The sequence below is a fragment of the Arachis ipaensis genome, chromosome B9, assembly GCF_059453495.1.
Source record: "Arachis ipaensis isolate K30076 ecotype BB chromosome B9, ASM5945349v1, whole genome shotgun sequence".
Taxonomy (NCBI): Eukaryota; Viridiplantae; Streptophyta; class Magnoliopsida; order Fabales; family Fabaceae; genus Arachis; species Arachis ipaensis.
This window is the reverse complement of record NC_142444.1, coordinates 18,181,586-18,253,674: the sequence shown is the minus strand read 5'-3', so window position 1 is coordinate 18,253,674 and position 72,089 is coordinate 18,181,586. Positions and strand designations below refer to the sequence as shown.

The 72,089-nt window shown below is 37.0% G+C and overlaps 2 protein-coding genes, 1 non-coding gene and 1 pseudogene across 3 annotated transcripts; 2 read left to right on the top strand and 2 right to left on the bottom strand.

The window, feature by feature from the left end:
* Window positions 1–5,063: 5,063 nt before the first annotated feature.
* Window positions 5,064–11,351, bottom strand: LOC107618017 (phospholipid:diacylglycerol acyltransferase 1). Its single transcript, XM_016319940.3, has 6 exons — window positions 10,461–11,351; window positions 8,246–8,468; window positions 7,737–8,020; window positions 7,078–7,387; window positions 6,439–6,698; window positions 5,064–5,799 (listed from the first exon to the last, which is right to left on the bottom strand). Exons 1-6 carry the CDS (start codon window positions 10,943–10,945, stop codon window positions 5,316–5,318), a joined length of 2,046 nt encoding a protein of 681 aa, XP_016175426.1. The 5' UTR covers window positions 10,946–11,351; the 3' UTR covers window positions 5,064–5,315.
* Window positions 11,352–35,422: 24,071 nt separating this feature from the next.
* Window positions 35,423–36,368, top strand: LOC148543911 (uncharacterized; annotated as a pseudogene).
* Window positions 36,369–36,385: 17 nt separating this feature from the next.
* LOC148543909 (uncharacterized) lies at window positions 36,386–65,235 on the top strand. Its single transcript, XM_088498772.1, has 3 exons — window positions 36,386–36,874; window positions 65,004–65,077; window positions 65,193–65,235. The coding sequence occupies exons 1-3, from the start codon at window positions 36,386–36,388 to the stop codon at window positions 65,233–65,235; spliced, it is 606 nt and encodes a 201-aa protein (XP_088354898.1).
* On the bottom strand, window positions 43,882–43,989 carry LOC148543910 (small nucleolar RNA R71). Its single transcript, XR_015901352.1, has one exon. It is a non-coding gene; the product is annotated as a small nucleolar RNA R71 (small nucleolar RNA).
* Window positions 65,236–72,089: the final 6,854 nt, after the last annotated feature.

The following is a 72,089-nucleotide window of genomic DNA, read 5'->3' as shown; positions in this document are numbered from 1 at the left end:
GTCCCACTAGGTAGGATCGGTTACATGAATCAAATGACGCCATTGAGCTCTATCATGTATCAAGTCTATAGAGAGATCATTTACATGTAGATCTCGTTTGACCACCTCATAGATGGTTTTCTTAGGTCTTCCTCTGCCTTTCTCCCCTTGTCCATCTTCCATCTCATCCACCCTCTTGACTGGGTGTTCTGTCAGTCTTCTTCTCACATGTTCGAATCACCTGAGAGGCGATTCTACCATATTTTCCATAATAGATGCTACTCCAACTCTCTCTCTCTCTCTCTCTCTCTCTCTCTCTCTTATATCTTCATTCCTTATTCTATCCAATCGCGTATGACCACTTATCCATCTCAATATCTTCATCTCTGCTACACTTAACTTATGTTTGTGCTCCCGTTTGGCCGCCTAACACTCTGTACCATAAAACATAGCCGGTCTGATAGTAGTGCAATAGAATTTACCTTTAAGTTTTAAAGGCACTTTTTGTCACATATAAAATTAGATGCACTCTGCCATTTTGACCAACCTGCTTGGATCATATGATTTACATCCTGTTCAATCTCTCCATTATTCTGTATGATGCACCCAAGATACTTAAAACTCTTAACTTTTCGTAGGATGTTATCTCCAATCTTCACCTCTATATTAGGGTTTTTCCTTCGCAGGCCGAACTTACATTCCATATATTCCGTCTTATTACAGCTTATGCGCAGACCATACACTTCTAGAGCTTCTCTCCATAACTCCAACTTCTTATTTAGGTCTTTTCTTGACTCTCCTATAAGGATGATATCATCGGCAAAAAGCATGCACCATGGTACAGGCTTTTGGATATGCTCTGTGGGTACTTTTAAGACTAATGTGAAAAGGTATGGACTTAAGGATGATTCTTGGTGTAATCCTATACCAATAAGAAATTTCTCTATTACACCATCTTGAGTTTTCACACTAGCTGTAGCTCTATCATACATGTCTTTAATTGCCCGAATATATGCGATCCTTACTCTCTTGTTTTTCTAAAATCTTCCATAAGACCTCCCTTGGTACCCTATCGTACGCTTTTTCCAAATCAATAAACACCATATGTAGATCCTTTTTATTACTACGATACCTCTCTATCATCCTTCTTAACAGGTATATCGTTTCAGTGGTGGATTTGCCTGGTATGAAACCAAATTGATTCTCTGTTACTTGTGTCTCTTGTCTCAGTCTCTGTTCTTTCACCCTTTCCCATAACTTCATGGTATGGCTTATGAGCTTGATCCCTCTATAGTTTTTGCAACTTTGTATATCCCCTTTACTCATATAGATAGGTACCAAGGTGATCTTTCTCCACTTATCTGGCATCTTCTTAGACCTTAAAAAGCTTGGTTAACCAACTGACGCATTTCTCTCCAAGGTCCTTCCAAACTTCAATTGAGATATTATCGGGTCCTACTGTCCTACCATTTTTCATCCGCTTTAGAGCCTCTTTTACTTCGAAGTCTCTAATCCTTCGATAGTATTCGAAGTTTTGATCTTCTTCCCTCGTGCATAACCGACCAAGGCTCGGAAGAGTCTTCTGTCTTTCATTAAATAACTCATAGAAGTAGCTCTTTCACCTTTCATTGATCTTCTCCTCTTGAACTAACACCTCCTCGTCTTTATTCTTTATGCACTTAACCTGATCGAAGTCTCTCGTTCTTCTTTCACGGTTCTTTGCGATTCTATATATACTTTTTTCTCCTTCTTTCGTGCCTAAGAATTGGTAGAGACCCTCATATGCTCTTGTTCTTGCTTCGCTTACAGCCACTTTTGTTTCTTTCTTAGCCGCTTTATATTTTTCCAATTATCTGCATTGCGGCACAAAGACCACTCTTTAAAGCACACGCTTTTTGCTTTTATCTTTTCTTATACACTCGCATTCCACCACCAGGACTCCTTGTCTCTTGGTCCTATCCCTCTAAATTCACCAAAATTTTCTTTTGCTGTTCTTCTAATAATTTCTATCATCTCTCTTCACATCTTCTCTGCGCTTCCGTTCCCATCCCACTTTGCCTCTTCTTCTACCCGTCTTAGGAAGCTTCTTTGTTCCTCACCTTTCATCTGTCACCACCTCGTCCTTGGATTTTTCATATGATGTCTTTTCCTCAACTTTTGCTCAACGCAAAAATTCATGACAAGCATCCTATGTTGTGTTGTTAAACTCTCTCCTGGAATAATTTTACAATTAATGCAAAATTTTCGGTCAACTCTCCTTAACAAGAAGAAGTCGATTTGAGAACTTGTTATGTCACTCTTATAGGTTATAAGATGTTCGTCTCTCTTTTTAAAACATGTATTTGCGATGAGGAGATCAAAGGTTGAGAAAAAGTTCAAAATAGTTTTACCCTCGGTATTGACTACCCCAAAACTATGACCTCCATGAATACTTCTATACCCAGTCACTTCTCTTTGAACATGACCATTTAAATCTTCTCCTAAAACAATCTTATCTCCCGAAGGTATGTCTTAGACCAAACTCTCGAGATCCTTCCAAAATCTTATCTTGTGTTGCTCTTCCGAACCCATTTGTGGTGCATAGGCGCTAATCACATGAAAAGTACTTCCTTCCACCACAAGTTTGATATAGATGATCCGATCTCCCCACCCTCTTGACATCCACTACGTCTTTCTTCCACTGCTTATCCACGATAATACCTACCACATTCCTATTCTTCACCTTTTCCGTAGTATCTAACTCCCTAGCATTCGCACCAACTCATTTTGTTTCTTGTAGGCACATGATGTTAATCTTTTTCCTTGTCATGGTATCGACCCCCTCCATAGATTTTTCTGTTAGAGTGCCTATGTTCCATGTCCCAAATCTTAACTTTCTGTCGCCCCGACTTTTATCTTTTTCTTTGTGAACTAACTTATTTACCCTCGTCCGTTCACGAAAACGCAAGAACCCTCGATGTCGCGGCTCTTACTCATTTGACATTGTACATGAGTCATACAGCGCATTGCTTCCGGACAACGATCTAGCTTTAGCGCAATAACATCTTTGATCCATGTCATGAAGATTCGACTAAGTTGTTATGTTGGCTGTCGAAGACCTAACACAACCCTCCTTTATTCGGATTTGGGACTGACTCTGTACGGCAAGTATAATATAGTTAGAATTTTTAAAATTAGATATATTAAAATTATATTAATACACAAAAAAAGAACTAAAAAAGCAATCCAGCAAGAACGTTAGTAATAAAGGGTAAATTATTTTTTATAAATTAAATGCATTATTGTGTGATTATCTAATGTCTACTATTATACAAATTTAATATTCAAGGAGTTACTTGAGCAAATGATTTGATGGGTGAGAATCCGTATGGCAGTGACTCTTTTGATTGGTGAGGCCGTGAGGGTGGTGCTTGTCAAGAGAGACTGACAAAAGCAATCATTCAACTCAAGTTCCATACTTCATAAAAGAAGATTCATCCCCTAAAAACAAAAACAAAAAGGTGATGTTTCAAATTAAATCTTAATTTTCCAAATCCAAAAACAAACAAAAAAGAGACATAAATTTCGTATCCAAACGTTAAGTATGTGGAATTTGTGGAATCTATAATAAGAGTTAGAATACCAATACAATAGGAATATAGATTAATAGCAATGTATGTCCATCTTTGAAGCTTATGATTACTGTACGAATAAAGTAGTTGAGGGATAATATTAGTGTGAGAATTTAGTATTTAAAAATACATATTCTGTCGAATTTTTTAAAAGTGGCACGTGATAAATCTATTAGCGATCAAGAAAATTAAATAGAAATATAGATCTTTTTCTATAATGATCAAGTCTTAATTATAAAAAATTTAAACATTAATAGAGGCTTTTACAATAATAAAAGCCAACCGTCAATATAAATTCACCACATAAAATTCTAATAATATGGACAAATTGATCAAGATATGTATCATGAAATCGTTCAATCCAAGCAATCTAATCACACACTCAGGGTTAGGGATGACAACATGCAATTTAATCGCAGGTATGTAAATTGTGGATGTTAAATTAAAGATTTCTCACTAAATGCAAAATATCTTTAACTATTAAAAAGAAGATCTTAATAATTTAATATATTTTTTTTAACATAAAAATCAGTTCTATTTTAAATTATCATCAAGTTATATAATAATATTACATCTTTTTTATAATCCGGATAGGATTGGATACCCGCGGATTAAAAACAGATAAGATTATGATTGAGATATTCTTAACCCACAAACAAAATATGATTGAGTTTATATAAAAATCTCAATTTGCAGGTAAGATCAGAATTGGATCCAAACTCTATCCTACTCTACTTACCCATTGTGAGCCTTACTCAAGATTCGCTGACTTCAATTGTGGTAACAAACTTTGAAATTGTCAAAATCCGAGTTTCACCATTTGAACTTCCCTCGACACCTATTAACAAAAAGGAACTAGAGTTTATTATTAGTCAATTTTATCAAATGATCAAGTTGTAGGAGTTAGAGACTAGGGCTCAATTTGGGTAAAAAATAAATGGTTATATTAAAAGTAACTTATAAATAAGTTATTTTGTATTTGAGTTTTTAGTTCTAAAAATGCGTATTTAAAAAAAATGTGATTAAAAAACATTTTATTATGAAAGAAGTAATTTTTTTAACTTTTCTATAAGCTCTTAATAGCTTTTTAAAAAATTACAATTTAGTTTTGAAAATTACACCAAACATTAATACTATTATTTTTCATAAGTCAAAAACTCACAAAAATTACTTTTGAAACTTTTCAAATGGGTCTAATTTCAATTATGGATTTTTTTTGTCTAACACAACTTTTCGGGTAGTTTTTGGTGATTTCCCTTTTATATTTTTGATAAAAAAAATTAGAGTAAATATTAAGATTAAACAGAATGAGGGGATATCATTTTTAGTTAAAAAATAGAGTGGAATGCTATTTTGCAAAATCTTGAGGATCAGTTGTGTCATTTACACTTTTTTTTTTGGTAAAGAACCATGAAAAGTGATTATGGACCAATGGGGCTCTTAACTCTCAAGTTCCACCCCGCTATAACTTGGTTAACACGTAACACCACCACCTCTGTCCCCACTTTTATTTTATTAGCCACGATATCCATTGAAGATGACAAATAAAATGCTCAATTTTATTACAATACATACAAATCAATGCATACCCTTCTAATCAACCAATTTGAATATCCTTCCATGGATAGAGCCAGTTTTTCATCAGCTAAGCCACAACTTCTGAATGCCATCCCATCAAAAACTGAACATGATCACATCTACCGGTTCCAGAGTTTCCATTGAAATTCACAGGCGTAACTTAATTTTCTCAGACCATTTAAAGATGTCGGAATACACTTGATCGCCTTGCAGATCTTCTCCTTTGGCCCCTGCCGCCACCCTTATAACATCCTCAATCAATGCAAAATTTCCCATTATATCAACATGGGCACCACTTTGTGTCCCCCTGCCTTCTAGAAAGTTTGCTGGAGGAGAATGCTCATATTCTCTAATGTAAGTCTTAATCCCAAAAGGGTTGAATCTGGTTTTCCCGCGCCAACCTTTCGCGCACATGAAGCCCGTGCTTAGAACCGGCACGGTCTCATCACCATCGACAGTATAGACTCCACCCTTCAGACAGCTAGCTTCATCAGGACCTTCTGCTGTGGTATCTATTTCAAACGGAATGTAGCACTCAGCATAGGGAGATAACTTGTAAATATAGGCTCTTTCTGTTGGTAAGCCTACTCCATACATGGAGAAGATTTCCATGTCTGGAGCATTTGGTAGTCTGCATAAAGATTTGAAATATTAGAATAGCAAAAGGTAGAGCATCCGATTGGGAGGGTGGATAAGATGGAAGATAGATGTTGAAAATTGTTTTAGTCTAGACCCCATATGTTAAGTAAGATGCAGTCAAGAGTCAACCAATAATAATTATTCAAGTAATACCACGAAGAAGCTAATTTATTTTGGAATGGTACCACCAAACACCAAATTCAGAAATGTGTATAACAAATTAGTTCCTAAATGATATTTAATTAGTCCACAGTACTCTAATGATGAACGATGTTATTACTATTGAATTTGGTTAGTGTTAACAAAAGACATTTTAGGGACTAATTTGCTTGCAAATTGATCTCTTAAGGACTAATTTGTCAATGTATATAGTTTGGGATTTAGCTAAAGAATGTCATAAGAACATTGGTTGAGACTGTTAAAATAGAAGGCTATTTTACACTTTCTATGCATGATAAATGTGCTCAATGCATTGAAAACTTTAAAAAATTATGTTTTCTATTAAAATTTCATATTTGTGGTATCCTTAACAAGTGTATTAAATTATCAACATTTTGATCTTTTGGGGACCAAATTGATGATTCTTCCAAACAATCATAACTCAATAATGTGGAGCGACAAAACTACTTACTTTGTCTCCAAGGGGTTTGACCAATATTTGTAGTGTTGATATTTAGGATCATCCAAGTTGTCAGCAATTCCATAAGAGAAATGTGCACTTCCACGGGCCATCATTTTTGGAGCAACAAATTGAAGCAGGTCTATAATTGAGCTAGCTGTGTAAACTTTATGTTCAGCGACAGCTCTTACTCCCTCAACTCCCATGTCATGATATTCGGTCCACACATCGCGACAAGAGGTATTTGCAACGCTATGACCCTTAATGGCACCCTGTTAACAAGAAACTTTGTATTAACTATACAGATACTGTCTGGAAAAGTGTAAATCACCATTTTAGCCCTTGAAAGAAAGATTAATTTGTTAACAAATTAGTTTCATTTGTAGTCTTAAATACGAATATTGATTTGCTAACAAAAGGGGTTCTCACTTTGGATGGATTTTTCATGTGGAGCTAATCATTCAAGTACAAGAAGATAATATCAATCTTTGACGGATCATTTTCTTAGCAAACTAATCTTTTTCATATCAAAATATTAGACTGAATAAGATAATAATAACAAGTTAGCAACAAGAAATCTGAACAAACAAACAAGGCTATAGAAATTCCAAGATTCCTTATTAATTATCAAAACTTTAGAAATAGGCTCACTCGAAAGTCAGTCATCTCAATCTCAGTGGAAGGTGCCTCTGCCACATCTCTGCCAAATGATATCATTCTTCCATAGTTAACATTTGTTTTATTTGTTTCTTGGCCTGTTAACTGAGTATTGTTAGAGTTTTGCTTTCTCTCGCTAGGGGTATAGCCTTCCTCTGGTGACCAATCAAGACCACCCCATATAGTTTCCCCGCCTCTTGGTATCATTGACATAGTTGAGTCCCAAGTGCGAGTCATCCTCATTACATGTTGCAAGGTTTGAAGGCGAAAAAGATCATTATCTAAAAACCCCGGTGCAAGCGCCCTTGAACATGAGAAGAGAACAAAATTTCATCATGATATTTAACAGTTTGGCCGGCCAGAAAGATTAAAGCACTATAGCATGAACATGAGAAAAGACATAAGTTCTAAATGTGGACATGAATATTTCCTTAAAAAATCTGTAATTAAAAGAAGAAGTTCTAAAGAGGGGAGAGAAGAAATATCTAAGCTGGTTTTGTAGGATATGAGGATAGGACATTGTTTCAAAATAGTAGGATAAGATATGGTTATAGCATAACATACGAAATTGACAATATAAAATAAAATATAAATAAGTATCAGTGCATCAAAGTGAAATGATCACCGTATTGTTAGTTAGTAAGTGACTTTACCTGGCAACAGCAATATCCCTGGCTTCAGCTGAGAAAAGACCTGCTATAGCCTTGGGAACACCTAAAAATGGTCCACCAATGTTTACAACTGCCTTTATATATTTGGAACACCAATCTGATCCACCCCCACCACCCATTGGTGCCGGTGCTTCCACCCACTTCATAAAATGAAGAAAGTATAATACACCCATTGAATGTGGAAGAATAACTGCCTTGTTCCCACCATTAGTAGCAACCATAAGTTCTATATTGCTTTTTATCCGACTTAGTGCTCGATCACGCACCTGACCAGTTAGTTTATCAATAAAAAAATATAGGCGCATAATCAATGAATTTCCTTGTGTTACACAACACTACAGACAGATAACTTGTTTTTGAGTTAAGTGTTGGAGGGAAAGGGAAGACAGAGAGGGTTTGAAGAAGAACTGAAACTTCACTTTACACTTCAATCCCTTGCCTTCCCTCCCTTTACTTCCAAAATTAAAAGTTACATAAACCCCCAGCAATACCTCAGTGTTCTGAAATGATATTCTCCAATCATATGCAGCCATGTACATGCTTTTCTCTTCATAACCAATGTGAGCCAAGTTAGCAATTAGGACTGCCCAAACGAAATATCCAGGGGCAAAGTAATCAGCAGCTACAAGTCCAGAGACAGGCCTCACTCTTATGCCAGGTGGATCTAATCCTGTTTCATTGTCGAGCGACATGTGCTCCGCCCAGCATGAAGGTCTAGAAAAAATTCATAAAATAAATAAAATATGTAATTTCTTGGCTATATATGGTGACTTAGAAGTATCAAAAGTGCACGTCAAGTTGTGCATGTTAAGAGAGAACTAATTGCTTGTAAGAAGTTAAATTTTGAAAACTATCTAATACTTAATATACATACTTGATACACTAAAGTAAAACAAAAGAACATTTGAAATGCAATTTTTTGTCATTTGGGGTAATTGGAGAGACGAGCAAAACTTGCACTTCTGTAATATTCAATTCCATCAAAAGATTACTTCAGTAGTTAAAAGTAGGTTATGTATGCAAATTTGTATGCTTTTTGAGAATGCATTCCAATAATTCTGGAACTTCCTATATCAGAAGTTCAATGGTTGACCATATTGCTGAATGGTTAAAACTTTTTGCAACATCTTTCAACCCATGTGTGCTCCAAAAATTATTTGTCTTTGTAAGGAATAGGAGTAATATCAAGACATGGTATACTTTCAAGACTAATATTCCTTCCCACCTACCCAATAAAGCCACTGAAATTCTTCCAATCAAGCACTCAGGATCATCAATTAACTGATCCAAACAAGTCCTTGCCGACCCTCAAAATCTGGTAATTAAATATGTCTCTTCCTAAATGATTCTTTGTGGCATACGCATAGCTAATGAAAGTTGAGGTACAAGGAAAGGCACCTGAAAATATCTGAATTCTTTGCAAGAGTTTGAACTAAGAAGTTTAAAGGAAAAACAGTGACCTGATGGTACATTATTTAACAGGACACAAATCTTGAAAGCACACTTATATTTGGATGAAAAGTTAATTAAAATAAATATAATTTAATATAAAAAAGAAAAACCAGCAACCACCACCTTCAAAGGGAAAAGTTTAATCATCTTAAGGCAATTTCCTAATCAGTCAATAAGACCATAAAAGGAAAATTCCCTTTTAATTCCTTTGTTCATTGACTGATTTCACCAACAACAGAAATAAAGTGACAAAATCCAAAAATCTGCATTGAAGTGACATGTTCAGTGAATATCTTACAATCCAAATATCATCAATGCTTAGATGTCTCCGATTATTTCAGTGTTACTTTCAATCAACATCCTCATCATTAATGGAAACAGAAAACAAAGAAGTACCATTAACATTGTCTTGTTTTCTTGATTCTGACTAACCCTCCCAGCATCTGTTGTAAGAATGACCCGTCCCTCATAAAAGGACCTCTCATCAATTACTTTCCACAACCAAACCATGTTATATATATCATTAACCACCTACCCAAAAAAAAAAAGTCACATCCACAACCACAAACAAGGATTGAAATCCTCTTGCACTGTCTTTCCATTCTCTCTCCAATTAAGAATGGATGTTGTAGTCAATAATAATGGATAAAAATTTGTTCACTGGACTCATCAGTCATGTACCTAAATTGCTCACTCATTTATACATAAAGTTCTCCATTAGTTACCTATATAAGTATGACTGTTAGACATAAAACAACTCTTAAGTCAGCTTAATCTGTTCCGAAAAACATGGTCATGTCAACCTGTGCCCTTGAAAAGAGCATGCCTAAATAACATTTAGTTAGCTCACTCATCCACTTAAACAAGTGTCTAAGGTTCGAATCTCATCTTGTATATGTAGCAATCCGTTGGCTTGTCAGACCGGTGGATACCATAAGAAACCAATAAATAAATAAATAACACTTGTGAAAACAGCACTCCAAAGATTTTATTACTAGCAAAACAACAAAAACTTCTTTCAGCAATGTCAGCTGGTGTCAACTGTGTGACAAAGTAATTACCAAAAGAATGAAACTACCTTATTTTGTCACGGATGCTATTTTGGTAGTTCACTCACAGATCATTTAAAAAAAAAAAGCCAAAAACCAATACTTTCTCAACCCAAATTCCAAATAACTATGCTATTTATAAACAAAAAGTTAGGTATTGAAATATAAAACACAAAATAAAAGTGCGCCTGAAAATAAAAATTACCTCCTGTAGACTTCTCCAAAGGTGCCACCCCACAAGCGTTTCCTGAAGAGTCCTTCAGCACACTGATGTCCCTCCCAGAGCTCAAGCCCACCGGTGACGATACCGGGCACGAACACCACCGGATGCTTTGCCGTGAGCCCCTCCTTCTTCAGCTTCACCCCCGGCGGGTCCGGCAACGGCCCCGTGATCGCTTCCGTCACATACTGCGGCAGCGAAGCCGGCATCAGCTTGTACAAGAACAGCATCAACCACCACACCGTGCAAATGCACCCTACGAACCAGCAACAGCTATCGATGCAGGACCACTTCCTCTTCTTCTCTTGTTTCTCCTTGTTCTTCTCATCTTTCATCTTCTTCTTCTTCTTGTTCTTATCATTGTCATCTTCTCCGTGTTCTTTTTCTTCTTCTTCTTCTTTGTTGTTCTCTTCGGCTTGAATCTCTTTGCTCTGAGCTTCCGATCCTCTTCTCCGTCGAACTGAAGACATTTTCTTACTACCAAACTCGTTTCTAGCCCAGAGCTTTCTCGAGAAAATTTATCACTTATTTTCTTATTTTCCTTTTTTTCTTTTGTTTCAATTTCCCTTTTCAGAGTATAGAAAATTAGAAACGGATGAGATTGCGTTATTCTTCTCTGAAGTTGAATTTTCAGCAGAAATTAGTTTAAATAATAATAAAAGAAATATGAAGAAACCGTTTGGTAAGCTTGGTCAACTCTGTAAGGAGAAACGGTTTAATTATTTTTCAGAGAACTTGAGCGGGGTATTGAAGCAGAGATTGAAGTAGCGTGTTTGGTGGTTAGAGCATCGTTGAATTAGTGAAGGGAAAGTGGTCACAAATTATTTGTGTTTTATTCTTTTATTTATTGTTTTTTAAAAAACGCTAGTTGTATCTACCATTAAAATTAATTATTATGTATTTATATATAAATATGTATATTATTTAATTTATTTTTAATATATATTTTATATTAATAATTAATTTAAATATACATGTAATATTGTTGATTTTTTTATTTTTTTTTTAAGCGAGCAGAATAGAAAAATAAAAATATATTATTATCGTGAAGCTGGGAAGGAGTGGTCATTGGCTGCGCCAACTGACAACACAGAATCTATTTCTCGAATCCAAAGTTTGACAACCTGGCAAGATTTCATTGGTTATTTGATGATAATTTAATTTAATTTTTTAATAAAATACATATTAAAATATAAAATATATATTAAAAATAAATTAAATATAATATATATTTATAAATAAATAATTAATTTTAATATACGCATAATATTTTTATATACAAAATATACATATGAAACTGTTTAAGTATTTAACAAGAGATTAGAGATTTATGGTTTAAGAAGAGCAATAAACATAAAATTTCTTACTATAACATTTATTAGTCATATTATTTTACTAAATCAAAATTAATAAATTTTATTAAATAATTAGAATATGAATTAATGAATTATACATAAATTTTCTTTTCACTGTTTCATTTCTTTCTAAAAAATTATAAATTCTTTCAAAAGTTATAAATATTTTAAACCAAAAATATTAACAAATTTTTACATAAATTATTAATTTTTATGTCTATTATCTGTTTTTATTTTAAATTTTATTATATTTATAATTCAATGTACTTAGATGTAACTTATTTTAAAGTAACAAATAAACGTGAATATTCTAAATTTTGTAGTTTATATAAAAATAAGTGTTCTTTAACAATTAAAGATCTGCGTAACTTTTCGAAAGAAAAAAAAGAGCTGTTTAACAACTTTTATCATTTAAAAAAGATCATGCTCAAGTCCCAATTTTCAAATATTGAGAGAAAAGTAGAGTGAATTTCATACACACTAAGCCTAAATTTGGATAAATAGTTTAATTAAGTTATTTTTGAGAAAATAATTTAAATAATAAATAACTATGTTAAAAATAACTTGTAAATAAGTTATTTTGTATTTGAATTTTTAGCTTTAAAAATGTTTATTTTATAGAAATATGATAAAAAGTAGTAATATTTTGAGAAAAATCATTTTTTTAATTTTTCTATAAACTCCTAAATAGCTTCTTAAAAAGCCGCAATTTAATTTTAAAAATTACACTAAATATTAATTTACTACTTTTCATAAGTCAAAAACTCAAAAAAGTTACTTTTAAAGTTGTCCAAATAGCCCTTAAATTCTTTAAGATTATCACTTGTTGTAGAGCTCTTTCTTTGTCAACTAGTATTTCCGCTAAAATTATTGCAGCATGTGTTTCGCAATCTGTCGTGCAATGATTTTAGGTCCACAAATATAAATAAACAAATAAATAAATAAATAAATAAATAAATAAATAAATAAATAAATGTGATAAGACAAGAATGAATAAGAAATGTTTCTTCTAAATATTTTTTTATTTTTTAATTAATCTTACTAAAATATGATTTTACATTATATAAAATTTAATAAACATCCATTCTTAAATAAATTATCACTTAAATAAAGTGTCTGTATATACTATTAATGGTATAACAATTATTTAATATAACAGTAAATATTTATTAAACATTTTAAAATGATCAATGTAACATAGATTCACTCATCATATACATATCATATTAGAAATCTCTAATACGAGTTGTGAGATGGATCGAAAATTTGCGAGTCGAGATAGTTGTCGGATTGTCTGATTGGAGTGATGAGGGTGGGTGTCTGCAAAGACACTCTGACGCCTAAGTCAGAATAGATCTAAGAAGTATATGTGAGTGGAATGAATAACGTACCTGAAGGGGCCTCTAGCTCCCATTTATACAGCTGGTGGTAGTTATCTCATCTTATATTATCTGGCTAAAATAAGGGAGGTATTTGAATTCGAATGTTGGTTAGAGATTGTAGGGTCGGTTTGAGCCGTTAAAAGGAGGCCAAAACCCAGGTAAACGGATCCGTAACAGTTGCCCCCCGAAGCGAGAGAGTGATCATGCTCGGTCCCATCCCTGGAAATTGGTGTTTGTGTGATTTTCTTTCGTCTGGTTCTAGTGGGTTGACGGTGGTGCCCCTCTCTTTTTTAGGTATGACCTGGCGGAGAAGTGAGGGTGTTGGGGCTCCGTGGTCCCGGCCAATGGTGTTCTCCGAACGTATTACTGGGTGACCTTTGATTATGGGGAACACAGTCTAGGGTGATGGAGGCAGATCTCCAGCGGCTTCGCAATCAGGGGGCGATCTGTGGGGACGGCGATGCAGAGCATCAGTATGAGACCATGTTCTCGGGTGCTGACGACAGGGTTTGCTACATAAACCCCGACTCGCCCCGAGTTGCCGACTGGATGTAGGTGTATGAGTCGATGTTCACGTGGCTGGGGGTACGGCTCCCATTTTTGGAATTTGTCCAGGCACTGCTAAATCATTGTTCTATGGCGCTGCCTCTGCTGCACCCTAATAGCTGCCATTCGGACCTTCGTGTTGGTTTGCAAGTACTTGGAGCTTCCGGTGTGGGTTAATGTCTTTTTATTTTACTTTTTGTGTACCTTACCGACCAAGGAGGGGAAGAACAAAAAGGGATATGTGTCGTTTAGGGCCCAGCCTAACCGATATATATTTGACTTGTTTGAGGATTCTTTTCACGGGTTCAAGAGCGAGTATTTTAAGGTGCGTCTTGCTTGAGGGCACTACCCTTTCTGGTTGACCTTGGAGGGAAAATGTCGTTTCGCGACGTATTAGAATTTTGGGGTTGGGGCATCGTACTTGACACGGGTTACCTATGATGCGTTGTCTCCGGAAAATAAGAACATCGTCAATGTTCTATGGTCGATATTCGGAGAGCATCTGTTGAATCCCCGGGACGTCATGGGTGATCCGGCGACGTGTCGAACTTACATCGGTTTGTGTTTTAGCTGCTTTCTTTCTTGGTAGTTTTGTTTTCTGAGTTTGAGACTTATGCTGCTTTTTTCTTTTGTATTTTTTAGTTCAAATAGCCTGGGATTGACGAATTTGGCGAGGTTGAAGGCTGCCATCGCATAAGAGGAGGGCAAGGATTTGCCATCGATGCCTCAGTCTTGTCCTCAGGGAGATTCACGGACTATGTTACAGGACTTGGTTTCGGTCGGGGCGGGTGGCGTCACTTCATTGAGGATTGCTGTCGCCGAGGTCGAGGATGAGGTCGTGGTGGTTTCACCTGAGGTGGCCGGGAAGCGGAGGAAGACTACGGAGGGGAGTAGCGGAAGAAACGTGGAGGAGGAGGGGGCGATGCCTTCTGTATAGACCCGAGTTTTGATGCTCCGGCCTTCATAGATCAGCATCTCCTTCCCGTACGGAGGAATTTTTCCAGGACTACAACATCGCCTGTCAGGCAAAGTCGGTGTACCAGGCCCTCCTCCGTTCTGCCGTTATTGTCCGCAAGGCAGAACCGGTGCTGGCCCAAGTAGGGCTGCTAGACGGGAAGCTTCGCCAATCTCAGGCTGATGTTGGGAAGCTGAAAGAGAAGCTAGAGGCGGCAGAGACGGCTCATTTGAAAGCCATCAAAGACGCCGAGGATGCTGGGACTGAGCTCCTTCGTCTCTTTGAGGTTAAGACTTCGCTACTTACTCAACTAGTAGGCGAACAGAAGCGGGCTTCGGACACTGAGTTGCAGGCCGCCTCCCTGCTTGCCAAGGCAGAGGCTCTTCGGGTAGAGGTGCTAAAGCTGAAGAAAGACAAGGGGACGTTGCTAGAGGATGTTAAGGGCGCGATCTCGGCTACCGGGGAGATGATAAGGGCCCATGCTCTGGTCCTTTCTCTGGGTGTGAATGCATGCATGATGGGAGTGTTCAAGACCATCGAGGATTATCAGATTGTATATCTTGAGTGAATTTTCTTTGTAATTTTTCTTAAGTTTGTAGGCTGTTTCTTGGCATGACACTTTGTTTGTATGTAAGCCGTTTGTTCGGCCGCTACTTTTACTCGTTTATTTTGAAATTAATTAGGCCATTTTTTCAATTTTAAGAGTGTTTTATGGCCTCTTGGTGGGCCGTTTGTGTATTGCTGTCCTCTTGGTGGGCTGTGTTAGACACTTGCTCAGTTATAGATATCCGTGTATTTAGCCTCGGGGGTGATCAGTCCCCAGGGTTAGCCACGTTTGGTTCATGCAACCGGATATGGCAATGTGTTTGGAAGAAAAAAGGTGAATTTTATTTAAAGTGTGGGCCTCGTTAAAACCTCCCGGTGTAGGTAGGAAAGAGTACTCGGTAAAGAAACAATAAGACGGTAACAACTTAAAATGAAGAAAAAGATAAAAATAATAAAAAATAAAAAATGGAAAGAAAATGTGAACAACTTTGATCTCGACGTTTGGGAGGATGCTTCTACGTGTAGTAGCGCTGTAAGTTGGTGGCGTTCCAAGATCTTGGGAGTTTGGTCCTGTCTAATCGCTCGAGTTTGTACGCTCCTTTCTCGATTACCGCTTTGATCCAGTAGGGGCCCTCCCAGTTGGGTGTGAGCTTCCCTTCTCCGGGGGTGGGGGACGATGTCGTTTTGCCGTAAGACGAGTTCTCCTGCCCCAAAGTCCTGTCGCACCGTACTGCGATTGTATCTTAGGCTTATCCTCTGCTTTAGGGCTAGCTCCCATAGATATACTATACTCCTGACCTCGTCTGTGAGGTCTCACTCTGCTCCCTCATCGTGTCCTCCCACGGTTCTTCGTGGGCTGGGTTCCCCGACTTCTACCGGAATGATGGCTTCTAGGTCGTATGTTAGCCGAAAGATGGTCTTTCCGGTCGAGGTTTGGGGGGAGGTCCGGTACGACCAGAGGACGGATCTGAGCTCATTACCCCATAATCCTTTAGCCTCGTCAAGCCACTTCTTGATTCCTTTCACTATTATTTTGTTGGCCGCTTCTACTTGTCCATTTGTCTATGGATGCTTTACCGAACTGAACCATTAGGAGATGCTGAGTCCTTCCACGAATTCTTTGAACTGTTTGTCCATGAATTGGGTCCCGTTGTCCAAGATTACAATCTCTGGGATTCCAAATCGGGTTATAACGTGTCTCCAGAAGAACTTCCGGCATTGGGTGGCCGTGATGGAGGCCAAGGATTCGACCTCGATTCAATTAGTGTAGTAGTCGATGGCAATGATGAGGTATCGAAGCTGCCCGGGAGCCATGCAGAAGGGACCAACGAGGTCGATTTCCCGGGTTTCGAATGGCCGATTTATCGTTATGACGCTCAGTTGATGAGGGGTGACCTAGTGGAAGTCAGCGTGAATTTGGCACTTGTCGCAATTTTTGAGCAGTTAAAGGGAGTCTTTAATAATGGAAGGCCAAAATTACCCTGCTTGGATAACCTTCTGGGCCAGGGTATTTCCCCCCACATGGTGGCTGCAACATCCTTCATGAATTTCACGAAGTACGTAGTCCATGTCGCCAAATTCTATGCATTTAAAGAGGGGTTGTGAGAGTCCGCGCTCGTATAATTGTTCTGCTATTGTGTTGTAGTTTATGGGTTCCCACTATAAGCATTTTGCTTCCTTGGAATCCTCGGGTAATGTTCCGTTCGTGAGGTATTGGAGGATTGGGAAGGTCCAAGAGTGCTGGCTCATGATGGGGAGGTCGACTGAGGTCATGACCGAGACGAATGGTGTCCTAATGACCTCCTGGACTAGTGATCAGTTTCCCAGGACTGGTTTGGTACTTGCTAATTTCGAGAGTAAGTTAACCTTTGCATTCTGTTCCCTGGGAACGTGTTGGACGGTTACTTTGTCAAACTCGACCGTCAGTTCTTTCACCTTGGCTAGGTATTGCTTTAGCAGAGGGTCCCATTTTTGGTAGCCTCCGTTAATTTGGGAGCTGACCACCTGGGAGTCAGTGTAGACTTCTACCACTCTTGCACTGACTTCTTTGGCTAACGTCAGTCTGGCTAGGAGGACTTCATATTCGGCTTAATTGTTGGATATCGAAAACTCATACCGGATAGATTGTTTGATGATGATTCCATTTTCGTTTTCCAGTATTATTCCTGCACTTTCTGAGCTGGTGTTCAATGAGCCGTCCACATGGAGTTTCCAGGTTTCTGTGGGTTTGTTTTCTGGGGTCATTTCGGCTTTGAAGTTTGCCATAGCCTGGGCCTTAATGGCATTCTTGGCCTCGAATCTGATTTGGTATTGTGATAATTTGGCGGACCATGCGAGCATCCGTTCTGCAAGGTCTGGCTTCTTAAGTACTTGCCTAACTGCCTGGTCTATTTGGATTGTAATGGGGTAGGTCTGGAAGTATTGTCAGAGGCGTTGGGAGGCTGTAAGTAGTGCGAAGCCGAGCTTTTTGAGTCAGGAGTAGCGTGTTTCTGCACTCTGGAAGACCTTGCTTATGAAGTATATGAGACTTTGTACTTTTTGCTCGTCTTCTTGGATGAGCGCTGCAGCTAGTGCTTCCTCCGTTATGGACAAGTAAAGGTAAAGTGTCTCTCCCGTTATGGGTTTGGAGAGTATGGGGGTTCTGCCAACACTTTTTTAAAGTGTTGGAAGGCTTTCTCGCATGGATTCCCATTTAAAATTTATACACTTTTTCATGAGTTTGAAGAAAGGGATGGCCTTCTGAGCCGAGGCTCCGAGGAAGCGAGAAAGAGCGACTAATCAACCGGTCAGCCTTTGGACGTCCTTGAGACTTTCCGGGCTGCTCATCTCAAAAATGGCCTTATATTTTTTTGGGTTTGCCTCTACTCCCCGTAGAGTGATCATGAAGCCTAGGAACTTTTCGACTTCCATCCCAAAAGTGTACTTCATCGGGTTAAGGCCCCTTCAGTGCTTCCTTAAGGTGTCCTGTACGAGTTCAAGGTCATTGATGAGCTCCTCGCTGGTTTGGGTTTTGGCAAACATGTCATTGATGTAGATCTCCAACTTGGTTCCAGAGAGGTCTCTAAAGATTTTGGTGACGAACCTCTGGTAGGTGGCCCCGAGCAATACATGCCGTCGGGGGTTACAAAGGCGGTTTTCTTCTCGTCAGGCCGATACATAGGTATTTGAATGTACCCAGAGTAGGCGTGCATGAAGCTGAGGTATTGATGTCCCAAGGCGGTGTCGACTAGTCCATCAATGTTTGGTAGGGTAAAGTGTCTTTAGGACAGGCTTTTTTCACGTCCGTGTAATCAATGCACATTCGCCACTTGCTGTTTGCCTTCTTGACTAGTTCAACGTTGGCCAATCAGGTCGTGTAAGGAAGTTTTCGGATAAAACCTGCTTCGATCAGGACTTTGACTTGTTTTCTGACTTCGGATGCTCGGTCGGGTGACATTTTCCTTCTTCTTTGAGCCACTGGTTTGGCTTTTGGGTCTACGGCCAAATGGTGGGGGCATTAGATTAGGGTCTGTTGAGTTAAGAAATTAATTAACATAATTGATGATGACAAACATTAATTTTATTGGGCTAATTACCCAAATTCATTCACCAAAGAAGAAAGAAAGAGAAGGGTTAAGCAAAAAGGGGTTGAGGTCAAATCACCCAAATCAAACCATATCAAGCTAAATCAGAGGCTAAAGGTGATTCATTTCCTTTTATATGCATCTTACTTTCTCCCCTCCTTCTCCAACTCTCTGTTACTTCATTTTGAGATATATGAAAAAGTGATGTCTGAGACATACTGCTGTGAATCAAAGGCCAAGATTGTTTCTTGGGGATCAAGTAGTATCTCAAGGGCTCAGATGTGGGATTGCCATTGAAAACTTTTCTTCTTTGCTATTCTGAGTCTTTCGGTCAAGAAAAAGAGATCTTTTTCAAAATTCCATATTGGGGATTAATGGAATAAAGTGAACGGCTAAGTTGGTGAAGCACAAAGCTCGAGGGTTGACTTGGAAGAGAGCATCTCAGCAACATGCAAGGAGATACAAAAAGAAAAAAAATTTGTTTCTGGTGAAGCAAGGAGAGAGAACCAGGGTTTGAAGTTCGTATTCTAAGAAGTCTTCTCTGAGAGATTTCATTAACTTGGACAGTGCTTTCTATCAAAGGAGAATTCTGCCAGAATGAGAAACGAAATCAAAGTTAAGCAAATCTGGTTCATCGCATAGTAATAGAGGCTATTGAAGCATCAATCTCCTTCATGTTTTACAGATTGTAATTTCATTTTCAATGTATATATTTCTGTAATTTCTTGAGTGGTAAAAGGCTGAAAGAGAGAGCTTAAGAAAAATCCAAAGAGTGAAAGAGGCTGAATAATACACTTGAGTGAAAAGTCTAAAGTGATTTCAGATTTTTTAGGTTGTTTATTGTGTCTTGTATCTTGTACCTGTGAGGTACCCCTTTCTTAGTTGGGTAAGCACTAAGAGTGAAGAGTTAGGTATTAGCATAGCCAAGTCAAGTTGGGAAAGGATTGTGTCAATCCTGTGGAATTGGTGTATTTAATACTTTAACTATAGTGGAAATTCCATCACTGTTGTGGTGGAGACTGGACGTAGGTTGCAGTGCACAAGGCAACTGAACCAGGATACATGATGGTGTCAGCTTCTCTCTTCCATTCGCTGTTCTGTTTTCTGATATTCATGAGATAAAAAGAAATTGTCTCATAAATTTTCCGTTGCTGAGTTCAAACAGATTCAGATTGAAAGTTTGTGTTTAAAGAGTTAATTCATTAAATTAAAAGAAGGTCATAGATTCAATCCCCCTTCTCTAAGTCTTCTACAACCTTCAATTGGTATCAGAGCGCAGTTAACCCATACTGTTAATTTGGGCAGAGCACTAATGGAAACTCTCGCTTGTGACTGTGTCACCGAAGCAAGACTCTCCGCTCATTGGTGTGGGTGAATCGGTAGAGACGGTTGCCTGCTGGCTTGATATGTGCCAATGATGGGTGACATAATGGAGTGGCTATGATCAGTATCATTGGTATCAAGCGCCAAGATCTCAAGAATCAAGCTTCATTGCTTCGAGCAAAGGTCCAATAGAGAACAACTTGGGTACAACCACAGTTGCCTACACTCTAACTGAAGGCCAGTCAAACAATAGGCCTCCCTTGTTCAACGGGAAGAACTATGCCTACTAAAAAGAAAGGATGAGGATCTTCATCTAATCCATTGACTACAACATATGGAAGATTTTAGTAAGCGGCCCCAAGATTCCAACAAAAATAAGTGCTGATGGAGTGGTGACTCCAAAAGAAGAAACTGAATGGAATGACGACGACAAGAAGAAAGTGGAGCTGAATACCAAATCCATCAACCTTCTTCACTATGCTATCAGCTTTGAAGAGTACCGAAAGGTGTCTAGATACAAGACAGCCAAAGAAATCTGGGAGAAACTCCAGGTTACACACGAAGGGACTAAACAGGTCAAAGAAACAAGGATTGATATGCTGCGAAAGAATACGAGATGTTCAACATGAAGGATGGAGAAAGTATTGATGAAGTGTTTGAGAGATTCTCAATTATAATCAACAACCTCGATGCTATGGGTACAACCTACTCAGAACAAACCCTAGTGAGAAAACTACTTAGAAGCCTCACAAAGGAATGGGAAACAACAGCCACCGTCCTAGCCGAGAGTAACAACCTAAGTCCCATAACCTATGACGAGCTGAGAGAAAAACTCCTTGCCTATGAAGCCACACACACAAACCCAGACTAAAAAAAAAAGGGAATAGCCCTTAAGTCAAAAATAGAATCAAAAGAGAGTGAGTCTAGTGATGGTTTTTCAGATGATGAACTTGTATTTTTTGCTAGGAGATTTAGAAGGCTAATGAGGAACAAAGGCAAGTACAAGGGTTCAAGCTCAAAGGAATACAAGAAGGACTTGAGCAAGGTGATTTGTCATCATTGCAAGGAGGCTGGACATTTTAAGTTCAACTGTCTAAAGCTCAAGAAGGAAGAAAAAGGAAAGAAAGAAAAGAAAAGAGTACTCATGGTATCTTGGGAAGATCTTGAGAATGATTTGGATGAGGAAGAAGACTCCGAATGTGAAGCACAAATCTGCTTCATGGCTGGTGATGATCAACTTGATGAGGTAAATTACTATGACTTGTCCGTAGATGATTTACATGTTATAATTGATGATCTCACACAAAATTCTTCAAAACTGTTAGAAAAATACACTAAATGTAAATCTGAAAAAGAAATGTTGAAAGCTGAAAATGATTTTTTGAGAGAAAAGGTGAAGGAAACTGAATGTGCCTTGGATATTATTGAAGAAAACAGATTTCTAAAATCTGAACTTGAAAAACTAAAAGGAAAGCACATTGTGGATCCTTCTCAAGAGCTTATTGCTGAAAATGAAAGACTAAATGAAATGATTAAAAGATTGAATGGTGACTTAGCAAAATTTGCTCAAAGTTCTAGCAACTTGGACAAATTACTTGCAAGTCAAAGACCATTGTTTGAAAAATCTGGTTTATGATATGTGACAAATGATGATGCTGTTTTTGATAGATCTCCTACAATATTTCTGGCCTCTTCATCGAAAACTAAGTCCAACATGGACAAATCTGTTTTGGGACATGGTCCCTTATATGAAGAAAAATCTAGAAGTTCATTTTCAAATGAAAATGCTTTATCTTCAAGAATCGAAATTGTTTCTAACAAGTCGGGTTTAGGCTATGTTCTAACCAATGAGGTTACATTAAAAAAAACCAACATTTAACAATAGAACCTCTTCTTTTAAAAAGCCAAAATACATTCAACAATTCTGGTTGGAATGCTTTTGCAAAAAGGAACAATCATAACAAAAATTATTTTGTCAAAAGAAATGCACCTCTTCCAAAAACCAGAAAATTTCAGTCCTTTAATCATTTCCAGCATCATAACTTACCTCCTTTTCATCAACATGCATCAGAAAATCATTGTTTTAATTGTAAGAAATTTGGTCATTCATACTCACAATGCTTCATTAAAAAAAAGAATAGCAGGAAACCAAATTTACAATGTTGTCTGTGATTTCAATGTACTTAGGCAACCAAGGTGGATTAACTTCAAAAGATCCAAATTAATTTGGATACCTAAGATTACTTGAAGTTTTAATGCAGATTTTCCTAGCATCCAAGAACAAAAAGGATATATGGTACTTGGACAGTGGATGCTCAAGGCACATGACTGGAAGGTCAACTTTCTTCATCAAACTAAACAAGTATGATGGAGGCTTTGTGACCTTTGGAGATAATAGAAAAGGTAAAATTGTGGCTGTTGGAAAAGTAGGTAATAATCAATCTACTTTCATTGATGATGTCTTCTTGGTTAATGGTTTAAGGCATAACTTGTTAAGCATAAGTCAATTGTGTGATTTGGGCTATTTGGTAATTTTTAAAAGATTGGAATGCTGTGTTGTAAATGAAAAGACCAATGATATGTTGTTCATTGCTAAGCGTTGTGATAATGTATATGGACTTACCCTTGATGAATTAAAGAATCAAAATGTAGCTTGTTTTGATTCTAAAGAATTTGAAAAGTGGATATGGCACAAGAGATTGGGTCATGCTAGTATGTTTCAAATAAACAAGCTTGTCAAGAAAGGATTAGTAAGAGGTATTTCTTTGATAAGGTTTGACAAAGACATCACTTGTGATGCTTGTCAAATGGGAAAATAAACAAAGAGTTAATTTAAATCAAAGGAAGACATCTCTACTAAAAGACCACTTGAATTACTGCATATTGATTTATTTGGTCCAATAAGAACTCAAAGCTTAGGTGGTAAACATTATGGTTTAGTAATTTTGGATGACTACTCTAGGTTTGGTTGAGTTTTATTTCTTGCACACAAAAATGAAGCAATTTCGGCCTTTGAAATTTTTAGCAAGAAAGTTCAAAATAAAAAGGATTTAAAGATATCTTCTATAAGAAGTGATCATGGAACTGAATTTGAAAACCAATTATTTGAATCCTTTTTGTGAGGAATTTGGAATATCTCACAACTTCTCTTGTACAAGGACACCACAACAAAATGGTGTCGTGGAAAAAAGAAATAGAAGTATTCAAGAAATGACAAGAGCCATGCTTTGTGAGAGTAATATTCCAAAATTCCTTTGGGCTGAAGCGGTTAACACAGCTTGCCACATTTTGAATAGAACCATCATAAGAAAATTTTTGAAGAAAACCCCTTATGAACTTTGGAAAGGTTACCCTCCAAACTTAAACTACTTGCATATCTTTGGATGCAAATGTTTTGTTCTTAATAACAAAGATAATTTGGAAAAATTTGAACCAAAGGTATATGAATGCTTATTTGTAGGTTACTCCACAAATAGTAAAGCATATAGAGTTTATCATCAAGATACAAGGATAATTGAGGAGTCCATACATGTTACATTTTGTGACACTAACTTGGTTCAAAGTGTTTTTGAAGATTGTGATGCAGGAAATCAGGTTTAAAAGGATGATGAAAAGGCACAAAATCATGAAAATGAGAATTCTGAACAAATTGAATCAGAAACTGCACCTGCTGAAAATTCTGCAAGAGACAATTCTATTTTTTCTCATAAATCTGGAGAAAATCCTGAAACCACCAGTTTTTTTAATCCCTTAGTGATTGAATCTGCCTCCAAGTCCTCTAGACCTCGTGAATGGAGATTCTTAAAGAATTATCCTGAGGAATTTGCCATTGGGGACGTCTCACATGGTGTCAGAACTCGTTCCTCCACTAGAAAAGCAAATGAAGAAATAAACATTGCTTTTCTCTCTCAATTGGAGTCTCAAAACGTCAAGGAAGCCCTTGATAACCCTTCTTGGGTAAAGGCAATGGAGGATGAGTGATGAGCGGATATTTTATACGCTTTTTGGGGGTATTTTCATATAGTTTTTAGTAGGATCTAGCTACTTTTTAGTATATTTTTATTAGTTTTTATGCAAAATTTATATTTCTAGACTTTACTATGAGTTTGTGTATTTTTCTGTGATTTCAGGTATTTTCTGGCTGAAATTGAGGGACCTGAGCAAAAATCTGATTCAGAGGCTGAAAAAGGACTGCAGATGCTGTTGGATTCTGACCTCCCTGCACTCGAAATGAATTTTCTGGAGCTACAGAAGCCTAATTGACACACTCTCAATTGCGTTGAAAATTAGACATTTAGGGCTTTCTAGAAATATATAATAGTCCATACTTTGCCCAAGTTTTGACGACACAAATTGGTGTTTAACGCCAAGTCTTTACCCTTTGGCGTTAAACGCCAGAAACAGGTTGCAAACCAGAGTTAAATGCCAGAAACAGGCTACAACCTGGCGTTTAACTTCAAATAAAGTCTCTACACATGGAAGCTTCAATGCTCAGCCCAAGCACACACCAAGTGGGCCCCGGAAGTGGATTTTTTCTGCACTATCTATCTTAGTTTACTCAATTCCTCTAAACCTAGGTCACTAGCTTAGTATAAAAACTACTTTTAGAGATTTATTTTGCATCTCATGACATTTTTACACTTTACATTGTATTTCTAACGGCATGAGTCTCTAAACTCCATGGTTGGGGGTGAGGAGCTCTGCTGTGTCTCGATGAATTAATGCAATTACTTATGTTTTCTATTCAATCACGCTTGTTTCTGTTCTAAGATACTCGCTCATATTTAACCGTGATGAATGTGATGATCTGTGACACTCATCACCATTCTCAACCTATGAACGCGTGCCTGACAACCACTTCCGTTCTACCTTAGATTGAGTGTGTATCTCTTTGGTTCCTGGTTCACGAGTTTGATTGCCTCTCCTGACAACAGAGCATTCAAATCTGTGAGATCAGAGTCTTCATGGTATAAGCTAGACTCAATTGGCAGCATTCCTGAAACCCGAAAAGTTTAAACCTTGTCTGTGGTATTCCGAGTAGGATCCAGGAAGGGATGACTGTGACGAACTTCAAACTCATGAATGCTGGGCGCAGTGACAGTGTGCAAAAGGATCAATGGATCCTATTCCAACATTAGTGAGAACCGACAGATGATTAGCCATGTACATGGACCCTTTTCACTGAGAGGACGATTGGTAGCCATTGACAACGGTGATCCACCAACATACAACTTGCCATGGAAGGAGACCTGCGTGCGTGAAGGAGAAGACAGTAGGAAAGCAGAGATTCAGAAGACAGAGCATCTCCAGAACCTCAACCTGTTCTCCATTACTGAATCACAAGTAACCTTTATTTCATGGTTATTTAGTTTTCATAAACAAAAGTAATTTTTATCATTAATCTCCTGACTAAGATTTACAAGGTAACCATAGATTGCTTCAAGTCGACAATCTCCGTGGGATCGACCCTTACTCACGTAAGGTATTACTTGGACGACCCAGTGCACTTGCTGGTTAGTTGTGCAGAGTTGTGAAAAGTATGAATCACAATTTTGTGCACCAATGAGCTTCATGAGTTTGAGAAGAACCTAGTTTGGACATTAGTTTCAAAGCCAAGTGGAAAGAAAATAACAGGAACCAAATGGATATTTCGGAACAAGCTTGGTGAAGATGGAAGCATTGCTAGAAATAAAGCTAGATTGGTGGCGCAAGGATACGACCAAGAAGAGGGAATAGATTTTGATGAATTCTTTGCCCTTGTTGCCCGAATGGAAGCCATAAGACTTCTTCTAGCCTATGCTGCTCATTGTGGTTTCAAAATATATCAAATGGATGTGAAATATACATTCTTGAATGGTGTGATAGATAGAGAAGTGTATGTGGCACAACCACCTGGTTTTGAAAATAAGAAATTTCTTAACCATGTTTTTAAACTATCTAAAGCTCTCTATGGTTTAAGACAAGCTCATAGAGCTTGGTATGAGAGACTTAGCTCTTTTCTTTTGAAAAATGCTTTTCAAAGAGGCACCATTGACACTACTCTATTTATCAAGAACTCTAATGATTCTTTCATTCTAGTCCAAATCTATGTTGATGACATTATTTTGGATCAGCCAATGAATCCCTTTGTACTGAATTTGAAAAACTCATGACAAGTGAATTTGACATGAGCATGATGGGTGAACTTAATTTTTTTCTTGGACTTCAAATTAAGCAAATTAAAAATGGTATTTTTATTCATCAAGAGAAGTATGTCAAGGAACTAGTTAAGAAATTTGGTATGAAAAATGCCAAACCCATGGGAACTCCCATGCACCCCAATTCAAAATTATAAAAGGGAGAAACTGAGAAAGATGTAGATGAGACTAGGTATAGAGTAATGATTGGCTCTCTTATGTACTTAACTTCCGCTAGACCTGATATTGTGCAAAGTGTTGGAATGTGTTTAAGATTTCAATCAAAACCAAAAGAGTCACATCTTTCAGCAATAAAGAGGTTCATTAGATATGTTCATGGCACATCTAATTTTGGTTTATGGTATCCTAAGATTGATGATTTTTCTGTAGTTGGTTATTGTGATGCAGATTTTGCTGGTGATAGAGTTGATAGAAGGAGCACATCAGGCATATGTTGTTTCATTGGAAAATCTCTAAATATTTGGTCAAGTAAGAAGCAATCCACAGTAGCTTTATCCACTGCAGAGGCTGAGTATATAGCTGCTTCTTCTTGTTGTTCTCAGCTTATGTGGTTAAAAACACAGCTTGCTGATTATAAACTAAATGCCAAAAATATTCCCTTGTTTTGTGACAATATGAGTGCCATTAATATTTCAAAGAATCCAGTTTTGCACTCTAGAACTAAACATATTGAAGTGAGATTTCACTCAATAAGAGAACATGTTCAAAAAGGGGATATTAGCATTCAATTTGTTAAATCAGAAGAGCAATTAGTTGATATTTTCACTAAACTACTCGCTGAAGACAGATTTTGCATGCTTAGGACTAGTCTAGGGATTTTAAGTCATGATTCATTGTTTGAAAATTGCTTATGTGTTTGTTGAAGTTTTTGTCTCATAGGTTGGGATGATACAATTCTGGGCTTATGAAGAACCATCTCTCTAAACGGCGTTCTCTGGGCTTTATTGCATGTGCTAAATCATTTAGGCCAACCTTAAAATTCAGATTTTGGGTGGTCCAAATGTGTTTCCTTAAAATAAACCACCTCTGGGCCCAAATGAGTGTTACATCATCCATGTGTTTTATTCTCTTTTATTTTATTCTTTTTGTCCTTTAGTCAAAAGTTTTCAAATTTAAAATTAATTTTTGTTTTAGTTTTTTTATAAATAAAATCAAATCAATTTTTCTTTGTGATGTCAAGTCTTTTCAGTGTCAAGTCACAGTGATGCAGTTGCATGGGTACAAGAAACCTCCTTTATGGCAGTTACTAAACCTCTCTCCTCATAAATCATACCACTAACCCTTCGGTTCCTTCCCCACTACCATCAGTGCATCTCTTCCTTCAAAACCAGGGTTAAAATCAAAATGAGGAAGAAAGATGTTCATCAAAAACCTCCACGAGAAAACCTTCTCATATTCCCTTCGAAGCCAAAACCTTCTACTCGCTCCAGAGATCAAACGTTCACACCCTCACCTTCTCCTCCTACATCTCCTCCTCGCACTAACCTTATGGCGTGGACTAAGACCACACCAAGATATCTTTCCTCTGCCAACCCGACACCACCACCAAAGGAGCCTCCTTCAAAACCCAGTTCTTCGAAACCCAGTTCATTAAAAGGCAAACGCCCTGCTGCTGCTGAAGAACCTATCCCTGAGTCAACTCAACCTAAGCCTAGGTCTATTCCTACTCGTCCTCAAAGAGGTAAACTACGTATCTCTCTCAAATCTGTTAAGGAACCAGATATTGATCCCTTTGCACAAAAATCACACTTCATGGCCTCCCACTCAAACTATAACCCTCACAGATTTTGGTCTGCCATGAATAATGATTTTTATGAAGGAGTTATTCAGTACCGTACCCTGTGTCCCTCTTTTCTTGTTGATTTACCAAATCTGAAAAAGAAAGGTTTTTTTTTGTTGAAAATTTGGAATTTCTAGACTGGAATCATCTTTTTAACATTAAAAAGCCCATGTACCCCCTTTTAGTCAAAGAGTTTTATGCCAATATGACTTACCATAAGAATAGTATTCATTCTTATGTCAAAGGCCGAGACATTGTGTTAAACAATGAAACTATCAGTGATTTCTTAAAATACACTGATGTTGGGGCATGTGCCTATGCATCAGGTAAGTGGGAAGAAGGAGTTGGTATCTTTTTCAATGATGCTCTGGCTTATGTATATGAACACGTTTCTTTGATTGATGGCATCGCACCCACTCACAAGGCTCTGGGTTATAATCGTGCTTAGTTGCAGCGTATAGTGAATCATATCATACTTTCTCAAAGTGGTTCATATCAAAGGATATCTTACACTGACACTTTTATTTTTTATGGGATCCTCACTAAAACAGAAATCTCCTTTGCTTATTTAATGGTAAGATATATGTTTGATTCTGTTAGAAGTTAGAAAGATAAAGCCCTTCCCTATGGCATGTTCTTAACTTGTATCTTTAAACACTTTAGTGTTGATTTGTCTAATGAGTCATATGAGAATAGACACTCTTATCTAAAGGGAGGTGATTCAGTGAAACAGCAGAAAAAAAAGGGACTTACTCGTTCTGAGAGGGTGGTTCTAGATGATGATGATGATGACTTTATTCCTGAGGAATCTCCTCTTCCTTCTATCGAGGGTACTTCAGTCTTAACTGGACAAAAATCTGCCTTATTTGGGGTTGTTAAGGACGTGATACAAGAATTTTTTTTCCAGTCAAACCATATGATTGCTATGAGCAAAGAACATAGGAAGCTATCAAGCAAGCATGAGAACTTCCTTAGAAAATCAAGAGATAGAATGGCTATTTTCATGAAGTTCATTGATAATCTCCAACAGGATGAAGATGCTGCCACTGATGCTGAAGAAGAAGCTGATTCTGAGGAGGATGGTTTAGATGCCTGAAATTGTCTCATGTTGTTGCTGCCTTGTGTTCACTTTTGTCTCATGAAATTGTTGTCTTTTACTTTTGAACTACTCTATGTTTTATTCTGGATGACTGTAATACTTTTAACAACTGTTGCACTTAGTTTTAATTACCTACTGGTTTTGGACTTTGCACTAACATTTTGTTGCAGGTGTTATCTCTTTCGTTCTACCCTTGATGACAAAAGGGAGAGTAGTAGCATAGAATATAGAATATTTAGAGTTTTGAATTTTTGCTGCTGCTGCGATTTCTTTTAGCATGTGAATTTGAAACTGCTTTAAATGATCTGCTACTGTTCTACCTTTGTTAGCCCTAATGCTCTGTTTTGGTTAAGGTTTAAGCTGGATATTTGTCACTATTGATGATTTGTTATGATTCAGTTTTGGGCTAATCAAAACCCCTCAGTCATGTTTCTTGGGATGTTAAAATTGTTTGAAACCTGTTACTGCTTGCTGCATCCATGGATAATATATAGCATTTTATTTATTGTGTTCAAATAAGTATAAGCATACAGGAAAAAAGAGAAGAGCATAAATTTAGGGGGAGCATCTCTTGAAAAGGAAAGGGAGAGCAACACAAAATCAAGTGACATCACTCAAAGGGAAGTTCCTTAACTTTATTCAAATTCAATTCCTTTTGATTAATTTTTCTTTAATTATGTTTGTCATCAAGGGAGAGATTGTTGAGTTAAGAAATTAACTAACATAATGGATGATGACAAACATTAATTTTATTGGGCTAATTACCTAATTAGTTTTGATGATTTTGCTTAAAGTGTTGCAGGCCAAAATTCACCCTTGCAGCAGGCCAAAATAATTGAAATAAAAATCAGAAACCTCAAAGTGTGCAACATTCACAAAAGCGCCCAAATTAATTTAGAACAAAGAAATCAAATGGCTAAATGGACAAAGCCAACCCAAGCCCGAATTGATCCCTCATGCCAATCTCTCCAAAGTGCTTCCACCGAAAGCAATGTTCCTTTTTCATTTTCGGTTAGAACTCAGAGAAGAGAGAGAAAGCTTAGTTCCTAAGTTATTCACCAAAGAAGAAAGACAGAGAAGGGTTAAGCAAAAAGGGGTTAAGGTCTAATCACCCAAATCATACCATATGAAGCTAAATCAGAGGCTAATGATGATTCATTTCCTTTTACATGCATCTTACTTTCTTCCCTCCTTCTCAAACTCTCTGTTACTTCATTTTGAGATATATGAAAAAGTGATGTCTGAGACACACTGCTATGAATCAAAGGCCAAGATTTTTTCTTGGGAACCAAGTAGTATCTCAAAGACTCAGATGTGGGATTGCCATTGAAAACTTTTTTTCTTTGTTGTTCTGAGTCTTTCGGTCAAGAGAAAGAGATCTGTTTCAAAATTCTATATTGGAGATTAATGGAAGAAATTGAACGACTAAGTTGGTGAAGCACAAAGCTCGAGGGTTGACTTGGAAGAGAGCATCTCAATAACATACAGGGAGATACAAAAAGAAAAAAAATTGTTTCTAATGAAGCAAGGAGAGAGAACCAGGGTTTGAAGTTCATGTTACGAGAAGTCTTCTCTGTGAGAGTTTATCAACTTGGACAGTGCTTTCTATCAAAGGAACATTCCGCCAGAATGAGGAGGGAAATCAGAGTTAAGCAAATCTGGTTCATCGCATAGCAATAGAGGTTGTTGAAGCATCAATCTCCTTCATGTTTTACAGATTGTAATTTCATTTTCAATGTATATCTCTCTGTAATTTTTTGAGTGGTAAAAGGCTGAAAGAGAGAGCTTAAGAAAAAGCCAAAGAGTGAAAGAGGCTGAGTGATTTCTTACGGCTAGGACTTTGAGATCCTTTTTTAGTACTGATTTTGACTTTTCTGGCGTGTCCTTTCCAGTGATGATGTTTACGATTATGGTGGGTCGGTTTCCAGACTTTCTTGGGGTGCCTGTCGTATCGCCCTTTGGTTGTGTCCTTCGTATTCTGGTGATCTTTTTCTTTCAGCTCTCCTAGGTTCTCGGATGATTTTGGCGAACTCGGGGAGTTTGTCATCTCGGATGGCTTGTTCGAGGGCGTCCTTCAGGTTAAAGTAGTCTTGGGTTTTATGTTCGTATCCTTGGTGGTAATCACAGTATAGGCTTTTGTTGCCGCCTGTCCGTTCCTTCAGTTGTCATGCCTTCAAAAGGATGCCTCGTTTTGCTATTTGGTGGTAGATTGCTGTGATAGGAGTGGGTAGTGGGTGTAGTTCGTGAACTTCCTTACCCTGGGTGGTCAGTTGGGGGCAGCAGGTCTGGGGTGTTCTTTCGGGGTGTCTTTCGGTAGTAGGTTACTACGAGGTGCCATGTTGTCGTGCTATCATTTATTGGTGGCCATGACTTGGCTTACCTCTTTGTCATTTTTGTATTCTCTCGTGATGCTTTGGATTTCGTGCACGGTCCAGACTGGCTTGGTGGTGAGGCACTTTCGAAAGTCTTCATTCATGAGGCCATTGGTCAGACAAAGACTGGTCACTGAGTCCGTGAGTCCATCGACCGTTAGACACTCATCGTTGAACCTGTCGAGGTATTTTCTCGTAGATTCGTCTTGTCTTTGGGTGATTACGAGTAAACTGATTGGGTACTTTGCTTTGGTGATTCTGGTGGTGAACTAGGCCATAAACTTTTTGGAGACGTCGTCGAAAATGGCTATGGAACCGTTCGGGAGACCGTTGAACCATTTGATCGCAATGCCCGCTACGGTTACCAGAAAGGCCCTCCATCATATCGCATCGGCGGCTCCTTCCAGGTTCATCCTGGCCTCGAAGGCCGTTAGGTGTTCTTTGAGATCCTTGGTGCTATCATACTTCATGTCGATGGCTTTGTCAAAACCCTTAGGGAGTTTGGCTTTCAAGATTTTCTCGGTGAATGGGGTAGTTCCCATTATCACATGATCATTTCTTGTTCGCTTGGCCTCTTGATGGTGCCTTCAGTTATCCTCGTCGCATTGGCATTTCGGATCTCTAGATTCACTCCTATTGCACTGTTTCTCGTGTCGTTCATCGGGCGACCGGTCATTTATGGCCTCACGATGTGACCGGGTTCTAGAGGTTGCATGGCTTACGTGTTTGGGATGGTATCACTCCTTGGAAGTAACTCGGCTCTCGAGGTTTTGCACTCGAAGGCAGAACTTTTGGATTATCTGGATTTCTTTTTCTCCCAGGTCGTCGGGTGCTCAAGCTTCACTGGGCGGCCGATTGTCCTTCTTTGGTTGCCGTTAGACTAGGGTTGGTTGGCGGTGCACGATGCTTGTTATCCTCTCGTGGGTGGAAGGAATGCTATCCCAGAGCTTGGGTGTTGGGCTTCATGGATTTGAGTCGCGGTGATGGCTTGAGGATTGCTCCTCGAGATTCTTCGCCATGCCGTCACGATTTGGCAGTTCCCCACAGACGGCACCAATATACTAAAAGTCTCTGGTACAGGTTGTGAGATGGATCGGGAACTTGCTAATCGACGGTGTTGTCGGATTGTCTGATTAGAGTGACGGGGGGTGGGTACCTGCAAAGACACTCTGACACCCAAGTCAGAATGGATCTAAGAGTAATATGTGAGTGGAATAAATAATGTACCTGAGGGGGCCTCTGGCTCCCCTTTATATAGCTGGTGGTAGTTATCTCATTTTATCTTATCTGGCTAAGATAAGGGAGGTATTTGAATTCGAATGTTGGTTAGAGATTGGAAGGCCAATTTAGGCCATTAAAAGGAGGCCAAACCCCGGATAACCGGGTCGAATGCCGTTCTGGTGTGGGACACAAAAACCAGGTCCGTAACACATATAAGTATTATGATTATGATATGTAACAGTAAAAGATAGTTACTATATGATTATGGATTAAGTTTAAGAACTTGATATTTATTTGGAAAGTGAAAATGGAATGAGTTACCTTCTTACGAAAGAGTGTCATAGGTGTTGGTGGTGGTGGTATCCGTGGTGCAGAGGAAGTTACGGCGTTTGATAAGCTCCTCCTCCTCAAGACGATGGCGCTTAGCTCTAGCAGCAACCTTAATGTCGAACCTCTCACCGACGAGAAGGTCCCAGCAAAAGATCTAAGAGAGATTATTCATCATATCGTTGACTTCATCGGGTTTCATGTCAACAAGAGTCCTCAACGTGAACTCTAGCTCCGCCATCTTCCTCCCTTTAGTTTTTCTGCTCTAGATCAAAATAGTTTTTTGTGGTTTATTTCTCTTCTTTCGTGGTGACTTTTTTGTGGTGATAATAGTTCTTTTATATGGGTGTTATTATTTTGGTAGGATGGTTTTACAGGCCTGGAAGGAAGATCCTACGAGAAAAACTTGTTCATGGAAGTTTTTGCAAATTTGAAAAACATTAAGATTTATTCGAAGAATAAAAAAAAGATATCCTACTATAGCATAGTACATCTGTTAAATTTAGAAATGAAATATATTTTAATTCATTTATGTTTCTGCTTGTTAAGATTTTTTAAAATTGAATGTTGCGCTTCCTATCAGATATTGGTTTAACGTAGAGGATATTTATTTTTTTTAAAATATAAATCTTTTTTTTTGTGATCTATAAGTGTTGTTTGACATTTTTAAGAATAAAAATTTTATTTTCTCTAAAAGAAAAGGTTGCATACATTAACAAACTAGAATGATATTGGAAAAAGTGTAATAATAGTTTGTGTATTAAATATCAGTTTCAAGTGACTTTTATTAATATATAAAAATATACATTTTAAGATAAAAAAATGCTATGTTTAAAATTGAGTTTTACAACTCTTCGAAAACTTTACTAGAGTCTACACTCTACAGAACTTTATTATGCTTGTTTGCATGGGTCCGTATAAGCTACACGTTTTCCACTTGTGCAAAAACCCGCTTAAATAGCATTACAAGTTAAGTGATTAATTTACTAACGTGCCCTTGTTAATTCGAAATCCTAAAGACCTAGACCAACACATGTATGTAGGTTGGTTGTGTCCGTGAGGGGATCGTGTAAGCAATACACTATGAAAAATGTAAAATCATAAGGATCATGTAAGTTTGAGGACAATGAATTATAGAGAAGATACAAGATTATTAATCATGGTTGCGTTTGCTTAGAGAGATATAGACTGAAATATGGATATAATGGTATATATTTGTTGTTTATTTGTTGAGACACAAATTTTTTAAAAACATAATAGTAGACAAATACATACAAAATGCATGTTTTAGCGTTTTTTTTTAAATTGTGACACTGAGATACACTGTATAAAATACAAAATTTGACTCTTTTATCCTAACTATTTTTAAAATTACCCATTTTGTCTTATTTTTTTACTACTTTATGTTCCTCCCTTCTCCCTTTTTCCCTTCCCTCTTCTCTCTACCACTACTCTTCTCTCCTGTTTCTTCTATAGTTCTGAAAACCGAACTGAATTGGCCAATTCAATTGGGTTAACCAAAAACTAGCCACCAAGCCGGTCCGGTTAGGCCTATAAACCGTCTGGTAAAAATTGGTTACAGAACCAGTCGAATCGGCGGTTAACCAGTGAACTGACAAAACCGACAGATTTTTTGGAGGATTTCTGGTTTGAAAATAAACCCTCCAAAATTGTGCCATTTTATCTTTAGAAAAAAATGGGAAAACTGAAAACCATAAATCAATCCCTTTCATGTTTCATCCCCGTAACCCATCGTCACAAACTCATCTCCTCTCCTCTCTTCTCTGAAACTGAACCATAGAAGCCACTGCAGCCCCCAATCGTGCAGCCACCATAGCTCGCAGCCACTGCATCTCGCAGCCCCCACCGCGTCATTGTCATTGTCATCGCCGAGCCCGCCTTCTCTGTGTTCGCCGGTGTCGTGTCCTCTGTCGTCGTAGTCACTCGCCTTCCTCCCCGTCGCTAGTAAGCACTGATTAGCCATCTCCTCGGCGTCTGCTTGTTGGTTTAGTGTTTATGCATTTAGCAATTGATTTTGATAACACTTGTTATTTGTTAGTAATTGATTTGCTGATTAGCTGAATTTTCTGAGGTTATTGTTTGTTGGTTTAGTAATTGTTTACCGAAGTTATTGATTTATTTGTTATTTCTGGTTTTCTGTTCATGATTTTTTTGCTGAGGACATTGTTTGCTGGGTTAGTAATTGTTTGTTGAGGTTATTGATTTTTGCTGGTTTTGTAATTGTTTGTTGATGTTATTGATTTATTTCTTATTTCTGTTCATGATTTTTCTGCTGAGGTTATTGTTTACTGGTTTAGTAATTATTTGCTGAGGTTATTGATTTATTTGTTATTTCTGTTCATGATTTTTTTGCTGAGGTTATTGATTTATTTGTTATTTCTGTTCATAATTCTTTTCACAGATAAAACAATCACAAAGTAATCCATAGTCACAAGACAATGCTGTTCAAGAATCCTAAACTGGTTCTTCTAGAGGTAAATCTGATCCAGCTTGGCAATATTTTATAGTGAAGTATAAAAAAAATAACAAGACTCAATATACATGTATTTTCTGCTTGAATACTTACAATGGAGGGGGATATATAGAATGAAATATCACCTAGCAAAAATTCCTGGATAAATTAAAATTTGTAACAAAGTAACTGAAGATGTTGAACTTCAATTCAAAAGGCTCTTGGAGGAAAACAAAAAAATAAGGCCGAAAAAAGAAAATTTGCAAGTGATTGTTATGATGTAGAAATACATGCGCAAGAAGAGTCTGAATTGCCTAATCTTGTACAACCTCCAACTCCTGCAACAATGGGAGACAAAGAAAAGAGAAGAGCTATTGCTGCTACTCCAATTGGAAGTTATTTTAAGGGAAGGACTACGCTAGGCTCTCAACCAACTTTGAAAAGTGTCTTGGCCAGTAAACAAGTTGTGCACAAGGTTAAGTTGGGGCTTGTAAAATGGATCATTGATGCACGTATTCTATTCAATGCAATTCAATCACCTTACTTTCAACCTGCTTTGGACGGTATTGCTACAATTGGACCTAATTTCAAGGGACCGTCATATGGTGAAATGAGAGTTCATTTGTTGGCCGATCTTAAGAAAGAGTGTCAGTTGCTCGTTGAAAGCTATACGAGCTCATGGAAAAGCACTGGTTGTACACTGATGGCAGATGGCTGGACTGATCAAACGCAATGCATGTTAATTAATTTCTAGTTTATCGTCCTGCTGGTATGTCATTTGTTAAGTCTGTTGATGCTTCTGATATGATAAAAACTACCGATACCTTGTTTAAATTGTTTGCTGAGGTTATTGAGTGGGTTGAGTCTAGTAACATTGTGCATGTGGTTACTGATAATATTGCGAATTATGTATCTGCTGGAAAACTCATTCATAAAAAGTATCTAAACATTTTTTGGTCTTCTTGTGTCATTCATTGCATCGATCTTATTTTGAAAGACATAACAAGTATTCCTCACATAGCTGACCTTGCCTCTCGTGCTTCAAAAGTGACTATATTTGTTTACAATCATATGATTTTCTTGTCATGGCTTAGAAAAAGACCAAGTTGGAAAGAAATTATTCGACCAGGAGTTACACGTTTTGCCACTGTTTTCATTACTTTAAAAAGTATATATGATCATAAAGAAGATTTGCAAACATTGATGGTGGACAAATATTACACTTCTCATAAATTATCCAAGAGTGCCAATGGGAAGATGGTTAGCTCAATTATCTTGGATAGTAAGTTTTGGCAAGAATTTTTACTACTGTGAAAATTGTTGATCCTCTTATTAAGTTATTGAGGGTTGTTGATGCTGATGAGAAACCTTCTCAGAGATATGTGTATGAAGGTGATAAACCACTATTTTATGGTTTATCTTGTGCTTAATTGAGTGGTTTTTATTAAGTTTCTTCGCACTTATTCATACAATTTGCATGATTTTATAATCCCTTCCCGATTTTGTTCTATGGTTGAAAACTTGCTTCCTAAGCCTTTAAATTGTGTATTTTAATTCCCCTTATACCATTTGATGCCGTGATCTGTGTGTTAAGTATTTTCAGGCTTTATAGGGCAGGAATGGCTTAGAGGATGGAAAGGAAGCTTGCAAAAATGGAAGGAACACAAGAAACTAAGGAGACAATGAGCGAGAAGCGACGTGCACGCATGGCTCACGCGTGCGCGTGATTTGGAGATTTTCATGGCGACGCGTGCGTGCACCTGATGCGTACGCATGAGAAGCGAGATTGCACAGTGACACGTGCGTGTACCTGACGCGTACGCGTGACACACAAAGATGACCATTGATGCGTAGGCATGACTGACGCGTACGCGTGACATGCGCCATGTGCAGAAAACACAGAAGACGCTGGGGGCGATTTTGGGCTGAGTTTAGACCCAGTTTTTGGCCCAGAAACACAGACTAGAGCTAGGGGACAAGCAGAGACTCAATAGACATTCTCCTTCACATAGTTTTTAGTTTTAGTTTTGAATCTTAGAGAGAGAATACCACTTCCTCTAGGGATTCTTCACATTCATAGTTTTAGGATTTTTTGCTTTTGATTTGGATATTGAGAAGAGTTACTAGCTCCGTTGAAGTTTCTATTATTCTAGTTTGTTTTCTTATTCCCTTACTCTTTCAATTACTCATTAACCCTGTTCAGATAAGTATGTTAATGGTTTTGGAATTTATTAATGCAAAGAACTCTTTTTACCTTTAATTAATTTTCAGTTATTATTTTATTTAATTTATCATCTCTTCTTTTATTCCCTTTTTATCGTTTATGAAAATGGCATTCATATCAATGGAGTAGACTCCCAACTTGACTTGGGAGTTAATTAAAAGGAGACCCTTGAGTTGGAATACTCAAGTGTTGATTTTAATTGGAATTTGTTGGTCAATTCTCTAGTCACTAACGCTAATCCTTCCATAAGGAGAGGATTAGAACTTGTGAATAAGAGTTAGCTCAATTACTTGACTTTTCTTTATTCGGTAAGGGTTAACTAAGTAAAAACAACAACCTCTTACTATCACATTTGAGAAAGTCCAACAAGGATAGAACTTTCGATTAATCTTCTCTCCGTCAAGGCTTTTATTTTAATTATATAAATTCTCTCATTAATTTTCATTGCTTTTATTTATAATCATTTATTTTTCTGTTCTCCAACTTTAAAAATTCTCAGAAAATTCCTGACTAATAAAATAGCACTCTTTTGTCAACTCGTTGGAAGACGACTTGGGATATTTACTCCCAGTATTTTTATTCTTAACTTGTGACAACCCTTTTAAATTGATAAGCAGAATTTTCGTTGGTTAAGAACTGTACTTGCAACGCTGTTCTTAATATAAATTCTTAATCGGCAATTTTACGCACGTCAATTTTTGGCGCCGTTGCCGGGGAGTTGCAATAGTGTGCTAAATTATTGGTTGGTGTAAATATTTTTTATTTTATGTATTTGCATATTTTATTACCATGAGCTATATGTTTCTTTCATTGAATGACGAGTTCATTGCCTGATCCGAGCTTAGCCGCGTTTGATCCTGAAATTGAAAGAACTATTTCACGTATTAGGCAAGCTCAGTGTCAGTTAGCCTCTGAGGGTGGTGAAGTGGTTACTACCAATCCACCAGTCTCTTTTGAAGGCGAATTTGAAGCGCCATCTGAGGAAGAAATAAGCTCATCTTCTACTGATTTTATTGATTTACGTGCAGGTAATATGGCAGAGCCCAGAAGGATTACTCTCCAGGAGGCAGGAGCTCTAGACTTTACACTGCAACCGTATCAAGCGCATCACCCAAATCTGGCTGCAGATTTTGAACTGAAGACTGCGCTAATCAACTTACTACCCAAGTTTCATGGCTTACCTGCTCAAGAGCCTACCAAGCACCTCAGAGATTTTCAGACAGCCTGCTCAATTACTAGGCGTCATGGTGCAGATGAGACTATAATTTGGCTATATGCCTTCCCGTTCTCTCTTGAGGGAAAGGCAAGGGAGTGGTTCTACACTCAACCTGAAGAAGTTGTTACTAATTGGGATCTGCTCAGAAGGGAGTTCCTGGAAAAAATACTTTCCAGCTGAAGTTACAGACAGACTGAGGAAAAAAATTTCCTGCATTATCCAAGGTGAATCAGAGACTCTTTATGAGTATTGGGAATGCTTCAGGAATCTCCTAGTCTCATGTCCCCACCACAAGATTGACCAGATGGTGTTGATTAGCTACTTTACACAAGGCATGAAGCCTCAGGATAAGACTACATTAGATGCCGCGAGTAATGGTTCTCTGAAGAAGTACAAGACGGCGACAGAAGCTTGGCAACTGATCACCGATCTAGCTGAGTCAACCCAAAATGTCAGGCACAGGAACAACCATCCCAAGGCTATTGCGGAGGTTTCCTCTAGTAGTGAGACTGCTACTCTCACACAGACTCTGGAAGAGATGACCAACATACTGAAGCAGCTACAGCTAAATCAACAACAACCTTAGCCTCCCCCACAACAACAGTGTCAACAGTTGGTTCCTCAGAGAGTGTGCGAAATATGTGCCTATTATACTCATTACACTGATGAGTGTCCGCAGCTCCAACAAGAAGACAACACCTTGGCAGCTACTCATAATTTCTATGACCATCCTTATCAAGGATAATATCAACAAGGCGGTAATTATAACCAATGTGGGAACTACAATCAAGGTTGGCAAGATAACTCTAACCAAGGCTGGAGAGACAATTCCAACCAGGGGTGGAGAGATAATTCCAACCAAGGATGGAGGGACAACTACAACCGAGGAGGCATGGACAACAGTAAAAATCAGAGGTGGAACGACAATAACAACAACAGACAGTAGAACTAAAACCAGCCTTATAGAGCACTGATAAGCGGATAATTTATACACTTTTTGGCATTGCTTTTAGGTAGTTTTTAATATGTTTTAGTCACTTTTTATTATATTTTTATTAGTTTTTAAATAAAAATCACATTTCTGAACTTTACTATGAGTTTGTGTATTTTTCTATGATTTCAGGTATTTTCTGGCTGAAATTGAGGGACCTGAGCAAAAATCTGATTCAGAGGATGAAAAAGGACTACAGATGCTGTTGGATTCTGATCTCCCTGCACTCAAAGTGGATTTTCTGGAGCTACAGAAGCCCAATTGGAGCGCTCTTAATTGCGTTGGAAAGTAGACATCCTGGGCTTTTCATCAATATATAATAGTTTATACTTTGCCCGAGATTTGATGGCCCAAATTGGCGTTCCAAATCAGCATAAAAATTTTGGCGTCAAAACACCAGAACTGGCATAAAAGCTAGAGTTAAACGCCCAAACTGGCACCAAAGCTAGCGTTTAACTCCAAGAAAAGTCTCTACATGTGAAAGCTTCAATTCTCAACCCAAGCACACACCAAGCGGGCCCAGAAGTGGATTTCTGCATCATTTACTCATTTCTGTAAATCCTAGGCTACTAGTTCTCTATAAATAAGACCTTTCGCTATTGTATTTTCATCTATCAATCTTGGAATCTTTAGTTCATCTTTTGATCTCTTGATCACGTTTTGGGGACTGGCCTCATGGCCATGCCTAAACCTTTTGTTCTTATGTATTTTCAACGGTGGAGTTTCTACACCCCATAGATTAAGGTGTGGAGCTCTGCTGTTCCTCATGAATTAATGCAAAGTACTATTGTTTTTCTATTCAACTCAAGCCTATTTCTTCTCCAAGATATTCATTCGCACTCAAGAACATGATGAATGTGATGATTATGTGACACTCATCACCATTCTCACCTATGGACGTGTGCCTGACAACCACTTCCGTTCTACATGCAAATAAGCTTGAATGTGTATCTCTTGGGTTTCTAATCTAAGATTGGAGCCTTCGTGGTATAGGCTAGAATTATTGGCGGCCATTCCTGAGATCCGGAAAGTCTAAACCTTATCTGTGGTATTCCGAGTAGGATCTGGTAAGGGATGACTGTGACGAGCTTCAAACTCGCGAGTGTTAGGCATAGTAACAGACGCAAAAGGATCAATGGATCCTATTCCAATATGATCGAGAACCAACAGCTGATTAGCCGTGCGGTGACAACGCATTTGGACCATTTTCACTGAGAGGACGGGATGTAGCCATTGACAACGGTGATACCCAATATAAAGCTTGCCATGGAAAGGAGTATCAATGATTGGATGAAGACAATAGGAAAATAGAGGTTCAGAAGGAACAAAGCATCTTCATACGCTTATCTGAAATTCTCACCAATGAATTACATAAGTATCTCTATCTTATTTTATGTTTTGTTCATATTTTAATTATCTTAAACTTCATAATCATTTGAATCTGCCTGACTGAGATTTACAAGATGACCATAGCTTGCTTCAAGTCGACAATCTCCGTGGGATCGACCCTTACTCACGTAAGGTTTATTACTTGGACGACCCAGTGCACTTGCTGGTTAGTTGTGCGGAGTTGTGACAAAGAGTTGAGATTACAATTGTGCGTACCAAGTTGTTGGTGCCATTGAAGATCACAATTTTGTGCACCAAGTTTTTGGCGCCGTTGCCGGGAATTGTTCGAGTTCGGACAACTGACGGTTCATCTTGTTGCTCAGATTAGGTGATTTTATTTTAATTTTAAGCTTTTTGTTTTTATTCTTCTTATTTTCGAAAAAATTTTCAAAAAAATAAATTATTCTATGACTTCAGAGTTTTAAGAATGAATTCTAGAGTTTCAGATGATGCTTTTATCATCACATAAGCTAATTGATTCCCATCAATTTGGCTATTGTATGTAATGCCCTGCTGAAGCTTGGCTAGCCATGTCTAATCTTTTTAGATTGAAGCTTTAGACTAACATTGCATGATTCCTAGAATTCTGATTAAAAATTTTGAGTTTAATTATTTTCTCTTTTTCAAAATAATTTTTAAAAAATACAAAAAAATTTATAAAATCATAAAAACAAAAAAATTTTATGTTTCTTGTTTGAATCCAGTGTCAATTTTAAGTTTGGTGTCCTACATGTTTTATTTAATTTCTTGCAATTTTCGAATATAAGCATTATGTTCTTCATTAATCTTCAAGTTACTCTTGATGGTTTCCTTGCTCTGATCTTTAATTTCTCTTGTTTTGTGTGTTTTGTAATTTTTCATATGCATTCTCAATTTGTTAGTGTCTCTAATATAAAAATTTCTAAGTTTGGTGTCTTGCATGCATTGTTTATTTGATCTTAGTTTTCCATGATTAGTTGCATTTTGATTGTTCCTCATCATTAAAAATCCAAAAAAAATTTTAAAATTATATCTTTTCAAGTCAATAATACAGAGAATTGAAGATTCAGAACATGCAGCAGAGGAATTACAAGCGAAAAAGCTGGGCGTTCAAAATGCCCAGTGAGGAAGGAAAACTGGCGTGTTAAACGCTCAAAAAGGTAGTATTTTGGGCGTTAAACGCCAGAATGGTATCCATTCTGGCGTTTAACGCCAGGATGGCACAAGAGGGAAGATTTTGTTTTTAATTCAAATCTTTTTCAAATTTTTATAATTTTTCAAAATAAAATCTTTTTCAAATCATATATTTTCAATCATATCTTTTCAAAATCAAATCCTTTCCATTTTTTTACTATTTTCGAAAATTCTTGCTAACAATTAGAGATGTGATTCAAAAATTTCTTCCTTGTTAAGAAAGGTTCAATAATTGAATTTCAAAATCATATCTTTTAAATTTCTTGTTAGCCAAGATATTTATTTTAAAAATCAAATCTCTTTAATTGTTTTTCAATCATATCTTTCTAAAACCGTATTTTCTCAATCATATCTTCTCAACCACATCTTTTTCAAAAAAAAAATTGATTTTCAATCATATCTTTTTTATTTCTAATTTCAAAATCTTTTTCAAAATCACTTAACTACTTTCTCAATTTTAATTTTCGAAAATCATCAATCAATTTTTCAAAATTTCTTTAATTTTTTAAAAATCTTTTTAAATTTAATTTCAAAAATCCTTCTCCCTTCTCACATTTTTCTATTTAAGGGACTAACATTCCTCCTCAATGTGCAATTCGGAGTCCCTCTCTCTATAAGTTCGAATTCTCTCCTCTCTACCTCCTCCTTCTATTCTTCTTTTCCTCTGACATCTCAAGGAATCTCTATACTATAACATAGAGGATTCTATACTTTCTTCTTCTCTCTTTCATATGAGCAGGAGCAAGGACAAAAGCATTCTTGTTGAAGCTGATCCTGAACCTGAAAGGACCTTGAAGAGAAAGCTAAGAGAAGCTAAAGCACAACTCTCTGGAGAGGACCTAACAGAAATTTTCAAACAAGAAGAAGCCATGGCAGCCCAAAATAACAACAATGCCAACAATGCAAGGAAGGTGCTTGGTGACTTTACTGCACCTACTCCCGACTTCTATGGGAGAAGCATCTCTATCCTTGCCATTGGAGCAAACAACTTTGAGCTTAAGCCTCAATTAGTTTCTCTGATGCAACAGAATTGCAAGTTTCATGGACTTCCATTGGAAGATCCTCATCAGTTCTTGGATGAATTTTTGCAAATCTATGACACTGTCAAGACCAATGGGGTTAATCTCAAGGTCTACAGGCTTATGCTTTTTCCATTTGCTGTAAGAGACAGAGCTAGAATATGGTTGGATTCACAACCTAAGGAAAGCCTGAACTCTTGGGAAAAGATGGTCAGTGCTTTTCTGGCCAAATTCTTTCCACCTCAAAAATTGAGTAAGCTTAGAGTGGAAGTCCAGACCTTCAGACAGAAGGAAGGTGAATCCCTCTATGAAGCTTGGGAAAGATACAAGCAATTGATCAGAAGGTGTCCTTCTGACATGCTTTCAGAATGGAGCATCATAGGTATCTTCTATGATGGTCTATCTGAACTGTCCAAGATGTCATTGGACAGCTCTGCTGGAGGATCTCTTCATCTGAAGAAGACGCCTGTAGAAGCTCAGGAACTCATTGAAATTGTTGCAAATAACCAATTCATGTACACTTCTGAAAGGAATCCTATGAATAATGGGACAAATCAGAAGAAAGGAGTTCTTGAGATTGATACTCTGAATGCCATATTGGCTCAGAACAAAATATTGACTCAGCAAGTCAATATGATTTCTCAGAGTCTGTCTGGCATGCAAGCAGCAACAGGCAGTACCAAAGAAGCTTCATATGAAGAAGAAGCTTTATGATCCTGAGAACCCAGCAATGGAAGAGGTGAATTATATAGGAGAACCCTATGGAAACACCTATAATCCTTCATGGAGAAATCATCCAAATCTCTCATGGAAGGACCAAAAGAGGCCTCAACAAGGCTTCAACAACAGTAATGGTGGAAGAAATAGGTTTAGCAATAGCAAGCCTTTTCCATCATCTTCTCAGCAACAGACAGAGAATTTTAAGCAGAGCCAATCTGACTTAGCAACCATAATCTCTGATTTAACTAAGACCACTCAAAGTTTTATGACTGAAACAAGGTCCTCTATTAGAAATTTGGAGGCACAAATGGGTTAGCTGAGTAAGAGAATTACTGAAACTCCTCCTAGTACTCTCCGAAGCAATACAAAAGAGAACCCAAAGAGATAATGCAAGGCCATAAACACGTCCCACATGGCCAAATGCATAGAGGAGGGAAAGGCAGTGATTCCCACTGAGGAAGACCTCAATGGACGTCCACTGGCCTCCAAGGAGTTCCCTAATGAGGAACCATGGGAATCTGAGGCTCACACTGAGACCATAGAGATTCCATTGAATTTACTTCTGCCATTCATGAGCTCTGACGAGTACTCTTCCTCTGAAGAGGAAGAAGATGTTACTGAAGAGCAAGTTGCTAAGTACCTTGGAGCAATCATGAAGCTAAATGCCAAGTTATTTGGTAATGAGACTTGGGAGGATGAACCCCCTTGCTCACCAAAGAACTGGATGACTTGACTAGGCAGAGATTACCTCAGAAGAGACAGGATCCTGAAAAGTTCTCAATACCTTGTACCATAGGCACCATGACCTTTGAGAAGGCTCTGTGTGACCTGGGGTCAAGTATAAACCGCATGCCTCTCTCTGTGATGGAAAAGCTAGGGATCCTTGAGGTACAAGCTGTAAGAATCTCACTAGAGATGACAGACAATTCAAGAAAACAGGCTTATGGACTTGTAGAGGATGTCTTGGTAAAGGTTGAAGGCCACTACATCCCTGCTGATTTCATAATCCTAGACACTGAGAAGTGTATGGATGAATCAATCATCCTTGGCAGACCCTTCCTAGCCACAGCAAAAGTTGTGATTGATGTTGACAGAGGAGAATTGGTCCTTCACGTGAATGAGGACTCCCTTGTATTTAAAGCTCAAGGATCTCCCTCTGTAACCATGGAGAGAAAGCATGAAAAGCTTCTCTCAATGCAGAGTCAAATAGAGCCCCCACATTCAAACTCTAAATTTGGTATTGGGAGGCCATCATCATGCTCTGAGTATTTGTGAGGCTCCATGAGAGCCCACTGTCAAGCTATTGACATTAAAGAAGCGCTTGTTGGGAGGCAACCCAATTTTATTATATCTATTTATTTTCCATTGTTATTTTCTGTTTTCTGTAGGTTGATGATCATGTGAAGTCACAAAAATAACTGAAAAAGCAAAAATAGAATGAAAGACAGTATTAAAAATAGCACACCCTGGAAGAGAAGCTTGCTGGCGTTTAAACGCCAGTGAGGGTAGCAGAATGGGCGTTAAACGCCCAGTCTGGCACCATTCTGGGCGTTTAACGCCAGAAATGGGCACCAAGCTGGTGTTTAACACCAGAAATAGGCACAGAGCTGGCGTTAAACGCCAAAAAGGGGAGAAAAACTGGTGTTAAACGCCAGAATTGGGCGGCAACCTGGCGTTTAACGCCAGGATTGGCAATCAAGGGGGCATTTACATGCCAACATGGTGCAAGGATGAGAAATCCTTGACACCTCAGGATCTGTGGACCCCACAGGATCCCCACCTACCTCATCTCTCTCTCTTTTTCACACCTTCCCATAACACCCTTTCCCAAATACCCTTCACCAATCACCTCAATACCTCTTCCCCAAAAACCCCTCACCTATCAAATTCTACCCTCTTCTCCATAATCTCTTCACCAATCCACATCCATCCATCATAAAACCCCACCTACCTCACCATTCAAATTCAAACCACTTTCCCTCCCAAACCCACCCATACATGGCCGAACCCTACCCCTCTCTCCACCCCTATATAAACCAATCTTCACTCCTTCATTTTCACACATCATACACACTACTCACCCTCCTTGGCCGAACCACTAAATCCCCCTTCATCTCCTCTATCTCCTCTTCTTCTACTCTCTTCTTTCTTCTTTTGCTCGAGAACGAGCAAACCTTCAAAGTTTGGTGTGGGAAAAGCTAAAGCTTTTTGTTTTTCATAACCATTTATGGCACCAAAGGCCAGAGAAACCTCTAGAAAGAGGAAAGGGAAGGAAAAAGCTTCCACCTTCGAGTCATGGGAGATGGAGAGATTCATCTCAAGGGTGCATTAAGACCACTTCTATGAAGTTGTGGCAAAAAAGAAGGTGATCCCCGAGGTCCCCTTCAAGCTCAAAAATGGTGAATATCCAGAGATCCGACATAAGATTCGAAGAAGAGGTTGAGAAATTCTCACCAACCCCATTCAACAAGTCGGGATCTTAATGGTTCAAGAGTTCTATGCCAATGCATGGATCACCAAGAATCATGATCAAAGTGTGAACCCGGACCCAAAGAATTAGCTCACAATGGTCCGGGGGAAATACTTATATTTCAGTCCAAAAAATATAAGGTTGGCATTCAACTTGCCCATGATGTAAAGAGATGCACGCCCCTACACTAGAAGGGTCAATTTTGATCAAAGGTTGGACCAAGTCCTTATAGACATTTGTGAAGAGGGCGCTCAATGGAAGAGAGATTCAAGAGGGAAGCCGGTTCAACTAAGAAGGCATGACCTCAAGCCCGTGGCTAGGGGATGGTTGGAGTTCATCCAATGCTCAATCATTTCCACTAGCAAGCGGTCTGAAGTTACTATAGACTGGGCTATCATGATCCATAGCATCATGATTAGAGAGGAAGTAGAAGTTCATGAGGTTATATCCTAGAACTCTACAAGGTGGCGGACAAGTCCTCTACTTTGGCAAGATTAGCCTTCCCTCATCTCATTTGTCACCTCTACAATTCAGCTGGAATTGACATAGAGGAAGATATCCTCATTGAAGAGGACAAGCCCATTACTAAGAAAAGGATGGAGCAAACAAGAGAGCCCACTCATGGACCTCAACAAAAGCATGAGGAAATTCCTCATCATGAAATCCCTGAGATGCCTCAAGAGATGCATTTTCCTCCATAAAACTATTGGGAGCAAATCAACACCTCCCTAGGAGAATTGAGTACCAATATGGGACAACTAAGGGTGGAGCACCAAGAGCATTTCATCCTCCTTCATGAAATTAGAGAAGACCAAAGAGTCATGAGGGAGGAGCAACAAAGGCAAGGAAGAGACATTGAGGAGCTCAAACACTCCATAAGATCTTCAAGAGGAAGAACAAGCCGCCATCACTAAGGTGGACCCGTTCTTTAATTTCCTTGTTCTTATTTTTCTGTTTTTCAAAAATTATGCTTTATGTTTTATTTATATTTATGTCTTATTACATGATCATTAGTGTCTTAGTGTCTATGCCTTAAAGCTATGAATGTCCTATGAATCCATCACCTTTCTTAAATAAAAAAATATTTTAATTACAAAAGAACAAGAAGTACATGATTTTGAATTCATCCTTGAAATTAGTTTAATTATTTTGATGTGGTGATAATACTTTTTGTTTTCTGAATGAATGCTTGAACAGTGCATATGTATTTTGAATTTGTTGTTTATGAATGTTAAAATTGTTGGCTCTTGAAAGAATAAAGAAAAAGGAGAAATGTTATTGATAATCTGAAAAATCATAAAATTAATTCTTGAAGCAAGAAAAAGCAGTGAATACAAAAGCTTGCGGAAAAAAAAATTGGCGAAAAGAAAAAGAAAGAAAAAGAACATGCAAGCAGAAAAAGCCAATAACCCTTTAAACCAAAAGGCAAGGGTAAAATAAAAAGGATCCAAGGCTTTGAGCATCAGTGGATAGGAGGGCCTAAAGGAATAAAATCCTGGCCTAAGCGGCTAAACCAAGCTGTCCCTAACCATGTGCTTGTGGCGTGAGGGTGTCAAGTGAAAAGCTTGAGACTGAGCGGTTAAAGTCGTGGTCCAAAGCAAAAAGAGTGTGCTTAAGAGCTCTGGACAACTCTAATTGGGGACTCTAGCAAAGCTGAGTTATAATCTGAAAAGGTTCACCCAGTTATGTGTATGTGGCATTTATGTATCCGGTGGTAATACTGGAAAACAAAATGCTTAGGGTCACGGCCAAGACTCATAAAGTAGCTGTGTTCAAGAATCAACATACTAAACTAGGAGAATCAATAACACTATCTAAATTCTGAGTTCCTATAGATGCCAATCATTCTAAACTTCAAGGGATAAAGTGAGATGCCAAAACTGTTCAGAGGCAAAAAGCTACTAGTCCCGCTCATCTAATTGGAGCTAAGTTTTATTGATATTTTAGAATTTATTGTATATTCTCTTCTTTTTATCCTACTTTGTTTTTAGTTGCTTGGGGACAAGCAACAATTTAAGTTTGGTGTTGTGATGAGTGGATAATTTATACGCTTTTTGACATTATTTTTAGGTAGTTTTTAATATATTTTAGTCACATTTTATTATATTTTTATTAGTTTTTAAATAAAAATCACATTTCTGGACTTTACTATGAGTTTGTGTATTTTTCTGTGATTTCAGGTATTTTCTGGCTGAAATTGAGGGACCTGAGCAAAAATCTTATTCAGAGGCTGAAAAAGGACTGCAGATGCTGTTGGATTCTGACCTCCTTGCACTCGAAGTGGATTTTCTGGAGCTACAGAAGCCCAATTGGCGCTCTCAAAATTGCGTTGAAAAGTAGACATCCTGGGCTTTCCAGAAATATATAATAGTCCATACTTTGCCCAAGATTTGATGGCCCAAATCGGCATTCCATGTCAGTATAAAAATTCTCATGTCAAAACGCCAGAACTGGCATAAAAGCTGGAGTTAAATGGCCAAACTGGCATCAAAGCTGGCGTTTAACTCCAAGAAAAGTCTCTACATGTGAAAGCTTCAATTCTCAGCCCAAGCACACACCAAGTGGGCCCAGAAGTGGATTTCTGCATCATTTACTCATTTCTGTAAACCCTAGGCTACTAGTTCTCTATAAATAAGACCTTTTGCTATTGTATTTTCATCTATCAATCTTGGAATCTTTAGTTCATCTTTTGATCTCTTGATCACGTTTTGGGGACTGGCCTCATGGCCATGCCTGAACCTTTTTTTCTTATGTATTTTCAACGGTGGAGTTTCTACACCCCATAGATTAAGGTGTGGAGCTCTGTTGTTCCTCATGAATTAATGCAAAGTACTATTATTTTTCTATTCAACTCAAGCCTATTTCTTCTCCAAGATATTCATTCGCACTCAAGAACATGATGAATGTGATGATTATGTGACACTCATCACCATTCTCACCTATGGACGCGTGCCTGACAACCACTTCCGTTCTACATGCAAATAAGCTTGAATGTGTATCTCTTGGGTTTCTAATCTAAGATTGGAGCCTTCGTGGTATAGGCTAGAATTATTGGCGGCCATTCCTGAGATCCGGAAAGTCTAAACCTTGTCTGTGGTATTCCGAGTAGGATCTGGTAAGGGATGACTGTGACGAGCTTCAAACTCGCGAGTGTTGGGCGTAGTGACAGACGCAAAAGGATCAATGGATCCTATTCCAACATGATCGAGAACCAACAGCTGATTAGCCGTGCGGTGACAACGCATTTGGACCATTTTCACTGAGAGGACGGGAGGTAGCCATTGACAACGGTGATACCCAACATAAAGCTTGCCATGGAAAGGAATATGAATGATTGGATGAAGACAATAGGAAAGCAGAGGTTCAGAAAGAACAAAACATCTTCATACGCTTGTCTGAAATTCTCACCAATGAATTACATAAGTATCTCTATCTTATTTTATGTTTTGTTCATATTTTAATTATCTTAAACTTCATAACCATTTGAATCTGCCTGACTGAGATTTACAAGATGACCATAGCTTGCTTCAAGCCGACAATCTCCGTGGGATTGACCCTAACTCACGTAAGGTTTATTACTTGGACGACCCATTGCACTTGCTGGTTAGTTGTGTGTAGTTGTGACAAAGAGTTGAGATTACAATTGTACGTACCAAGTTGTTGGCGCCATTGAAGATCACAATTTCGTGCACCAAGCACCTCACCAAAGGCAATCCCAAGCCCCTCAGAACAACCAACAGCAGGCCCCTCAAATCAATTACCCCCTTTCTTCTTCTAATGACGAGATGTTTCGCTCTCTTGCGCAAGGACAACAAGACATTCAAAATACAATCAGCTCTTCCATAAATGGTCTTAGCTCCACCATACAAGCTCTCCTCTCCCGGATGGAATCATTAGCTACCCCCAACAATCAACCTTCAAGCTCCAGTGCACTTCCTTCTCAACCTTTACCCAACCCCAAAGGTGGAATCAATGCCATTACTTTGAGGTCGAGAACTACACTACAAGAGAAGAGTCATGAGGAGCCAAGCTCAAAGGAAGACATTCAAGTTGAAGATATTGTCGAGGTAGAGGATGTTGAGGAAGAGGAGGATGAAGTACAAGACATGGTTGAAGAAGAAGCAGCTCAACCAGGGAATGGAGCACCAAAGGAAGATGAAGCTACAAGAGAAGCCATTCCCATTCTATTTCCACACCTTGCTAGGAAATCCAGAAAGCAGATGGAGCTCGACCCCAAGATGGTGGAGATCTTCAAAAAGGTTGAGGTAACCATTCCCCTTTTTGATGCCATTCGCCAGGTACCTAAGTATGCTAAGTTTCTAAAAGATTTATGCATGAATAAAGATAAAATACAGGATTTAGAAACTATTCTTCTAGGTAGCTCTATTTCTGCTTTAATGGATGATATACTAGAAAAATGTAGTGTCCAAGTCCATGCATGATTACTATTACTATAGATGGTGTGAAATTTTTTTACTGCATGTGTGATTTAGGTGCGTGTGTGAGTATTATTCCATTATCTGTATATGATGCCTTGAGGCTCCCTCCCTTAAAAAGGTCGACAGCACATTTTATTTTGGCAAATAAAAGCATAATCTTGGTGGTAAGAATTGCTGAGGACGTGTTGGTGACCATTAAGGTGCTCACATTCCCTATTGACTTCTACATCTTGGAGATGCCCCCTAATGACTCAAGAAGACCATCTTCAATCCTCCTTGGAAGGCCATTTCTGAAGACTTCAAAGTTCAAATTAGACACCTTCTCAAGAACTTACTCTTTTGAGATAGAGGACAGAGCAGTGAGTTTCAACTTGGATGAAGCCATGAAGCACCCTCTGGAAGATCATTCCGTCTTTCAGTGCGACATCATTGATAAAACTGTAGCTGCAGTTCACCAAGAAGAAGTAGAAGATATTCACATGGAGCAAGGTGCAAGTGTGGGGAAGCCCCCTGAACAAGATGAAGACACCTTGCCACCATCACTAGCTCCAGATGATCAAGTGCCTAGCCATGAGCAGAAAATGGAGTTAAAGCTCCTTCCACCCCACCTCAAGTATGCTTACCTTGAGGATAATCAGAAGCTCCCAGTTATTATTGCAAGGGAACTCACTTTCCAACAGGAGGAGCAGCTACTTGGTGTGCTGAGAAGACACAAGAAAGCAATTGGGTGGAGCTTGGCAGATATAGTAGGAATTAGCCCCCCAAGTTTGTGAGCACCGGATATTTTTAGAAGAGGGAGCAAGGCCTGTCCGTCAACCCCAAAGGCGGCTGAACCACACCATCTTAGAAGTTGTCAAGAAGGAAGTGACCAGAATTGGTGCCCAAGAAGTCTGGAGTCACAACAGTGAAGAATGAGCATGGAGAGCTCCTGACAACTAGAGTGCAGAATTCCTGGAGAGTGTGCATTGATTACAGGTACCTCAACTAGGCTACTCACAAAGATCACTACCCCCTGCCCTTTATCGATTAGATGCTTGATCGTTTGTCAGGTAAATCACACTACTACTTTTTAGATGGTTACACTGACTATTTTCAAATTCATATATAGCTCCTGAAGATCAAGAGAAAACTACTTTTACTTGTCCCTTTGAAACGTATGCATACAAGAGGATGCCTTTTGGCTTATGTAATGCACCAGCTACTTTCCAAAGGTGCATGATGAGTATTTTCTCATATCTTATTGAGGACTATATGGAAGTTTTCATGGATGACTTTAGTGTGTACGGTGATTCTTTTAACCTTTGCTTGGATAGTTTAGCTAGAGTATTAAACAAGTGTGTTAGTTCAAACCTTGTATTAAATTTTGAAAAATATCATTTTATGGTACAACAAGGTATTGTTCTAGGACACGTTTCTAATACTGGTATTTCTGTAGATCCAGCAAAGATAGATGTCATTTCTAGTTTACCTTACCCCCTCCTCCGTGAGGGAAGTCCGTTCGTTCTTTGGTCATGCAGGTTTCTACCGGAGATTTATCAAGGACTTCAGTAAAGTAGCATTGCCTTTATCCAGACTGCTGCAGAAGGATGTTGAGTTTGAGCTGAATGAGGACTGCATGGAAGCATTTGATAAGCTGAAGATCGCCCTGACTCAAGCTCGAATTGTGAGAGGACCAGACTGGAGCCAGCCATTCAAGATTATGTGTGATGCCTCCAACCATACAGTAGGAGCGGCAATGGCTCAGCGCAAAGGTAAGGACCCTTTTATAATTGCTTATGCTTCTAAGACCTTAGACGCTGCTCAGTCTAATTATACTACCACTGAAAAAGAGCTTCTGGCTATTGTTTTTGCTCTGGATAAATTCCGAGCCTACTTACTTGGTACTAAAGTGGTGGTATACTCAGACCATGCAGCTCTAAATTATTTATTAGCTAAAAAAGAGTCCAAACCAAGGTTAATACGTTGGATATTGTTGCTGCAAGAATTTGATTTAGAAATCAAAGATAGGAGTGGTTCCCAGAATTTAGTGGCGGACCATTTGAGTCACCTAGAGCACATTAGAACTAACTCCACTCCTATCAATGATGCTTATCCATTTGATAGCTTGCATGCAATATCTGAAGTAGTTCCTTGGTATGCACCTGTAGCTAATTATCTAGTTAGTCATACATTTCCTCCTAATTTTATTAAGCATCAAAGGGACAAGCTAAAAAGCAAGTCCAAATATTATATATGGGATGACCCATATTTATGGTGGTATGGTGCTGACCAGATAATTAGAAGGTGTATGCCTCAATCAGAATTCCAGACAATTTTAGAGGCCTGCCACTCCTCTGAGAGTGGTGGACATTTTGGCCCTCAAAGGGCAGCTAGAAAAATTTTAGACTGTGGATTCTGGTGGCCAACTCTTTTTAAGGATGCCACTGCCTTCTGTAAATCTTGTTCCCCATGCCAAAGGTTTGGAAATATATCCAAGAGGGATGAGATGCCCCAACAGCTTATGCTATTCTGGGAAATTTTTTATGTTTGGGGCATTGACTTCATGGGTCCATTTCCAAACTCTAGTGGTTTCTTATACATATTGTTAGCTGTAGATTATGTTTCTAAATGGGTGAAAGCAATTCCTACCCGTACTGATGATGCTAATGTTGTTGTCTCCTTTGTTAGAAATCATATTATCTGTCGCTTTGGATCACCACGAGCAATCGTGAGTGATCAAGGCACTCACTTTTATAACAGGAGATTAGCAGGTCTACTGAAGAAGTATGGGATTGTTCACAAGGTAGCAACAACTTACCATCCCCAGACCAATGGACAAGCCGAGGTGTCTAACAGAGAGATAAAGCGCATACTGGAAAAGATAGTCAAGCCTCATAGGAAGGACTGGAGCACCAGACTTGTAGACGCGCTTTGGGCTTATCGGACAGCGTACAAGACACCCATTGGGATGAGCCCATTTTGCCTAGTATATGAAAAGGCTTGTCACCTCCCAGTGGAGGTGGAACACAAGGCTTTCTGGTCTGTAAGGGAATGCACATAGGATTTGAGAAGGCTGGTGTTGAGAGGAAGCTGCAACTAGCAGAACTGGAGACCCTTCGACTCGAAGCATATGACAACTCCAGGCTATACAAAGAGAAGGTGAAGGCTGTGCATGACAAGCATATCAAGAGACGAGAGTTTAGACCTGGGGAGCTAGTTTTCCTTTACAACTCAAGGCTGAGGCTCATGCCAGGCAAGCTGAGATCAAGATGGGAAGGCCCCTATAGAGTAGAGAAGGCAGAGCCATATGGAGTCTTTCACCTGAGTCATCCTTCAAGCCCCAAATGCATCAAGGTCAATGGACATCGCTTAAAGCTGTATCATAGTGAGAAGATGAAGGACAATAAAGAGCTAAAGGTCTTCCTCTTGGAGGATCCACCAACAGAAGCAGACTGAGCTTGTTGACTGTCCAACTTAAGGACGTAAAAGCAAAGTGCTAGGTGGGAGACAACCCACCATGGTATGATCGTCCATTTCCATTCTTAGTTTTATTTTATTTTGTTTTTCACAATATTCATTCATAATTTCTGCATAAAATTATGCATTCTTCATATAAAAAAAAAAAAGAAAAAAGCGCATTCGACGCGTACGCGTCATATATGAATGCAAGGATAATAAGAATTGACCCGAGAGTTGGGCAGGTGTGGCACTGGAAGTGTGCTTTGCGCACAAGCAAGACCACGCGTACGCGTACCTCACGCGTGCGCGTCGCTTGCGTTTTCGCCCACCCACATGTAAGCGTCCCTGACGCGTACACGTGACCCTAGAAATCGGCGTAAATAGGGGTAGGGCCAGAGAGTTATGTTGGAGTGGGCTGGAACTGTGCTAGAAGCACAAACCCCATCATGCGTACACGTCCCTGATTCGTGCGCGTCATTTGCGCTTCATGGCCATCCACGCGTGCGCGTGCTTGACGCGCACGCGTCATATGAAATTTTTGGCCTCAACCCAGAACAAACAGAGAGTTGTGCGTGCACGTTACTGGCTTCGCGCGATTCGCACAATCAAAGGCACACGTACGCGTCACTATCAAAATTGCGCGACTCACGCGTACGCGTGACGTACGCGTACGCGTCGCATGCGACGCCCAATTACTCCAGTACGCCGCCAGATTTCCAATCTTCCCTCCCCCAATCCTAATTAGCTTTCCATCATAATTCTTTCTTCTTTCTTCTCCCCCCTTTCTTCCTTGTTCCTTCTTACTTTCTACTACTTTATTCTTCCCTTTTTCATCTTCTACCTCAGGTTCTTTCTTCCTCCCATCTACTCTTTTCTTCTTCTTCTTTTAATTATTGTATTTATTTACTTTTCTTTCTTCTTGATTTTTCTTTTGATTGGTTTTTTATGGTTTCTTTTTCTTTCTTTTATCATGCATTATTTTTATGTCGGTGTTGGAGTTTTATTTGGGTCGTACCTTATTTTCACTGAGCTTGTGGATATTATGAGGAGTGATTTGACAATTGACATTTAAATTTGGCTCTCATATACATTTGAATTATATTATTTTCATTTCTATTTTAACTTGCACACCACGTGTTTGTGAAAAAGATTTTATGGCATTTTGAATCCTATTTTCTTTTACTCTTTTACTTGAATGCCTCTTTTTCCCAACACTTGTACTCCACAATTTGGGATTATCATTCACAATTGTCATCATACACGTGCTCTTTAATTTGGCACATTTATTCATTGATGCTTGCGTTATGCTTCTCATGCCTACTACTTGCATGCTTTTACCCTCTTGCATCTTATTATTCTGAATTGCCTACTTGATCTTAATTGCTGTCTTACCTACATGTTGTAGCTACCATGTATTTAAGCTATTATTTTTTCTTTGGCATTCATTATCACTTAGAATTTTCACCTTCTGGTTTTAGTTATCTATATTTCACATTCTTTCTCTTTCCTTCTTCCTTAGGCATGGGTACCAAGAAAGGAAAAGAAAAGTCTACTGACAAGACACCAGTAAGGAGAGGAACCAAGAGAGCATCAGCTAAGGCGCTCCCTTCTACCAGCGTCAAGCCAGCAACAAAGCGGGTAAAGAGGATCATTAAAGTTGATGAAACAGAGAAAGCTTTTCCCGCACGGGACTCCACATGATTCACTAACCGTTACTGCAAACAGATGTTCCCCATCCTAGCCGAGAGAAACTACAACAATGAGTATCTCCTCATTATTCTAACACACTTTGTTGATTTTGTGGAGCCCCGCATAGAGAGGAGACAGTGGAGATTTTTGAGGAGGCAGCCGCGGGTGGCCAACTTATCATTGGTTGTTGAATTCTACTCCAACTTCTACTCGCCTACCCTGCAGACTGTCTATGTTCGTTAGCACCAAGTCCCTGTCTCCGAGAGTGCCATACAGTAAGCACTAGATCTTCAACCTAGTCCAGATGGATTGGATGCATATCAAGACGCCTCTCTTAAGTACCAGATGTATCAGTTTAACTGGGATAGCGTCCTTGGAGTTATAGCCAACCTGGCAGCACCTGGATCTATGGGCCGCATCGGTCAAAATCCAAGAGCATCTCAGCCCAGTTACTTACCTTGGAGGCTCGTGTATGGGGACAGATTATGTCCCATTATATCTTTTCGAGTACTCACAAGTCGACCTTCACAGCAGACATGGCTATTCTCATCTGGTGCATCCTGACAGAGCAACCCCTCAACCCGCCCCGACACATCCGGCAAGCAATGGGACACATACAGATTGCGGGTAACCTACCTTTTCCCACCTTAGTTTTAGATTTAGTCTCTGCAGCAGGTGTGTCCTATCGGGCAGGAGACACGAAGGTTATGATCCCTAGAGCCGACCAGTATGTCCCGAATGGGAAGTACATCAGGCCACCAGTTTCCTCTGCGAGCCGGCCAACAGGCCCACCCTTGGATACTCCTCCTTCTTCTACTCCACCATCTTCTACACCACAAGCACCATCCACCCATCAGATGTTCCTTCAGATCCTTGAGAGGCTCGACCGGCAAGACCGGCAGATGGAGCAAATGGAGCACCGTAACAAGCACCGATACAACCACCTGAAGGAACTCATTGTTGGTACCCACCCACCTCCGGAACGGACGGACACCCCGGACTCCCCTTCATTCAGTAGCACAAGGAGCCATGGCGAACCAGACAACGGAGGCGATACTTCCAGCCCTACCTTGCTCCTTACTGATGGCACGGAGGACCGTGCCAAGCCTTAAGTGTGAGGAGGTCAGTCCTTGACTTCCGGAGGTAACTTCTCTCTCTTAACACCAACATTTGACTTTTTCTTTTGTTAGATAGGATAGATTGCATGATAATAATTGTTTGCATGTATGTTTTGCTTGGTTAAAGTAATGAGTTTCTTTTCAAGACCCTGTTTTACAATATTTCACTAATTTAAATTGAAAATTTGTGTTAAACTTGTTTGAGGATTGTAATTTGGAACATGAATTAAGGATAAGAACACACAACCTATGAGATTTTGAGCTAATTGAGTGGTTACATTATTTAACCATAATTTTTATTCTTGTGTGTTTTCTTCTCTATAATTGCAATCTATAGTTTATTCCATTCTATATGTCCATTGTTTAGTGTATTTGCATGCATACATATGATTGAGGCCATCATTTGTTATTAGCTTACTTATCCCAAATAGCTTACCATTTCAATTACCTTTGTTCGTTTACCACATCACTAGCCTTAAGCGGAAAAATAATTAATTACTTGATTTGAATCTTTGGTTAGCTTAAGATAGTGTGTTAACTAAGTGTGGAGAATTGTGGAAAACCTGGGTTAATGGGAATATGTTGTGTTTCTACTTTATCTAAATATTGGAAATTTGGGTGCATACTCATATGAGATCAGAAAAACCATATGCATTGATATGTTATGTTTGCTTTCATGTTCATAAAAATAAAAATAAAAAAAATAAAAAAATAAAAAAAATTACAGCATAAATAAATAAATAAATAGGAGACAAAATTACCTCAATGTTAAGTTTAATAAAAAGATCAATGCATATGTGGTAAAATTAAAGAAAAATTTGATACATGAGTATGTGATGCAAAAGTAGGAATTCTGGGTAGCTATGCATGATTCTAGAAATGGGTTAACCACCAAAAATGCTCCCGAATTATTCAAACGCTGACAAAAATGCACCCAAATTTTACTATTGACAAAAATACCTTCAAATAATTTAAAAACACAACAAAAATACCTAATAGTAAATATATATTTTCAAAAAATGCCTTAGAAATTAAATTTTGATGTAATTTTTTACAAGCATGATTATAAAATTGAGATATTATTATCCTTAAAATTTGGTGATTTTTCGTTAAGTATATATTTTTCTTATAATTTTTTTGTTAACAACCAATAATAATTTTAAAAAATTATAAAAAACATATATACTTAACAAAAAATATCAAATTTTAAGAAGAATAATATTTCATTTGTTTAATCATTCTTGCAAAAAAATGTATCAAAATTCAATCTCTAATGTATTTTTGGAGAAATACATATTTAATGTTAGTTTTTTTGCAAGATTATCTAACATTAAATATGTATTTCTCAAAAAATATATTAGAGATTGAATTTTGATGCGATTTTTATCAAGCATGATTAGAAAAATGAGATATTATTATCCTTAAAATTTGGTGATTTTTTGTTAAGTATATAATTTTTTTGTAATTTTTTATTAACAACCAATAATACTTTTAAAAAATCACAAAAAAATACATACTCAGCAAAAAATTACCAAATTTTAAGAATAATAATATATCATTTTTCTAATTATGCTTACAAAAAATTGCATCAAAATTCAATCTCTAAGGTAATTTTTGAAAATACATACTTACTGTTGGGTATTTTTGTTATATTTTAAAATTATTTAAAGGTATTTTTGTCGATAGTAAAATTTGGGTGCATTTTTGTCAGCGTTTGAATAATTCGGGGGCATTTTTGGTAGTTAACCCTTCTAGAAATACATAGAGTGTGTGTGTGTTAGGTGAAGGCTTAGGTTAGTCCAAGATTTATATCATAGCTCACTTGGCCATACATATATCATCACCCTTACCTTAGCCCCATTACAACTTTGAAAAGACCTCATGATGTTTGCATTGGTACACTAAATATTTGTTGATTGGTTAGACGAAGAATAAAGTTTTAGAAAGCATGACTAGAGAAGAGTAGAGTGATTAACCCTAGACACTTGAGCAATTAGAGTGCATATACACTACCAGTGAGGGTTCAATGCTTGATTCTATGTTCCCTGCTTTCATGAGCTGTCTTCTTTCGAGTTTACTTGTCTTTTGTTGTATGATTTGAATTAGTGGAATCTAATTTATGTTGTCTTGGAGAACTTGTTTACTTTTAACCAAGTAGCTAGATAGAAACATCTTAGCATATAGTTGCATTCACATACATAGGTTGCATCTCATGAGTCTTACTTATCCCCATTCATTGATTTGTCTCTTTGAGCTTAGCATGAGGACATGCTAATGTTTAAGTATGGGGAGATTGATAAACCACTATTTTATGGTTTATCTTGTGCTTAATTGAGTGATTTTTATTAAGTCTCTGCGCACTTATTCATACAATTTGCATGATTTTACAATCCCTTCCCAATTTTGTTCTATGGTTAAAAACTTGCTTCCTAAGCCTTTAAATTGTGTATTTTAATTCTCCTTATACCATTCAATGCCGTGATCTGTGTGTTAAGTATTTTCAGGCTTTATAGGGCAGGAATGGCCTAGAGGATGGAAAGATTGAAAAAATGGAAGAAACACAAGAAACTAAGGAGACAACCAGTGAGGAGCGACGCGCATGCATGGCTTACGTGTGCGCGTGATTTGGAGATTTTCATGGCGACGCGTGTGCGCACCTGACGCGTACGCGTGAGAAGCGAGATTGCACAGTGACGGGTGCGCTACCTGATGCGTACACGTGACACGCAAAAATGACCATCGATGCGTACGCATGACTGACGCGTACGCGTGACATTCGCTACGTGCAGAAAACGCAGAAGACACTGGGGGCGATTTTGGGCTGAGTTTGGACCCAGTTTTTTGCCCAGAAACACAGACTAGAGCCAGGGGACAAGCAGAGACTCAACAGACATTCTCATTCACATAGTTTTTAGTTTTAGTTTTGAATCTTAGAGAAAGAATACCACTTCCTCTAGGGATTCTTTACATTCATAGTTTTAGGATTTTTTGCTTTTGATTTGGATATTGAGAAGAGTTACTACCTCCGTTGATGTTTCCATTATTCTAGTTTGTTTCCTTATTCCCTTACACTTTCAATTACTCATTAACCCTGTTCAGATAAGTATGTTTATGGTTTTGGAATTTATTAATGCAAAGAACTCTTTTTACCTTTAATTAATTTTCAGTTATTATTTTATTTAATTTATCATTTCTTCTTCTTATTCCCTCTTATCATTTATGAAAATGGTATTCATATCAATGGAGTAGACTCCCAACTTGACTTGGGAGTTGATTAAAAGGAGACCCTTGAGTTGGAATACTCAAGTGTTGATTTTAATTGGAATTTGTTGGCCAATTCTCTAGTAACTAACGCTAACCCTTCCATAAGGAAAGGATTAGGACTTGTGAATAAGAGTTAGCTCAATTACTTGACTTTTCTTTATTCGGTAAGGGTTAACTAAGTAAAAATAACAACCTCTTACTATCACATTTGAGAAATTCCAACAAGGATAGAAATTCCGATTAATCTTCTCCCGGTCAAGGCTTTTATTTTAATTATATAAATTCTCTCGTTAATTTTCATTACTTTAATTTATAATCATTTATTTTTCTGTTCTCCAACTCTAAAAATTCTCAGAAAATTCCTGACTAATAAAATAGCACTCTTTTGTCAACTCGTTGGGAGACGACCTGGGATTTCTACTCCCAATATTTTTATTCTTAACTTGTGAAAACCCTTTTAAATTGATAAGCAAAATTTTCGTCGGTTAAGAACTGTACTTGCAATGCTGTTCTTAATATAAATTCTTAATCGGTAATTTTACGCACGTCATAAGGCATGCAAAGAGCCAAAAGTGCTATCAAGACAATGTTTAAAAATAGAAAAGCTGCATACACACCTTATACAAGTATCTTGAAAATGCGGTGGGATAAGCATTTGAAGCGTGATCTACTGATCTCCATGCAACAGCTTAATTTTTAAATCTATCTTTCTTCTATAGTGAGGGTTTTGTTGAGAAGGTAAATGTCTTGAGGTCTTTACTTAATTTATTTGATATTGACACACTTTGCGATGACTCAGTTACCGCAATGCAAGAGATACAGTTGTATCGAGATCGAAAAGAAAGTTTTGGAAGGGAAAGTGCTTTGAGTGTAAACCCCGCTAAAATCGGTAAATAATTAGTCAATAAATCAAATTTTAATTAGGAAAATTAAAAACGTAAATCTAACATCAAAATAGGATAGAGATCTTCAAAACGAGAATTTTGACATCAATTTTGAAAAATTTAGCCCAAAATTGGACTGAATAGACCGAACCGGTTGAATCGGGCCCAAAACCGGGCCCGTGGGTCCAACCGGACCCATAACTTAAAAAAGGCAGGGGCTTCTCCTTCCCCATTCATCAACAAGAATGCTGAATAGCTTTGGGGAAGAGGAGAGCTTCCCTAACCCTTATCAATCCTTCTATCCACCATAACTTTCCCGTTTGAGCTTCGATCGCCGCACCGTTTACGGCCACGCGTCCAGCGCGTCGAGCTCTACATTTCTGTCGGATCAATTTCACCGATAATCTCCAATTCCATCTCAGATTTTCTACCCCCCTTTTATATTCTTGAAATTGAACCCTTAAAGTGAGATTTTGCCAATTTGGTGTTCTAGGTTCGATTTAACTTACGGAGCTTATCAGGTTTGAGTTGCTACGCGTGTGGGTGCGGTAAGGATCACCTAAACCTTAATCCAATTTTGATTTTATTATGTGAAATCTGAATTTGAAGTATACATGTGTATTAGGTGTGAATTAAGTATATAAATAAGCATTGGGATTGAATTGTGGGCATTTGGAGGCTTGGTGGATGTTTGGTACTAAAATTTTGGTTCATGTCTCAAGCTTGAGGGGCTGTGTATATGACTAGTGTGGCTACCATGGACTAAACATGGTGATTGGCCAAAATATGGTTTAGGTTTCGCGCATTTAATATGTAAAGCTCTCTGAAAACTTAGGCTAGGGAACCATAGAATAAGTTGAAATGGTTAAATGCATTAAATAATTAGTTTTGTGATGTTGATGGATAAATTGATGATTGGACTTGTGTTGGAATTAATGGATATGAGATGTTGGAATTAATGAGAATGAGTTATTGATGTTAATGAATATGTGTTATTGGAATTTATAATGGTGAGTTGATGATGTTGTTAGTATATGTTAATGAAATTTTGTGATTATGGCTTGTTGATTGGTTAATGATGATTTATGGGTTGTTATTGATGAATTGAGGAAGTAAGTTAATGAATTTTAAAGTTGTAGCTTGTGATTGGAATGGTGGATTTTGGAGTTATTGTATGAGTTTTATGGGATGGTATGAGCATTAATGTATTAGTCGTTGGTGTTAATGAAAAGGGGCTTGTTATGTTGCAAATGTGCAGGTTTTATTAGTAAAGGAATGTGAATTTGGTAAAATGGGAGTTTAGTATAATTTGGTTAAAACTGATTTTTGATGAACTTGGGTAGTCCATAACTTGCTCCTCAAATTTTGGATGGAAATGCAGTTTGTTTCAAATGAAAGATGGTTTTGCAAGCTTTTGAACGATATAATTTTTGTGAAAAACAGAATTTTGTAGAGAAAGTTATGGACGACAGAAGTTTGGTGTGAAAAATGTGTATGCAGGTGGCTAAATTCTGATTTTGCAGCTTTCTGGGCAATCTGTTATTTTTTTTTGGAAAAACGTACATCCACGCGTATGCCTGTCTCACGCGCATGTGTGGCATGGCATTTTAAACTACGCATGCGCGAGTAGCCCATGCGTGCACGCGATGAGCCAACATGCATGACCACGCGTACGCATGGTAAGGGAATGCGCGCGCGTGCTACCTTTTCATACTACCACGCGTATGCGTGGCCCACGCACACGCGTGGCCCCTACTTCTTGCAAAACTGAATTTTTGTGTTTTAAACCAAATTTTTTACTTCTAAACCTCCATTTTCATCCTTTTAAACATAAGGTATAGTACTAAGTCCAGTAGCTAGTTGAAGCTAGGAAAATAAGGTAACTTGGGAATGAAGAAAAGGGAAAACATGAGGATTTATAAGAAAAAGAGATGGATATTAAATGAAGTTATGATGCCATGGGTTTGATGAATGATTAAATAATGATTATGAACATGAAATGGCTTATGAATGATGTTATTTGAGATACGAGTTTTCCTGGGTAACAGAACCGTGGCTTGCCACCACGTGTTCCAGGTTGAATCTCGATACTCTGTTGACCCTATGTCGTAAGGGTGACCGAGCACGTATAAATTCCCGGGTATAGATATCCCCCATTGATTGATATATAAATGAATGTTTGAATGATGAATGAATGTGGAATCTATGCATAGACTCATGGGGATGCGCGACGGGGGACAGTCCAAGGTTTTCGGACTTGTCGGGTTGGCTGGATAACTTACAGATGAGCCTCATCAGCCATAGGACAGACATGCATCATGTGCATTTGTTTGTTTCCTCTGCTATGCATTATTTGGGATTGCCTAACTGAATATATACCCTGCTAATTGCTATATTTGCTATTTGCACTACCTGTTTCCTACTTGTGCGTGAAACTATTTGTTTGTTTATCTCTGCTGATTCATGGATGATGGAGGATCGGGGGAAGGGTGGAATGGTTTGGTGTTTATGTTAGGTTTAAAAGTGAGTAAGTTTAGGGTACTTAGATCACCTACCCCCTTTTATGGCTTCTGCTTAGAAATTAAGTTTTATAATTGTATGATGGAGTTCTAGGATTGCCTCTGGCATTCCCACAACCTTATTTATTGTATGCGTGGCACCTTTACCATGCTGAGAACCTCCAGTTCTCACCCCATACTGTGTTGTTGTTTTCAGATGCAGGTCGAGAGGCTCCTCACTAGGCATCTAAATTTCCCTGAAGCAGAGTAGTCCCTGGGTTATTTTGGGTTTTCAGTTTGTATATGTATGTATATATGTACTAGCTTACTCTCCAAAAAACTTCATTATTTTGTTCCTCATAGAGGTTACCGAAGAGTTAGGGACTTGTTTCTGTATTTTGGGTATTTGGGATACTTATGTATATATATGTAAAAATTCTCCAGCCAGCCTTGGCTTCGCAAGATAAGTCAGGAGCTAGTTTCACTGTATTCTTGGCGTTCTTGTGACTCTATCGTTTATTCTTATCTTTAACCTTTAGGTTTCTTAGCACGCAAGTAATTCCGTTCTTTGAGTGTTGCGCTTTTTATTTTACGATTTTGCTTTACCCATTTTTCAAGACTCCTAGTATATTATATCTTTCCACTATTATATGTAAATATTTTCTGATTAGAGGTCCGTAACACCACACTACCTCTGTTCTACGATTTAAGCGTAAAACTTTATGTAGTAGGGTGTTACATTGAGAGCAATAAAGAGACTCGAACATAATAAGTTATTTTATTTCTATGTTCAATTTACTTTAAAGGTTTTTTAAATATTGGATGATAACTGATGTTTGACTATTATATCCTGGTAGGTAAATGCTGGAGGCTACACGGTGGGAGTACTCCTAATTTGTAAAAAATGGCAATTCGTCTTCTTCATCTGGATGTGAGAGGAATTGGAGACTCTTTGAACAAATCCATTCAAAAAGGAGGAACCGATTAAAGCATCAAAGGCTAAGTGACATTGTTTATGTGACTTATAATCTACGCCTTCAATCTAGGTTGTATCACAAGAAGAAGAATTATGATCCAATTGATATTTAAAGCATTGACACGGTAGATTTTTGGGTAATGGCGGACGAAGATGATCCTGAGTTTACTAATGGAGACATTAAATGCATTGAAAGTTTAATTTACACAGATAATGTTATGCATTCATATCCTAAAGGTGAGTGAAATAGCAAAACTTATTTCATTCACTAAAGATATATATTGTAAAGTTATAACATTGATTTTTTTCTTGGTTTTTTATTTTATTTTATTAGATGGAGGAGATTTGGAAGTTGATGTGAATATGCCTGATGTTGTCGCTGATTCTTCAAATACGGCTTCTTTTGGTGGTACTTCTGAAGATGGTGGCTTTGGATTACCTGTTTATGATGGAGATATTAGAACACTTAATGATGATTATGATTTGTGATGAGTTGCATCTTTGATTAGTTGAAAACTTGTTTGTTAATGTTTCTTTTGAGAGTAGAACATTATGTGTTTGTTATTATGTGTGTTTTGGTTGTTTTTAGTTATGAACTTTAATGTTTGAAGTTGTTTGTGAACTTCTAATATTAAATTATGGATAATTTATTATGTGAAATTGTGAAATTTTGAATTTTATTAAGTTAGAAATTATTAAATTTATATATTTAAAATTATATATAGGTTTTTTAATAATTTTATTTAATATTTAATTAAACCGGTCGAACCCCGTTCAAACCATTGAACTAGTGACCTTACCAGTTTATTAACCAGTCTATTTCTCGCAACCTTGGTTTCTTCTGCCAACATCAACGCCACTGCGTCCTATTCTCTTCGTTATCCCTGTCTTACTTGTCCAAATCTATCACTTTGCTCCACCGTTGTCCAGATCTAACTCCATTGCCAACTCAGTCACCAAGCACAATGTGTAGAAGGAGAAAGAGTCGCTGGCAGCAGGGACATCAACTGGGAGGGGGAACTCTGCAAACTCATATTTGCAAACTCAGATATGCAAACTCAGTCGCCAAGCATTGAGTTTACGACCAATTGTCATTGTGTTGCTTACTGTCATCGTGTTCCCAACTCTACGCCGCCTCCACTTCGTCCTTCCACCTCTGCTGGCTCAACATTCGCCTGTCCCTTTCACCTTTTTTTTCCTTTTTCAATGTTTCTTTCATTTTTTCTTTTTTGAAAAAAATTTGTTAAATTGATTATTGAAATTGAGTTCTTGCTGGAAGTAATTTGGTTTGATGTTGAAATATCAGTGATGGTGATGATAGAAAGCAATGGTGATGGTGGTGATGAAGTAGATGTTATTCTAAAGAGAGTAAAATTGACATCTAGATTGTGCCAATGTGTCTTGTGTATTATCACCAAACACATTAAAAAATTTGTCTATATTTATATGTCTATGTCTCGTTGTGTATTTATATTTGTTCCTATAACCAAATGCAGTAATATTTAAATATTTTTTTGCCCTTCATTATCGTTGAATTTTTTGACGGAAAAAACTCCGACAGAAATATTTTTTTGATGACAAATTTAATGTTGTAATCGTCAGTAAAATCCACTAGTAAATCAGTCAATAAAGGTCAATGATAAAACCAACGATACTTAGCATATTTTTTTATAAGGTGAATTCTACTCTACCCTCTCTAAAGTACTATAATTTATCCTCTATGATCTGTCACTTTCTAATTGGATGTTATTTTAACTTGATAACCATATTTACAACTTGAGTTATTTTAATTTAATGAGAGTTAATATCTTAACCACAATTGAACCATTTTATAATTAAATTATTATTTAAAATGAATAATTATATAATTTATTAAAATATTAATAACTAAATTTATTTTTATTTTTCCAAAACCCAAATCAGTCTTCTTGAAAGAACACTTCTAGTTTTCCTTACTTGAACATTCAAGTGATTAGCACTCCTTACTTATTATGGGACTAATAGTCTTGGGAGAGTCAAATATCACAAACGGTTACATCTTTTGGACAAGAAAACAGGCAAGGCCACGAATTTCACCACACATTTCACCTTATCTATCAACACACCAAACAAAAGCTACAATTCGGACGGCATCACTTTCTATCTTGCTCAACCCAACTTTTCTCTTCAAACTCCAAGATTTGGCAGCGGCATCGGTCTCCTGCCACGGACTCAGATGCAATTATTATTCCAATTATCTATCAAAATGGAAGTTTAGATTCTTATCTATTCAAAATTGAAGCAATTATTATTCCACTTTGACAAAATCAAATTTCATATAGCAAAAAGAAAATATAGAACAAAAACTTAATCTCGAAAATAAGGAGGTTGCAGGAGAGCGATGATAACAATAACAACTACTGTGACGATGTTTGAATGGCATCGTTATGGTATGAGAAAAGGAAGAAACAGAAACCCAGTGAGAGGGAAGGAGACCGTGAGGACGGCGGCGCTGCTTGTGACGACGGCGATAGTCATGTTTTGAAGGATGACAATGGCACGACAGGCGAAGAAAACGGAACACTCGGTGAGGTAATGATATTTGGGAGGCGCGGAGATGATGAAAAAAAGGGGAGGAGTGAAAGTCATTACGAAGAGAGAGTTAAGGTACCTTATTTAAAGAAAAAGTTTTTCAATTTTTTACTTTTTTCTACTATGTTTGGGAAAGAATAAATTGAAAAAAAATAATATTTAGTTATTAAAATTCTAATAAATTATATAATTACCCATTTTAAATAATAACTTAATTATAAAATAGTCCAACTATAGTTAAGATATTAATTCTCATTAGATTAAAATAACTCAAGTTACAAATATAGTTAGTTATCAAGTTAGGATAATATCCAATTAAAAAGTGACTCATTATAGAGGATAAATTACATGTTACTTTAGTCTGCATTTAGTTAGTGTCTTTGAGACACATAGACACATACACAAATACACAAAGATACATAGACATAAAGATACACAAATTTTGTAATGTGTTAAGTAATAATATACAATACACACATATATAAACCAAATGTAAATTTTACCCTCTTTAATATACTTCATCATTGCCACAATCAGTAAGGGATAAAAATTGGTAATTTTAAAAATAATTAGGGATTAAAAGGTCAAATTTTATGTTTTATGCATTGTGTTTTTGTGTCTCAACTTTAAAGGGGTATACTAAATACATATATTTGTGTGTATCTATGTATCTCCTTGTCCATCTAAATCTATATTTCATCAAATAAACGGTAAACGTGTACCACTATATCTAACAATTAGTGTTTACGGCTCAACAAACAAATACAACCTTAGAGAAAATTTGATATAATTTACCTTTTTATAATGCACTGAAGTCGACTCTTTCTGAAATATAATTCATTCGAAGTGAGATGGAATTTGTCTCTACTATTTAGAATGAGGTATATGTTGTAACACAAAAAATATGGAGGAATTTTTTTCTACTATAAATTTAAAAGAATTATTATTTCTCCAAAAAAATTAAACAAATTTTAATTTTTGATATCGCTTTTTTTTTAAGATGAGTTCCCGCACACTCCGACAAATCTTATTAAATATTATAAAAAATTCAAAAATATTTTTACAATAAAATAAGACTAAAATAAAAATTTTAAAAAAATTAAACTAAAATTTGTATATAATTTATATGGAAAAAATTAAATTTAGAAAAATTATTGTCCACCTTCTTTATTAAGAGACTCATAGACTAAATATTGACCTAAAATAATACTGATCATGTAATATTTTTAAATTAATTAATATTTAAAATAAGAGAGTTGTTTGGAGTTGAAGTGGTGTCTATATATGCTCTAGACTATATGAATGGAATGTCAAAATGCTCCATTTATTAATTAAACTCTCAGCCTCGTTTAACTCTTAGGATAGTTGTTGCATGAGGTTCATCACTTTATTGATTATTCGGTAGTGTTAAAATTTTTAAACTATTTAAAAAATAACATATTTTTAGACATACAAATTTACAAAGTCAGAGTAATTATAGTTGGTAGAGAAGAATTGAAACGTGTTTAAAATAAAAATTAAAATAACAAAAAAAATCTCTATTGTGATTTTCAATTTGAATAAATACAAATATTAAATTTTCAATTGATTTATATTCAAGAAATTTTTTTATCTAAATATCTTTATTGTAATATGAACTAGTAGATGAGTATATTAAAAAAAATCTACCAGCAAATTATTATTTTTATCAAAACAAAAAAAAATCAAGATATGGAATATCTTCTTAGATCACTAAATCATCAAGGCACTCTAGTAAGTCATTTGAGTCTTCCTTTTTCTATTGATAAAAAATTTCTAAAGTAGTAAAATTGAAACCTTTGCAATATGATGAATAACTTCTTGCTATTCTTAGATTTTTAGTCCTCGACTTTTTTATTATCTTTTGTGAATATAAGGTGGCCAAAGCTTGCAATAGAGTATTTTTGTTTCTAGTACTGTAACGAGCCTTGATCTCATTGTTCAATCTTTTTTTAATTATTGTCTAATTGATAAATTTAAATTTCTGATAAAAAAATGAACAATTTGTAATCGATTAATTCTCGATCTGTCGAATTAGAGATATCGTGAAAAAAAAAACGAATAATTTGTGAACATATTCAATCAATTTAAGTAAAAATAATAATGTAAAGTTGATTTTATTGTAATTTTGTTGTCTCATCTTATTTTAAAAATAAAAAATTTCAACTAATCTAATTTGGATATTTTTATTATTAATAATTCTTATTTATATTAACTAAAACCAAATCAGTCTAGTATCGTTATTCAAATTTCAGTTTATCTTGAGAATATTAGATATTCATATTATCTTGCTAATTAATTTAAACTAAGATTACTTTTTTATTCATGGATGTTTAGTGGAGATTTTGCTTGTAATTTTATTTAAATTTAATTCAAAAAATAATTTTAAATAAATAAAATAAATTAAAATAATTTTTTGATATCCACTTGAAAAAGAGATTTTGTTTAAAAAATAAAGTCTTAACTCAAAATTTTAAAGAAATCTAAATCTCTGTACGTGAAAACTCTAGTAATTCTTAATCTTCTATTAAAAGCTATATGTTAATGGTTTTTAAAGTTTAATAGAATATTAAAAATTTTTACATACTAATTACGTTAAAATTTTAAAAATAAAAAAGAAGTGCAGAAATTTAATTATTTTAAACAAATACAGCAAGTGAATAAGTATTAGTTTGGATTGGTTTTTTTAATAAAAAATATTTTTTTTAAACAAAATATTTTTATTTAATTTAAAATTTATTTGGATACATCTAAAAAATTATTTTTTTGTTAAAAAAATATTTATTTTTTTAAAAGTTAGCAATACCTTACTTTAAAAAAAAAACAAAAAGCGAAAGACATTTTTGATATTTAAAAACTATTTTTAAAAAGTCTATCTAAATGTAAAATAATTATTATCTATTATAAAAAATTTTCTTCAAAAAAATAAAAAAAAATAAGTACTTTTTTTAAAGCTAATCCAAACGGACCTAAAAAATGTAAAATAAAAAATAATTAGATTATGTCTTTTTGTCTTTAAAATTAAATTTGATTTCTTTTTCCTTTTTAATAAATACCTTCAGGCTGATTTATGAATAAAAATTTTTTTCTACGTCAAAAAAGAGCATGTCTTTTTACACATACCAATTAAAATAAAATCACATATCAATCAATTTATGTTAAGATAATAATGTAGACTATTATTATACCTTTGAAAAGATGATATTTGTTTTTTGCCCTTGAGAAAATTACCAACAAACAAAAAACAATAATGTAGTCATACAAAAATAATTTTTGGTGGGAAAAGAATAATTTAATTTTTAAAAGATCATACAAAAATATCCTAAATGAATGGCTTAGATTACATTCATACTGAATTTGATAGAAATATTAGTTTTAAATTAAAATTAAATATGCTTACAAATCGAACTCAACATGATATGATTGAACCAATCCTGTAATGAAAAGTCTTTTTGGACAAATTAATGAATAATTTTTTTTTAGACTTTGTTATATGGGCCAGGGCCACACCCACAATCCATCCAAACAAAAAGTTTAAATTTAATTACTATCCACTGTTCAATGACATTACCTATGTTTTCTGCAACTTCATCTTCTACCTTTTCATATTCATAAATTCTAAAAAAGCTAAGACAAAAAAAAAATAAAACAAAAATTCTGAAAAAACTTCAAAAACATAAAAATATTAATAATAAAGGAGATTAATTTAAAAAATTAAATTATTTTTTGTATAATAATAATAATAATAATAATAATAATAATAAGATCCAATAATATTTTTTTGGAAAATTAAATTACAAATTTCATATAATAATAATAATAATAATAATAATAATAATAAGCGTAATAATAATAACAAAAATAATAATGAGGGTGCATCTAATAATAATAATAATAATAATAATAATAAATAAATAAATAATAAATAAATAACAGTAAAAAGATGTAATCATATTTTTTAAAAAATTAAATTAAAAAAAACATATAATAATAATAATAAGTATAATAATAATAACAAAAATAATAATGAAAATGACATCTAACAACAACAATAATAACAACAGTAAAAAGATTCATTATGTAGTATAATTCTAAAAAAGTATAGGAGGTGTTGTGATAAGAATGGGACGTGAATGCCCATTTTCTATATGAAACTCACATTCTCAAGAGAGAATGTATTTAATAGAGGTTGAAAAATGGTGATAATTTATGTGATAGGGAATGCATCTATCTGAATACACACACAATAATAATAAAAACACTCTTTCTTTTCTTTATATATTATAATTCTCTCTTTCTCTATCTATAAAAATTCTCTTTCTTTCCTTTATATATTATAATTCTCTCTTTTTCTATCTATCCGAAAGTCTTAAGTTTA

Bases quoted from the DNA above. Each gene is read 5' to 3' on its own strand.
- LOC107618017 (XM_016319940.3), bottom strand. From the start codon at position 10,945: ATGTCTTCAGTTCGACGGAGAAGAGGATCGGAAGCTCAGAGCAAAGAG. The intron at 7,388-7,736 runs GTAAAGTCACTT...CTCATGTTCAAG, and splicing joins AGGGATATTGCTGTTGCCAG to GGCGCTTGCACCGGGGTTTT. The intron at 6,699-7,077 runs GTGAGCCTATTT...TCTTGTTAACAG, and splicing joins TTGAGATGACTGACTTTCGA to GGTGCCATTAAGGGTCATAG.
- LOC148543909 (XM_088498772.1), top strand. From the start codon at position 36,386: ATGTCATTTGTTAAGTCTGTTGATGCTTCTGATATGATAAAAACTACC. The intron at 36,875-65,003 runs GTTAGCTCAATT...ATATCCTGGTAG, and splicing joins AGAGTGCCAATGGGAAGATG to GTAAATGCTGGAGGCTACAC. The intron at 65,078-65,192 runs GTGAGAGGAATT...CCTTCAATCTAG, and splicing joins TTCGTCTTCTTCATCTGGAT to GTTGTATCACAAGAAGAAGA.